Raw genomic sequence first — 70,040 nt, forward strand, 5'->3', positions numbered from 1 at the left:
TTTTTATCTGTAAAGTACATATCATAGGAGTACTTACTTTTATAGTATGAAAATGATTGTGAAGAGTATCTGATGTTACTTAGCCCAGGGTCTAGCTCAGTAAAGACTTTCATGGTGAACTTGAAGAACCTTTTTCCCATGTCTCCCTGTCAGAGATAAAGCTGGATTCTGGTTAAAATGGCAAAAAACTATTGGTGATATTTAATTAGTAGTAAAACTATCTTAATCCGTCATAAGCTTTTCAGTGTGAACTAAAGTCCAGTTTGATTTGTGCAGAGGTGAGCGTTTTCAAGGGAGTATGAGGCAGTGGGAAGTGGGACAGTGGGGGCTTGGGCAGATTCTCTCTTTGCCCAAACCCTAGTTGGGTTCCTCTGAAGGTGGGAAAGTGGATGTGTACGAAAAACAGGAAGGGGTGTTCGTCCATGTGGACCTGTCTGGTTTGCTAATTGGCTCTTGTCAAAGCCCCACGGAGGCAGAGAGCCGGGCCCGATCTTTCCGCTGTTGTCTGAAGCAAACTAAATCCTTCTGCCACCTTGAGTTTTCCTGGGCAGTGACGTCAGGGGGCTGGGGTGATCATTCTGGAGCTGTGAGAAACTGGTAGATTTGTTCGCCTTAATGTGGGGGTTGATAGAGGGACAGGTGAAATCATTTGTGCTGAGACTCTGTAGTCTTTGTGGGCCAAGTTTGAGGCTTAGTCAGGAAGAGGATTCAGAGAAGCCTGGCTAGAGTGTGGTCAAGGAGAGACTCTTCGTTACTGCCCTCTCCATCCCCTCCCAGGATTTGTCTGAGCTCTGTCACCTGGACATCTCTTATAACCACCTGCGTTTGGTGCCGAAAATGGGACCCTCAGGGGCTGCTCTGGGAACCCTGATTCTGCGGGGCAATGAGCTCCAGAGCTTGCATGGTGAGTGGGGGACTGTGCTGGGGTGGGGGAGCAGTCCCGCATGGAAGGGAATGGGGGCAGTATGAGACTCAGGGTGGCCTGGGATGCGTGTGCCTACCAGAGCCTCCTGCGGCCCTCAGACAGGTGTGGGGTGCCCAGGCTGGCCTTTCTGCCATGCCTTCCCCCAGCACGCCCCCTCCACTCCACCCCACCCCACCCCACGCCCCTCCACCCTTGCTCACCCACAGCCTTGCTCACACCTCCCCTCTCATCTCTGCCCCAGGCCTGGGACAGCTGCGGAACCTGCGGCACCTGGATGTGGCCTACAACCTGCTGGAGAGACACAGGGAGCTGGCGCCACTGTGGCTGCTGACGGAGCTGCGCAAGGTGAGGACCGGGGAGCCGGCTTCGTGCCCCCCCTCCCTGCATGCTGAGTGGGTCCGCCCCCTTCCTCATATAAGGAGGCCCCAGGCCCACCTCTGTCTCCTCTTCCTGTGCCCAGCTCTACCTGGAGGGGAACCCTTTGTGGTTCCACCCTGAGCACCGAGTGGCCACCGCCCGGTACTTGTCGCCCCGTGCCAGGGATACTGCTGCTGGGGTGAGTGGTCTGCCCACGTCCGCTCTGCGTTCCCTTTCTTGCCTAGGCCTCCCTCACCCCTGCATGCTCTTGCCTTTCCCCACATCCCTTGGTGAGGGACCGAGGCCTCACACTGCTGCCTTGTTACGCCTTTTCCCCTCACTGAAGCTGCTGGTCCTTACAGGACAAGGAGGGCTCCCAACCCTGGCTAGGGGCCCCCCAGAGTGTGTGCTCCCACCGACTCCGCCCTCCCCTTTTATCTCTGCTCAGTTCCTTCTCGATGGAAAGGCCTTGTCACTGACTGATTTACAGGTTCGTGTGGCGGGAGTGACGGGGTGGAGGTGAAGGGAGGGTGCTAGCTGAGGGAAACAGAGGGGTGTCCAGGAAGGGTCTGTCCGATCAGCTGGAAGGTAGGCCCCCATTGGTGAGCGTGGGTGGAAGAGGGGTGCACCCTGGCTCCAACCTCTGTCTCCTTCTTGTTGTCCCATACCAGACCTCCACGTCCTCTGGGCTCAGCACCTTGGTACCACCTCCGCCTTGGCCAGTGGGGAGTACAATCGAAACTTCCGGTGGCCCTGACTTGAGTGACAGCCTCTCGTCAGGGGGTGTTGTGGCCCAGCCCCGGCTCCGCAAGGTGAAGGTAAATGGGGTCCTAGGCTGCCTCATGCCTGGGCCGGGATGTGTTTATGGGGGCTCTGGGCTACAGAGGTCCTGGGAGTGGTCAGGGCATGTCTTTGCCTGCAGGTGGGTGTTCCGGGTGGGTTGGGTGGGAGGCCACTGGCTTTCATAGAACCTGGGGTCCCTCTCCCAACCTCAGAGCCGAGTCCGCGTGAGGCGGGCGAGTATCTCGGAACCCAGTGACACTGACCCGGAGCCCCGGACGCTGGACCCCTCCCCAGCTGGTGAGTCAGCCCACCCCCAGCACCCAAGCCTCAGTCCCACGCACTCGTCTCTTAGTCGGGAGGACTTCTCCTTTTGGTGGAATGGAGCATTGCGGGGACCTCGTCGTCCTTCCTGTTTCAGTCTAGGGAAAGGAGAAGAGACTGCCCCTGGGCAGCACTTCCCAAAGGGTTTTTCAGGGAACGTTATCTTTGTTGGATGTCAGGGGGTCAGATAATGAGAGGATCCCGTGGCCCCATCAGTTTGGAAAAAGCTGGGTTAAACTAGAGGACGTTTCCGGACCTTAAATGCGCTGCCCTGTCTCTTGAATCTCTCTAAGCAGCAGGCACTTTGTGCTTCTGAGTTGCATGTGACGTCAGTGTCACATAGAACTCGCTTCAGCACCTGCTGCTGAAAGGGCAGACTTCGGCTTCCCTCTGAACTGGCCGTCCCCTGCCACCATACCCCCTTTTTTACCTCACCCTGAGGAGCACGCCCAGAAGATGGGGTGGCTGGGGGTTGTGGTGGGGCCAGGCTTGCTAAGCCGTGGGCTCCTGCCCCTGCCCAGGGTGGTTTGTGCAGCAGCATCGGGAGCTGGAACTCATGAGCAGCTTTCGGGAGCGGTTTGGCTGTGACTGGCTGCAGTATCGGAATCACCTGGAGGCCTCTGCCCTCAACACGCTGTCCCCGGACGCCCTGAGCCCAGGGCCTGTGCCCAGCCCTCCACCCCCTGAGAAGGAGTCTCCACAGGAAGTGGCAGAGGAGGTCTGGCCAGAGCCGGAGCCTCAGGAGGAAGAGGAGCTGGAGAAGCAGGGAGAAGAGGAGGGAGGAGAGGAGCAAAGTGAAGTGGAGGGTGAGCACTCGCTGGCCGCGAGGGAGCCCGGAGCCAGGTGGTGGCCGTGTGTCCAGAAGTCAGGAAGGCCCAAGTGTGGGGATGGACGGCCACCCCATAGCGGGGGCCAAGTCTTGGCTGCCTCTCCCTCCTCATGGTGCCCCACTCTCTGTCTCTTCTCAGTGGAGCTCTGCCGGCCCATGTTGGTGTGTCCCCTGGAGGGGCCTGAGGGCGTGCGGGGCAGGGAGTGCTTTCTCTGGGTCACTACAGGCCACCTGTTTGAGGTGGAACTACAAGCAGCTCGAACCCTGCAACGGCTTGAGCTCCGGAGTCTGGAGGCAGCTGAGATAGAGGCAGAGACCCAGACCCAGAGCGAGCAGGTGCCTGAGGTGAGTGGTAAGGAGCAGGGCTTCTAGAGGGGGTGCTAGGCTTTTTTTTCTGGAACTGACTCTTGACAACCTGGTCAGGCACTGGGCCGGGTGTTTCCCATGCTCTGTCACTGTGCTTGGAGCCAGGGAGGGGCACTAAGGGGGCAGAGGCAGGCCCCAGGTGGCTTGGGGGCTTGGCTGAGGGGCAGAGCTCCTGGGCTGCAGCGTGGCTGTCAGCAAAAGCATTTTTGCGGAGTCCAGAGCTATCTTTTCCGTCATGCTCTCAGCATAACCCTAATCCCGCTGACCGCCTCTTCCTGTGCAGGGCTCAGATCCACGACCCCAGGGCCCCATCCTTGTTCTCCGCTTCTCCTACATTTGCCCCGACCGGCAGCTGCGTCGCTACGTGGTGCTGGAGCCGGATGCCGAGGCGGCTGTCCAGGTGACGGAACCTAGCGCAGGGCCCAGGCAGCTGGGGGAGGCTGGAAGCCTGAGGACTCGGGTCCGGCTCACGGCTGTGTCCGGTCACCGTGTTTCAGGAGCTGCTAGCTGTGCTGACCCCAGCAGCCACCTCTCAGCATCAGCTTGAGGAATTGGGGGCCCTGCCAGGGGACAGACTCCAGTGTCTGCGCTGTGGCCGTGAGTTCAAGCCAGAGGAGGCCAGGTTGGGGCTGGACAGTGAGGAAGGCTGGAGGCCGCTGTTCCGAAAGACAGGTACCAGCCCTGCCCTTGACCTCAGTGTCCATGTACCTCCTGCTGCTTCAGGGAAAATGGCTTTGAGCTGGGAGTGTGGAGGGGGAGCCCTAGGGAAGAAAGGAGCGGGGGAGCCAACTTTTCAGCCTGGAGGAAAAATTAAAACTGTCTGCCTGCAAAAAAAAACCACTACATCCTCTTTTTCTCTTAAGTCAGGAAGTACAATCTCTAACTGCTTAAACGTACCCATTATTTTTCCATAACTTGGAGCATTTCCCTCCTTTTTTTGGGCTACTATTTCAGAAGCCACGTAAAACATACGAGCACTCCCTGCAGCGCTGGGCTGTCTGGCAGCTGTAGTGGGATGCTGTGTGAGGGGGCTTAGGTTGTCCTTCCCTGACCGACCCTGTGAGTCACTTGAGTAACACTTCATGGCATTTCTTCACACCCTGTTTTGTTAAGATGACAGATTTTTCCATTGCAGACCAGTCAAAAAGCTGTGTCTTTGAAGACATTGAAGAGGAAAAAAATATTCTTGGTAACACCTGCACTGAAATGTTTGATTTTTATTAATCACATGTTTTTTTTTTTCCCCTGGCAGTAGCTGGAACTGGGGTTTAAATTTTATTCAGAAATTGAGCCCTCTTCATTCATTCTCCAGCCTGAACTTGCCTGGGCAGCTGCAAGCCCAGCAGTACAGTGTGTATAACAGAAACAGCCCTGCCCTGTCCCAGACCCTGTCTGTACTCCAAGGGTCATGTGGTCCTGGCGTCCCTTCGGTGGTGGTGTTAGTCTTGTACATTCCTATGTGCTCCAGTCTCTCTTGATCTGAGCCTCAGTCACCTCGTCTGAGCAAAGAAGAGGATGGACTTGCCCCATGACATGAGGAGATTTCAGTGTGACAGAACAGCACCAGGAACCATGCCTGGCTAGAACCGAGGTCTTCCACACACAGTAGCTGCTGCCTTGACCCCAGCTACGTGGCCTTGGCAGGGCGCATCAGTGACTTCATCTTTGCTTTCCTCACTTGCACAATAGGGTCAGGAGAGTTTCGATACAGCTGTCAAAGGGTCTGGCATGTTCCAGCACGTCATAGCTGCTCAAAGAGTGTTTCTTGTCTCACTGCTGATCTGTGTCCTGGTTTCTTTACCCAATTCCATTCAGTTGTCCTGACAACCCTCTAGGATTGTCATCATCCCCGTCTCACAGATGGGGAACCAAGCACAGAGAACCTGGAATTGGACCCTTATCTGTTGTTTTTGGGCTCTCAGACTTCAAGTACATGCCCAGCCCAGGGCTGTGGAAGGGGCCCACAGCAGGGCCTGGGTGGGTGTGGCCCTCTCTGAAAGGGCCTCCTGAAATGAGAAGGCAGGTATATTGAGGAGCTTGTGGGCCTGCTCATCTGTCACTAGGATGGGGAGTGATTGGTCAGCAGTTTGGCCTGCTGAGGGCATCAGGTCGGGTGGGAGCATGGGAAGCGTGTGAAGCTGGAGATGGGGCCCAGGCGAGTCCCAGAGTGGGGAGGGAGTATTGTGAGCACAGTGGGGTGGGGTCGGGGGGAGGGATGTTATGAGTGTGTATATCTGTTGTGTGTGTGTGGTTGATGAGCTGTGTCCATCTGCCCTTCAGAATCATCTGTGTGTCCGTACTGTGGTAGTGATCACGTGGTTCTTCTGGCTGTGTCCTCGGGAACCCCCAGTGGGGAGCAGAGACAAGAAGAGCAATCCCCGGCCCTCTCGCAGTCCCTGAGTGCTGTCCACGACCCTCGTGGCCACAGTGACTCCAGCAATGGGGCTGGCAGTGCCCCATCCCAGGTCCTGGCCTCCCATGACCACCACAGTTGGAGCCTCAGCCCACGTGAGTCTAGGCGAACAGAGACAGGTGGTGTTGGGGGAGGGGTGCTGGGGTGGCCCAGGCCGGCTGACGGCCCACCACTCACCCCCAGCCCCTGAGCGCTGCGGCCTCCGCTCCGTGGACCACCGACTCCGGCTCTTCCTGGACGTCGAGGTATTCACTGATGCCCAGGAGGAGTTCCAGTGTTGCCTCAAGGTCTGTGCCAGCCCGGCCCTGCCCTGTGACCCCCTGCCTGTTTCCAGCACAGCAAACTGGGCAGTCACTCTGGAGCCACCAGGCCCGGCTTCCAGTTTGAATGCCGGCAGTGACTCTCATTGTGGCTCTGGACCTGCTCCTTGGTATTTGAGCCTTCGAAGTCTCCCCTGTCCCACGGGGAGGACGCTGCTCACCCTGTAGCTGGTGTCTGCGGGCTGTCGGGCGCAGCCTCTGGCCATTGTTGCCACAGATCCCTCTCTGGATCTGTGAGCACTTGCGGGACACTGAGGGCCTAGAGTCCGCAGTCTTGCTCTCCATCGTTCCTCCTGGGATGAGGAACAGGCAGCCACAATGAGGTGTGCCTGTGCCAGAATCAGGCTCAGGTCCTTGATAGGCATCTGATCCAGCCTGTGCAGGCCTGGGAAGCCTCTCCTTCCTGCAGGATGAGTGACGGGAGAGAGAGAAAGAGTGTTCTAGGGAAAGGAGGCAGCAACTGCTCTGAGGCCTGAGAGGAGCTGGTGGGGAGAAGTGACTGTGAGCGGCACAGCCAGGGTGTGGGCAGGGCAGGTGTCGTGAGGGGAGCCTGGAAGCATCATCTGGTGTCTGCTGCCGTAGCTCGGACTTGATCCCAAGGCCTGTGGAGCCTCTGAAGTCTGGGGAGCTGGGGAGTGGCGGTGGGTTTTGTATTTGGGGGCGGCAGTCCTCTCAGAGGGTGGGCTGGAGGGGCCGAGATGGCGGTCAGGGAGACCTGCTCAGAGCCTGATGTGGGTCCGAGTGCAGGCGGGGCTGTGGGCTAGAGAGCGAGGCCAACGGAGAGGCCGGATGGGTGAGCAGTGTCACCAGGAGCTCGGCCCTCAGTCTGCCGGCCGCCTCCCTAGCCCTCTCTGTTTCTTGCCAACCTCCGCTTCCCCTTAGGTGCCGCTGGCGTTGGCAGGCCACTCCGGGGAATTTCTGTGTCTCGTGGTTGTGTCTGACCAAAGGTTCTATGTGTTGAAGGTGACAGGGGAGATCTGGTGAGTGGGCGGGGCCGCTGCCAGGGAAGGGCCCGGGCCCCCACGCTCTGACTCTGCTCTCACTCTTTCCTGCTACTCTGCCCTCTCCGTCTCCACAGTGGGCCCCCGGCTAGCTGGCTGCAGCTGGCCCTGGCCATTCCCCTGCAGGACCTGCGGCACATAGAGCTGGGCCTGGCGGGACAGAGCCTGCGGCTGGAGTGGGCAGCCAGGGCGGGGCCCTGTGTCCTGCTGCCCCGAGAGGCCAAGCGCTGCCGGGCCTTCCTGGAGGAGCTCACCGGTGAGCAGGGGTGGGGGAGGAGGGAGTCCGGGTCGGGGGGCTGTGGACCGCAGCGCTGGGTGTGGCGCCCGCAGTGAAGACGGGCGGTAACAGGACCCGTCCCTCTTGGAAGTTCCGCAGCGCGGAGGATGGGAAGGTGTGGAGAGGTTGGGATGGAAGAGCCGGAGTCGTTGAGGGCTCCCCGTCCTCGGCTGGCTCTGTCCAGATGTCTTACAGTCCCTGCCCCCCACACGGAGGAGCAATTTCAGTGCCACAGAGGAGGAGGTGACCCCGAAGCACAGGCTCTGGTGAGTTGAGGGGGCTGAGGCCAGGCTAGGCCCAGATGGCTGCTCGTGGAGCGCAGCCCCTCCCCTCACAAGCCCCGGGTGGAGTCCTGAGCGCCCAAGCCTCCTGACCTGGGCCTGCCGCCTTCTCCTCACTCCACCCCCACTGTGGCTCTTCCTGTCTCGTGGCTGACTGCTCCTTCCTGGGCCTGCTGCCTTCTCCCCAGGCCACTACTGAAGACAGACTCTTCCTCGGAGCCTCCCGGGTTCTTCTACCTTCGAGCGTTCCTGGTTGAAGGTAAGATTTGGCCCTGGCCTTCCAGTCCTCCAGCCCCCTGGCACCTCTTCGTGCCTTTGTAGTAATTCACAGTGCCGGGCTGTGGACTTCCACCCAGTAACAGTCTCAGTGTCCCGGCCTCTCTGGAGGGTCCAGGGTGTGACATGGGGTGTCTTATTGCTCAGGGACCTTTGCTTCGGGGCCCAGGCTTTGTGGGAAGTGGAGCAGATCATCTCAGTCTGCCCTGTCCTACCCTTTTGGTGAAGGGGAGAGTGGGTGCATTTTTCTGATGTAGGGGTGGGAGTGGGGCAAGTTCCCTCTGACTTGGCCTCAGAGGTTTTGGAGGCTAGAGATCCCTGGAGTTTGGGGAAGGGAGGACTGTGGCCCCAGAGGCACAGGCCGTGCTGTGGCCGCCTCAGTGTGGTCACTCCTCCTCTCCGAAGCAGCACTGGGACACTAGCCCGGGGATCTGGGCTGTTCCACGGCTTTCTTCTCTGGGCCTCACTCTGTCTCTTATACCCTAGGACCCGTTGCCTGCCCTGTGTCCCTGTTGCTGACTCTGTCCACCCTGTACCTGTTAGATGAGGACCCTGCAGGGTCCCAGGCAGAGCCCCCTTCTCCAGCAGCATCTGGCGAAGCATCTGAGAAGGCCCCACCCCCCGGGCCAGGCCCCTCAGTGAGCGTCAGGGAGCAGCAGCCCCTCAGCAGCCTGAGCTCTGTGCTGCTGTATCGCGTGGCCCCGGAGGCCCTGCGGCTGGTCTTCTACGACGAGGTGTGGAGCCGAGAGAGGGGTGGGGAGGCGGCGGTGGGGGGCAGTGCGGCAAGTGTGTCTAGGAAGACTAGGATCTGGGCTCTAGGGAACCTAACCACAGGCAGTCATGATGAGGGGACGCAGAGAACAGGGTGCTGGGACCTGGGAGGCCGTCGCGGGGTGTGAACAGTAGCGAGGAGGCAGCTACGGGCAGTGGGGACACTGTGGACTTGAAGCCCAGCCTTGTGTGAGCTCGGAGGCCCTGATGAAACAGGCGCCACTTGGAGTTCGTGTCTCTTTGGGCCTGTGCGCCAGCCTCTATGTGAGGAGGCAGTATGGTTTTTAGCTCACTTACAGTTGAGGACTCTGAGGCTGGTGGGGGGTGTTAACCAGTGGGCCCAGGTCATAAATGACAGAGCCAGGGACTAAGTCCCAGCGACTCCTTGGAGTGGACCCCAGAACTGACAGTCTGAAAGCAGGGAGGATTAAAGACACAAAGTGGTAAATGAGAAAGCCCTTTTGGTGGGTCATCCATCGGTGCCAATTGGGTTCTGTTTTAAAAGCTCAGAGTCAGGATCTTTTCTGGAGAGAGACAGGCCTAGGGGCGAGAAGAGGCCTTGAACCGGGAGGGGCAGTGGGTCCTCCTGAGACCCGCTCTGCTGCCCCCATGCTTGGGCACGGCCCTCGTGTGTCTCACCTCACTGCTGCTTGTATGCCAGGTGTCCCGGCTGGAGAGCTTCTGGGCACTCCGAGTTGTGTGTCCAGAGCAGCTGACGGCCTTGCTGGCCTGGATCCGGAAGCCCTGGGAGGAGCTGTTTTCCATTGGACTCCGAACTGTGACCCAGGAGGCTCTGGACCTTGACCAGTGAGGCTGCCGGGCTGGCCCCGCCCCTGCTGTGGAAGCCACGGCTACAGATGTCCTCTCTCCAGACTCTGGCTGCTGACTTGTCTGACCTCTGGGCACTGGCCAACAAGGCCCCGGATGACCCCCGGCGCACGGGCAGGGTGAGAGGACTAGTCTGGCTTCTAGTTGACCTGGCCCCAGGGAATGGGCCGAGTGGTCAGAAGGAGTGTTTCTCCTGCGCTTTCCTCAGGTATCAATAAAGCTGTTTGCATTCCAGATGCCATAGGGGCATCTGGCTGTGTCACTCGTGAGGCCTGCTGCCCCCCCCACTTCTTATAGAAACTGCTCTGCCTGTGGCTTTCCCATAATGGACCAGCCAGGCAACCTCATTTGAACTGCGACACCAACCATCTTCCAACCCTGCTTTGGCGCCACTGATGGGATCAAGTTGGACTCCTACCCACGGGCACGCGTCCTCAGCCAGCAGCTCCTGTCATGTGACCTGGCGAGGAAATCCCTGCCCAACCAACAGCTGGGCCAGTTAGGTTCCCACTCTCTCGAGTTTCAGCTGGGGACTAACGAGCATCTCAGGCCACTGGTGGTGCGAGCTGGAAAGGAGTGTGACTGGGGAGCGGGTGTGTAGAGCTGGGCTGTGGAGGGAGGGCAGGCGGGCAGGCATCTGGGGGTTTTCGTCCCTGCCTTCTTCTTTCCCACACTGCTTCGTTCAGCTCAGGGCCTGGGTGGGTTGACCCCACTGCTTTATCTGTGTCTCCACAGCCATGGTGAGTGGTTCAGGAATGCCCATGGTTTGGCCTACCAAGCCTCAGGCCTGGCTTTTTGCCAGAACAACCAAGAAAGAGGCAGGTTTTCCCCAGGAGGGCTGCTGAGAGAATAAACCTGCAGCTGCGGATTGTGAAAGGCGGATAACCGAGCTGAGAGAGGGAGTCAGAGCTGAGAGGTAGGTGGGGCGAATGAGGCCAAGTAAGGGTGGTGTCCATGGAGTCCTGGGCTCCAGTTGTGCCCCGAAGCAGATATCCCTGGAATTTTAGGTTATGTGAGCCAAAGGAGACCTGTTTGTTTCTTTTTGGCTTTAGTTAATTTGAGCCAGATATGAGGCACTAAAAGGGTCTTCACTGCATACACCCCTACTGTGACTTGAGGCAGCCTGAGTAGGGATCTGTTTCCTGCATGCAAGAATAACCCAAGGGGAGCAGTGGTACCTATATATTTGTGTACAGGAGTCCTGTGAGAGAACTTGAGAAGGGAGTGTTGGGGCTCCCTTTGAACTCCTGAGCCCGGCTCGGGCTGAGTGCGTATGTGGTTTTGAGAACTAACAGATGGGTTTCATTTCGGGAGCATGTACATGCCAGGCACTGAGTTCCATGCTGATAGTCTGCTCCATGCAGAGGTCCTGGGAGACAGTGGCATCTTGTTACAGGTGAGGAAACTGAGGCTGAGAGGAGGTGAATGACTGGCCATGATCCCGTCAGTAAGTAGAGGACACCTGATCAGGTCCAGGCTCATACGACTTCAAACCTGGGCTGTCAGCAAAGCAGCGTGAATGTCCTTTAACAGAGGAATGGGTAAAGAAGATATGGCACATATATCCAATGGGATGTTACTCAGCCATATAAAGGATGAACTAACAATATTTGCAACAACATGGGTGGACCTAGAGATTGTCATGGTGAAGTAAGAGATAAATACTGCATAATACTACTTTTATGTGGAATCTAAAAAAATGGGACAAATGAGCTTACTTCCAAAACAGAAATAGAGTCACAGATGTAGAAAACAAATGTTCAGTGACTGGGGGAAAGCAGTGGGAGGGATAAATTGGAAGATTGAGATGGATACACACACTCCTATATACAAAATAGATAAGGATCTACTGTATAGCAGAGGGAACTCAAACTGTAATGGCCTATATGGGAAAAGAGTCTGGAAAATAATGGAGATATATATGTATATAACTGATGCACTTTACACCTGAAGCTAATGCAATACTGTAAATCAACTGTACAATAAAAATGGAAAAAGAATAGGGCTGATGACACTTGCTCAGATGTTCCTCGACTGGAGAAGGAAGCTGGCCCAGAAGATCCTGTGGGCCCGTAGTGGGGCCCAGAGGCCAGCTGAGAGGGTGCTGGAGAGTGTGCAGGGGCCACTGCAGGAGAACGGGATAGGCCTGGCCCTCATGTGGGGAAGCGACCAAGTTTAAGTCGAACCGATTGTGTTTAAATCACTGGACTGAGTTCACTGGAATGTTAGGCTAACTTTTCTATTGGTTAGAAGTGGGGACTCATTACCAAGAGAAGTTGAGTTATGGAGGAAAAAGCACCCCCGGGTGCTCCTAGGGCTTGGGGAAGGGAGCAGACAAATTCTTATGCGATCTGGACCCATCCTTGCCCCAGCCAGCCCTCTGCAAACTCTGGGTCCTGGGAGAATGGAACTGTGTGAGAAAGAATCAGTACTGCCAGGGACGGTCACTCAGCCTGAGGCCCTCATGAATGGCTGAAGGTCCTGTCTCCAGATCCTTGGATTTTGAGGAGGGAGAAGAACTGCTGGGCCCCAGCGGGGAGAAGGCATTTAGGGTAGTTAGGGTCACTCTTGGCAGCTCTGCCTTTCCTGACCTCTGTGTGGGTCAGCATTGTCTGTCTCTTGAAGCAAGTGCATTACATACTCATTCATAAATCCACTGATGGGATGTGTTCATTCATCCCTTCACTCAGCAGGGGTTAAAAGGACACAGGTTCTACCGCAGAGCCCATTAGAGCATACCTCAGGGCAAGAGAGGTTCTCCAGTACTCATAAATGACTCTCATGAAACAACTGCTCTCTGGGCCAGGATGGCAGAGTGGGCGTGGTGGGGCCAGGACTTAAGGTTTGGAGATTTACAGAGGAACACCCCTAAACAATCCTCACCTGTAACAAGATGCCATGGCTTAGTGAGCCCTTACTACGTTCCATGCATTGCTTAAAGCATCTAATCTTCCCAAGCGTTTCTCATATTCCTTTGGTCAAAAGATACAGAGCTGATAAGCTCAAGAAAAGAGCCTTCAGTGTATAGACAATGACCCAGACCTGAAGGCTGGTGCTGAGGCTCCAGGGACGGGTTTTTCCTGTTTCTTGGAGCCAGATGGTTTCTCTCCCCTTCCCTGCAGGGCCCTAGTGTGGTCTGGCACGAGAGTGGGGGTAAAACCGTGTGAATCTGAGAACTGGCTGGTTGGGAAATGCTGGCCAGTGGAGGATCCCTCACTGATAGGGCTGCAGAGGCTGGAGGGGCCCAGGGAAGACAGTGCAGAGGTTCAGGAAATAAGTTCACCTACTTCTGTTTTGCTCAGAGCTGGCCTGAATTTTTAATTGATGCAAATTAAAACTTCCCAAAAATATTAGTCCACTTTCTTGGCAGTGAGCACACCCCTTTCCCCATTAGTGATTTGGCACCATCTGCAAACAAGAGTCCGTGCTGGTCCTGCCGAAGGCCTTCCCCAGCTGCTGGCCCAGAGCCGCCTTTCAGGGAGGCCGGGTCCGTGGACAAGCACATTCCCAGAAGCCCCTCTGGGTCATGGTCCAGATGGGGTAGAATAATCTCCAGTCATCTCAGGATGACCTGGAAAGCGGTGTGAGGCTGGGGGACCTGAAAGAAAAGCTTCATCCATTTCCTCCTGCTTAAAATCTCTGGGCTTGTCTTTGTTTTCTGTAACAATTTAACAAGTCCTCTGCACTGTTTGTCCTGTGGATGCTGTTTGGTGAGCTAGAGGACAGAGGTGCTGGTGATGTCCCCTGAGGCCATCACATTCCTAGGAGTGTCTGACCTTTAGCCCTGCACCTCACCTGGAGGAGGCGCCGGGACATTACTCCTGATGGACCACAGCTTTGCCACCTGTCACGCATGCACAGATGTTAGTCAGCAGGACTTAACTTCTACACCCTGAACTGACCCCAGAGATCGATTTGGCCGCTCAGCCTGGCCTTTCCCTTTCAATGAGTGCTTATCGATTGCCTGTTTGGCCTTGGGCTTGCCGGCAGAGGAGGCCTGAGGTGGTGGAGAAAAAGGATTCACTCCCTGAAATTGTACGTAATGACACTATGTCACATTTTCTGTAGAAACAAGGTGAGAGAGGGTGAAACAGACATTCATGTTTGCTTCTCTTTGTATTAAATAGATTATGGAGGGAATAAAAGGATTTGGGGGCTTCCCAGGTGGCACTAATGGTAAGGAATCCACCTGCCAAGGCAGGTTAGACGTAAGAGACACAGGTTCGATCCCTGGGTCCAGATCCCCTGGAGGAGGGCACAGTAGCTCACTCCAGCATTCTTGCCTGGAGAATCCCATGGACAGAGGAGCCTGGCAGGCTGCAGTCCACGGGGTCACACAGAGTTGGACACAACTGAAGTGACTTAGCACACACACACATTAAATATTTTATTAAATAAAAGGTTGGTGAAGATGGGACAAGATAGATGGAGGAGAGGAGTGGTATTGAGTTTTTTTTTTTTAACTTTTTTATTGAAAAATATTTTAGAACTCTATTATGATTCAAAAATTATATTAAACATTTTTATGAGGCTCTGGGATGGGGATCAGTGGCCAAACTGAGTGATGTAAACTTTGATTGTGAAGACTTTTGAAGAAGGGGAGCAGGTCAACTTGAAAACCTCTCCCTCTTAATGGGAGAGGTATTGTCTTTGCTGACGGGTCACATCACGTGGAGTGAAGGGTGGTGTCCTCCTTTGCCAAGACGCTGCAGTGGCTTCTAAGAAGACCCTGTCCAGATCGGTTAGCCGTGGCTGGAACCTCAACTGCTGTTCTGTGTGGTTACTTTGCCCATCTCTGGGTGCGTGCAGTACTTTGCACCCACCTACTCAAGAGTCAGCGTGTGTGATGGTCATGTATGAAAAGGCACAGGGGATTTAGATCTGAACGATCCAGGGTTATGCCTTAGTCTTGCATCTCACTATTTAACCATAGTAAGGCAACTTGCTCTTACTGCTCTGTGGCTCCTTCATCTACAGTGAGGGGATAAGACTAATCAATAACTTAACCAGGTCACAACACTGTTGAGCGTGGGATACACATGGAAGCGCTAGGTGAACCATGAGGCAGTAAATAGTGCTGGTTTTAAAAAACCCTGCCTGTTTGTTAGTTAATACAACGTGCTTTGTTGCCTTGAGAAGCCCTTTGTAAGCAGAGAGGAAAGATTGCATCTTCTGCCTGGGTGTTTATGAGTGGCTATTTCTCCAGGGAACCTCAGACACAGCCCGAGACATGAGTAGGCCATGACATGTTTCTCTTGGCCCATAGTTGGTCACTTGATCATCTTGAAACTAGTGACTTCTATGCCCTCCACAGAAACATTCTTCAGTTTATTAGTTACTATAAATTACTTGTGCACTGGCCTTCAATGCCATGACATCATTGAACTCTTAGAATTGTGCTAGGTTCTCTGTGAGAAGAGGGTGGGATATGAGGCTCTGGCTCTCAAGGGGTTTACCTCCCAGGAAGGGACTGGGGAAGGGCACCTTGGAGCTGGGTCATGAGGACGGGAAGGATTATAGAAGGAGAATGTCATCGTAATGGCCATCTACTTTGTTCTACTTGGAGAAGGAAATGGCAACCTACTCCAGTATTCTTGCCTGGGAAGTCAAATGGACAGAGGAGTCCATGGGGTCGTAGAGTTGGACAAGACTGAAGTGACTAAGCTCTAGACCAGCACTTTGTTCAAATCATTTCAGTGACATTGTTGCATTCGGTACAATTCCTGAAGGAAAAGTATGATCTCTAGTTTCCAGGGGAGGAAGCTGAGACTCAGGTTAAGAAAGGTGATTCTCACCAAGGGGATGCTGGATCCCAAACCCATGCTCTTTCTCTTTCCATGAAACCATATATGCTCATAGACCTTCCAGGATACCCCACCCTCTAGTCCTTTTAAATCTGTCTCCTTGTGGCACCAGGTTCCCGGGCTGCCACATCCCACCACCAGACAGATCCTCAGCACCCAAAGCCCCCACACCGATGCTGTTCTTTCCCACCACGGGGCTTTTCCAGAGCTCTTCCTTCTGCTGTGAGTGCTTCTCCTGCTTCCCCACCCCACCCCTGATTGCATGACTGATTCTCACCATTCAGGTCTTTGCATAACTGTCTCCTCCTCACAGAGCACGTTTGTAACTATGCTACCATTCAGGTCTTTGCATAACTGTCTCCTCCTCACAGAGCATGTTTGTAACTATGTTCCCTGTAAATATGCTTTTCCCCCCATGGTGCTTGCCCCATTTGATAATTATAAATTTATGCATTTGCTTGCTTATTGTCTGTAAGGTGCCTAAGGGCAGCGGCCACGTCAGGTTTTCTTCACTGATGTGTACTCAGCACCTGGTGTAGAGCGTACACACTTGGGGTGCAGGAAACATTACATTTCCAACACAAGCTTTTATTTCAAGTCCTCATCCCGTGGGGTTGGCAGGACTCACTGACCGCCTCCTCCTGGCCCCCACCTTGGGGTGTGGGGGAACCTCCTTCTTTGCTGATGGGGGAAGGCAAAGAGTAGCTCCTCTGCCTCCCTCCTCGCCCCCAGCTCCTGGCCAAGACACTTCAGGTCTTGCCAACCTTTTCTTTTTCTTCCTCTTCAAACTTTCCTAGGTTTCCCAAGACTTTGGCTCTGAATGAACAAAAGGCAGAAAGGCTCGCTGGCTTTCTGTGTCACCCATTTCCCCCAAATAATGAAATCTAAAGCAGGCTAGTTGTCTGGGAAAGGAGAACGAAAGGACCTAGACTCATGTCAAAACAGCACCCCAGCGCAAATACCTCCGCACCTCTGGAGCTGAAAGGTGGACTCTATAGGGTGAGAGCCCTGGGAGGGGTTTGTTTCAAAGCTGGGTCAGGTTTACTGAGGGGCACATGGAGTACTACAGGATAAACCACTGCAGAGTAACAATCAGTTCAGTTCAGTTCAGTCGCTCAGTTGTGTCCGACTCTTTGCGACCGCATGAATCGCAGCACGCCAGGCCTCTTATAGTATAAAATGTCTGATCTTTGTCAACATGAGCCAGTACTAAAAATTTTATTTATAGATGAATTTTAAATGTGAGATATCACAAAGGTGCCACCTTTGGTAGAATAATATATATATCCTTTGAAGAATACAAAGCAACATAATTTTTATCTTGGTTTTTCTCAAATGGTCAAGAGACTACTTTTACATTACAGCATTTCTGTGCAATGACTAGGGCTTCTCTCTCTCTGTCTCTCTGTCTCTGTCTCATAATTGATCTGATTGGGACTTCCCTGGTGATCCAGTGGTTAAGAACTCGCCTGCCGAACACATTTATCATGCACCCATTCTGTGCCAAGCATTGAACTGGCATATATAGCATGTCTAACTCCAGAGTCTGGTCTTTTTATCAAAGCCAGGTTGCTTCTCTAGTAAAAAAAAAAATGGTCTTGTTCACCATGAGGCTGGGGTTTCCCTGGTGGCTGAGGCGGTAAAGAATCTGCCTGCAATGCAGGAGAGCTGGTTTCGATCCCTGGGTTGGGAAGATCCCCTGAAGGGAATGGTTACCCACTTCAGTATTCTTGCCTGGAGAATTCCATGGACAGAGGAGCCTGGCAGGCTATAGTCCATGGGGTCCCAAAGAGTCGGACATGACTGAGTGACACACACACACACACACACTCTGAGGCCAGTCAACAGCGTTCCGCACACACACACACACACACACACACACACACACACTGAGGCCAGTCAACAGCGTTCAGCGCACACACACACACACACTCTGAGGCCAGTCAACAGCGTTCAGCACACACACACACACACACACACACACACACTCTGAAGCCAGTCAACAGCGTTCAGCACACACACACACACACACACACTCTGAGGCCAGTCAACATCGTTCACACACACACACACCCAGTCAACATCATTCACACACACACACACACTCTGAAGCCAGTCAACAGCATTCAGCGCACACACACACACACACACACACACACACTCTGAGGCCAGTTAACAGCGTTCAGCACACACACACACACACCCACACTCTGAGGCCAGTCAACATCGTTCACACACACACACACACACACACACACACACTCTGAGGCCAGTCAACATCGTTCACACACACACACACACACACACACACACACACACACTGAGGCCAGTCAACAGCGTTCAGCACACACACACACACACACACACACACACACACACACTGAGGCCAGTCAACAGCGTTCAGCACACACACACACACACACACACACACTGCGGCCAGTCAACAGCGTTCAGCACACACACACACACACACACACACACACACTGCGGCCAGTCAACAGCGTTCAGCACACACACACACACACACACACACACACTCTGAGGCCAGTCAACAGCGTTCAGCACACACACACACACACACACACACACTCTGAGGCCAGTCAACAGCGTTCAGCACACACACACACAAACACTCTGAAGCCAGTCAACAACGTTCAGCACACACACACACACACACACACACACACACACACTCTCTGAGGCCAGTCAACATCGTTCAGCACACACACACACACACACACACACACTCTCTGAGGCCAGTCAACATCGTTCAGCACACACACACACACACACACACACACACACACACACTCTCTGAGGCCAGTCAACATCGTTCAGCACACACACACTCTGAGGCCAGTCAACAGCGTTCAGCACACACACACACACACACACACACACACACTCTCTGAGGCCAGTCAACATCGTTCAGCACACACACACACACACTCTGAGGCCAGTCAACATCGTTCAGCACCCACACACACACACACACTCTGAGGCCAGTCAACAGCGTTCAGCACACACACACACACACACACACACTCTGAGGCCAGTCAACAGCGTTCAGCACTGGGTGGTCTGTTCTGGGGAGCAAGGAGGAGATGCTATTGGCAAGAGGGAATTCCAGGCCAGTCTCAGTGACAGCGTGGAGCTACCTGAACCTACACTGTACTGTCTTCCAGAAACTCTTCATCCTGCCAAGTCAGGGTCATAAATGCGAAGACTGGCCCACTGGCCAAGGACTGTCAGAGCCTACCTGGTGGCGGTAGATTTTGCATCACATCATTGTCTTCTCTGAGCTGCTGTGGTTGGTGGCTTCAGTTTGGCTGCCAGACACATTGCCCTTTGAGATGTCAGCCAATTTTCACTCATTTCATGTGTGTACATTTCGTCATTTTTCAAACTGCAAGTTCCCTGAGGGCTTTTGTGTCTCTGGTTTGTAGTAGTGTTGAGGCTAGTTTAATGTTTATCGAACCCTATGTGTCAGGTACTGGTCTAAGAGCTTCACACAGAGGAGTTCATGTCATCCTCTTAACAACCCTGTTCTTTTTTTTTTTTAACTTAAAAAAAAATTGTTTTCAGCTGTGCTGAGTCTTCGTTGGTGCACAGGCTTTTCTCTAGTTTGCAGTGCGTGGGGGCCATTCTCTAGCTGCGGTGTGCAGGCTTCTCTTGTTGCAGAGCACGGGCTCTACGGTGCTCGGGCTTCACTAGCTGCAGCATGTGGGCTCAGGAGTTGTGGCTCTTGGGCTCCAGAGCACAGGCTCAGGAGTTGTGGCGCACGGGCTTAGTTGCTCCATGGCCTGTGGGATCTTCCTGTGCCAGGGATCAAACCTGTCTCTCCTGCACTGGCAGGCAGATTCTTTACCACTGAGCCACCAGGGAAGCCCATCAATCCTGTTCTAATTGCCGTTTTGCAGATGAGAAATCTGAGGCCCATAGAGGGTAAATAACTTGCTCCAGGTCATGCAATTACCTGCTGCTTGATCCTTCCCCTGTATGGCTTCTGGTAGCAAAGATGCGGTCTCCTTAAAAAACTCGTCTCGGAAGTGAGTGGTATATTTCAGTCTGTTCTCCGGGCATGGAAGGTTTATTTATTTATTTGTGTATTTTTGCTATATAAACTTGTATATTTGTATATTTTTACAAAATATGTTTTATATACAAAATTATTGTATACAAATTTGTATGCAAAATAAAGCTGTATATTTGTATATAAATTTATTTATATATTTATTTATAAATATAAAAAATGTATTTGTTTGTCTCCACTGGGTCTTTAACAGCTATGGAAAAGCACCAAGGTGTGGTGGTGAGGGCAGGGGGCACTGTAGTGTATGGGGATAAACATTAGACATGGAGCCACAAGCCCTCGGGTTCAATTCCTGGCCATGCTGGCTAGGAGCCTTTGACCTTAGGCAAGTCACTCACATTTCATGAGCCTCACTTTTCTCAACTGTCAAATGGATTAAGATGCTCTACCTTAGAGGGCTGTTGTGAGCGCATGAGAATATGAATATTAAAGTGGTTTGTACCTAAATTTAGGGTGATGAAATGATCATGGTTCCTACCTTTACCTTTTTTTTTGGTGGTTGTTGTTGGCTGCGCTCGCAGGATCTCATTTCCCTGACTAGGGACTGAACCTGGGCCACAGCAATGAAAGCCCAGAATCTTAACCACTGTGCCAACCAGGAATTCCCACTATCTTAAAAAAAATTTTTTTTATTAAAAAAAAAATTGGTCTGAAACAGCTGGGGCCATCGGCATTTCTCTCTCCGCCCCAGAAGGAGCAATGAGCATAGGTGTCCAAAGACCCTCTAAGGAGAGATTTCACTCCATCTCACTCCCCAGGGGATAGAAGAAAGGGCTTGCAACAGACCAAAGCTTCTGACTGGGGGCAGAGTGGGGAACTCCCCAACTGGGAAGAGGATGGGAGTCTGAGGGCCCTAGGAAGACGAGACCTGTGCTCAATGCTAATCCCTTGGGAGGGTGGAGCCTCAGAGGGACGAGTTGTGCAGTGCCCTTAAGGCATCAATATCCAGGGACCAGGTTGGCAAGACCCTCCCCAAGCTGTCTCAGTATTAAAGTACTGCCATCTGACTTTACAGGCTAGAAAATGGAGCCTGAGGCCCCGGACAGAACCAGGTGTCAGAGGGTCCTGGGAAATGTTCCCAAGGTGGGGGACTCCCAGGTTCCTTTGTACCTCTGAGCAAGGGTAGGCTCCACCAAAGCACACAAGGTAGAGACTTGGAACCAAGTTACCTGACTCAGAGCGATAAGGGACTGGGCCATGTATTAGCATGCTGGGGCTGCCCCAACAGTTTCATGAACAAAATGGCTTAAAAAACAGAAGTCTGTTGTCTCACAGCTCTGGAGGCTGAAAGTCTGAGATGAAGACACCAGCAGGGCTGTGTTCCCTCTGAAGGCCCAAGGGAAGGATCTGTTCCCAGCTTCTGGTCATTCCTGGGCTAGTGGCAGCTCAGCTCCAAACTTCACACGGCATTCTCCCGAGTGTGTGTGTGTCCACATTTCACCTTTTTATAAGGACACCATTCAATACTCTGGTCACCTGATCCCCAGAGCCGACGCATTGGAAAAAAACCTGGTGCTGGGAAAGATTGAAGGCAGGAGGAGAAGGGTGTGGTATAGGATGAGATGGTTGAATAGCATCACTGACTCGATGGACATGAGTTTGAGCAGGCTCCGGGAGACAGTGAAGTACAGGGAAGCCTGACGTGCTGCAGTCCACATGGTCACAGAGTCAGACACGACTCAGCAACGGAACAACAACTTTCGTATTAGAAAAGGAGCCCACCCTCTCCCAGTGTAACTTCATTTCCAAATAAGGTCATCTTTTACTCCTTGGAAGGAAAGTTATGACCAACCTAGATAGCTTATTCAAAAGCAGAGACATTACTTTGCCAACAAAGGTCCGTCTAGTCAAGGCTATGGTTTTTCCAGTAGTCATGTATGGATGTGAGGGTTGGACTGTGAAGAAAGCTGAGCACCGAAGAATTGATGCTTTTGAACTGTGGTGTTGGAGAAGACTCTTGAGAGTCCCTTGGACTGCAAGGAGATCCAACCAGTCCATCCTAAAGGAGATCAGTCTTGGGTGTTCATTGGAAGGACTGATGCTGAGGCTGAAACTCCAATACTTTGGCCACCTCATGCGAAGAGTTGACTCATTGGAAAAGACTCTGATGCTGGGAGGGATTGGGGGCAAGAGGAGAAGGGGACGACAGAGGATGAGATGGTTGAATGCCATCACCGACTCGATGGACATGAGTTTGAGTAAACTCTGGGAGTTGGTGATGGACAGGGAAGCCTGGTGTGCTGCGATTCATGGGGTCACAAAGAGTTGGACACAACTGAGCTACTGAACTGAACTGAACTGGAGGTACTGGGGATTAAGATTTCAACCTATGAATTGGTGGCGCGCGCATGTGTGTGTGTGTGTGTGTGTGTGTGTGATGGGTGGGGGAGGGTGCACAATTCAACCTGTAACAGATGGGTCTCACACCCTGAGTTTCGGGGCACAGTTCACACACTCTACTTAATCCCAGCTGACTCTAATATGGGCGTCTTGGTTCACTCTCTCCACGCCCAATGAGCCTGGAAGGTTGACCACCTCTCCTTTGCTGAAAGAGGTTGGGAGCAGTAACAGGCGGTGGCCGGGACATACACTGAAGATGCTCTGTCAGCAGCCTACTTCCCAGCTGCAACCATGGCAGGGTCACAGCCTCCCTGACTCTCAGCTGTGATGAGGCCAAGAGGAGGATGGAGAGGGCCCAGACTGGACAAAGTGCTCAGCTGATTCTAGCTGCCTTCCCCTCTCCTTGCTGTCGCCTCTGAATGTAGAAAATCTTCCTTCAGGTTGAGTGAGACCCAGCTGAGGGCAGGGCTGTGTGGGTGTGTCAGTCGCTCAGTTGTGTCCCCCTCTTTTGCGACCCCATGGACTGTAGCCCACCAGGCTCCTCTGTCCATGGGATTCTCCGGGCAAGAATACTGGAGTGGATAGTCATTCCCTTCTCCAGGGGATCTTCCCCACCAGGGATTGAACCCGGGTCACCTGCATTGCAGGTAGATTCTTTACCATCTGAGTCAGAGGGCAGGGCTGGGAGAGGGTAAATTACGAATCCAAGGTCACAGGGTTAAACCTCTTCTCCCACCCTGAGCCCATCATGCCCAGTACCCTGTACCCCACCTGCGATGTTGGTTTCCCTCTCCCGGGTCTGGCCAGTGCCACTCTCCCCTGCCCATCAGCTCCATCCTGGGTTCTCCTTGCCACATCCTCCTAAGTTCTCCTAAGGATTCAGGGATGTGTCTTCATCAGCTGTAAAGTGAGGGGCAGTTAGGGACTTGGCAATGTGCTAAGTGCCATTTCATCCAGACCCCAGAGGGTCAAATTGGGATCCAGTGTCGCCTTCCAGAGACTTTGCCCTTGGGAAAGGAGAAGTGACTACTTCAGGGAGTGGAGGAGGGGCAGGTTGAGGAAACTGAGCCAGAGAATCTTAGAGCTGGAGGGAACTTTGGAACACCCTGATTCCAGGCCCCTCTGGCTACGATGGAGAAACCAAGGCCCAGGGAGGGGAGGTAATTGCCAAGGTCAAATGTTGGGCGGTGCCCGGCAGGCATCTGGGGCTATGTCGGACCGAAGGGACAGGTGGTGGGAGCTCCCCCAGGTCTGGGAGCCCAGTTCTCACGGTCGGAGGGTCTGGCGTCCGAGGAGGGGTCGCCTCCAGAACTCTTGCGGGGAGGGGAGGCTAAAAGCAAGGTTGAGGCGTGAATCTGGGGATTGTGGGAGTGGAGGGCGGCGCACCCGCCCGGGGCAACGCGTGGGGCACGGGAGAAGGGGCTGGTGGAAAGGTGGGGTCCTGCGGGGGCCGGCGCGTGGGAGCCGGGCTGGCCGGGGCGGGGTGAGTCACCGCCCGCCCGCTCCCATTGTGCGGCCCAGCGGCGGCGGCGGAGCTGCGGAGCCAAGCGGGAGGAGGTGGAGCCGCGGGCTGCGGGCTCCGGCGCCTGCGTCCGCCCGACTCCCCGCGGCCGCGGGCGCCCCCCGGCCGTCCGACCCTGCGTGGCGACAGGCCCCGAAGCCCGCGCCAGAGGGAGATGGGGCGCGGCGGCCGGCCCAGGCCTCGCACTCTCCGGAGCCCCGAGGTACCGCAGGGCGGGGCGGGGCGCAGCGCGCCCGGCCCGGGGGCGTCCGGGGTGCGGCGGGGCCTGGATGGGCGCTGGGGAGGCCGGGGGGATCCGGCTCCGGAGAGAGGGAGGGGGCGGCGGCGTGAGACTCCTGACCCCGCCCTCCTTCCCCAGGGCTCCCCATTAGGTTCGCGCAGCGCCCCCTTCTTCTCACCTGGGTCACGGGTCCCTCAGTGAGTCCGAGCCTCCCAAGCTGCTTCTCCGGACATGGCCAACGGAGTGATCCCGCCACCCGGGGGCGCCTCCCCCCTACCCCAGGTGACTGACGCTTGCGGGGGTGGGAGAAGAGGAGAGGAGGGGGAGGGACCGCAGGAGGAGGTGGGGGTGTCCCTCTGGTCGATTCTCGGACCACCCCACTCCCGATCCAGGGATGGAGCTGGGCAGGGATATGGAGAAGGAGGGGGAGTCTTTTGGTATTTTTCTGATCTGTTGACCCCTCTGGTCCCAAGCCCTGAGAGCCTGGGAGGTTGACCCCAGTCTGGGCCTCAGGGAGTAGAAGATGGAGTCTACTGGTCTCCCCCACCGCCTCCTGGGGCTTGGAGTTGGGGTAGATGTGTCAAGTTCATGGGTCGAGGGTCCTTAGGAGGGGCTGCTGGGTCTGCAGGTCCGGGTGCCCTTGGAGGAGCCACCTCTGAGTCCAGACATGGAGGAGGACGATGACTTGGGCAAGACCTTGGCTGTGAGCAGGTTTGGGGACCTCATCAGCAAGCCCCCGGCCTGGGACCCCGAGAAGCCCAGCCGCAGCTACAGCGAGCGGGACTTTGAGTGTGGGTAGCCCGGGGACCCCTAGTGTGGCCGCCCTCACCGCCATCACCTTCATTTGCCACCATCACCGTGCTCACCACTGGCTGGGTCACCCAGGGCCATCTTATGCTGGACGCTGTGCTGGGCCACCACGCCGTGTTAAGTCATCCTGCCTCACTCACCCATCACCTGTCTGCCTGCCAGGGGAGCTGGGCCCCAGACCGAGGGGAGATGTAGGGAGATGGGCCTGAGGCCGCTCTTGGTGACCTTCATCTTCCTCAAGGCTCTGTCCTTCCTCTGGCCCTGCCCTTTCCTCTAGGCCACCTCTCCTCCCCTCCTTGTCTCGGCTGACTCCACCTTTACTTTCTTTGCTGTATCCTGGCCTCTCATACCCCCATCTTCCCCTCTCCATCACTCCATCCCCCACTCTACCAGGCCTTACCCATGACAGGCTGTGGATACAGGTGTTGGGGGGAGCCTGACTCTGGAGAAAGGACCAGGGTGCCCTTCTTTGCGGCCTTGAGCTAGAATAATAAGGTGTGTGCCCCTAGGGTGGTGAGGGGCCCTCTTCTGTTGTGGGGGCCCCAACCGGCTCTCCTGCACCCCCAGTTCACCGACACACATCCCACCACACCCACCACCCGCTCTCGGCGCGCCTGCCTCCACCCCACAAGCTGCGGCGACTGCCCCCCACCTCTGCTCGGCAGACCAGGAGGAAGAGGAAGAAAGAGAAAACCTCTGCTCCCCCCTCCGAGGGGACCCCTCCCATCCAGGAGGAGGGGGGAGCCGGAGTGGATGAGGAGGAGGAGGAAGAGGAAGAAGAGGGGGAATCTGAGGCTGAACCTGCGGAGCCCCCACCCCCAGGGTCCCCACCGAAAGCAAAGGTAGGGACCCCCGAAATGGGGCTGGCTGCTCAGGGAGGGGCGCAGAGAGGAGGGGAGGCTTGGCAGTGGGGGGTTGGGGCTGAGTCGGGGCACGGACCCAGGGCACACGCGGTTTATCCACAGTTCTCCATTGGAAGTGACGAGGATGACAGTCCTGGCCTCTCCGGGAGGGCTGCCTTCACCAAGCCCCTGCCCTCAGTGGGCCCAAGCTCGGACAAGAGCCCCCAGCACTCCGTCAGGTACCGGCCTCCGGCCCAGTCCAGCGCAGGTCCCAGGCTCCTTCCTGAACCCCCGAGAAGAAGCTGGGAGGAGACGAGAGAAGGGGGCAGAGGAAGCAGGCAGGGCGTGCCCCTTCTCTGCACGAAGGACCAGTAGGAGAGGACGAGAGGGTTGACAGGGACAGTCTTCCAGGAGAGAGAGGGTGTCTAGGTGGAGAGGAGAACGGGACAAAGAGGACCTGGGGACCGGCATGATGGGCTCAGGAAGGTGGAGATAAGCTTTCTCTCTGCCCAGGAGAAGCCTGTGTTTAGTCCCCAGGGGGGGCAATCCAGCCCAGTCCCAAGCTGGGGGAGGGCAGGGGAACCCCCTCACCTGGCCCATCGCTGTCGAGCTTCCCCGACAAGTTCAAGGCTGCCGTGTTGCCTCCTCAGCTCTCCTAGTCCCCGGGCCCGCGTCTCCCGAGTCACCGGAGAGAAGGGCCGACCGTGGAGCCCGTCGGCCAGCTATGACCTGAGGGAGCGGCTGTGCCCAGGCAGTGCCCTGGGCGGCCCGGGCGGCCCGGAGCAGCAGGTGCCCACTGACGAGGCGGAGGCCCAGATGCTGGGCTCTGCAGACCTGGATGATATGAAGAGTGAGTGACACCCACTCCCAGGGGTGCCCAGCCTGTGAGAGACCTTGGAGAAGCTCAGTGCACTCCCCTACCCAGGGCTGAGCCCCCTCTGCGGTATCCCTGCCTGCTGGAATGTGGCCAGTGACAGGGAGCTCACTACCTCACCAGACTATGCCTCGGGTGCCAGAGCTGAGATTTCCCCTGGCGACACCTCTACCCTTCCGTCCTGGTTGTGTCCTCTGAGTCACCCCTGGAATGAGGCAGCCCCCACATGACATTTAGAGACATCCTTTTACCCCCTCTCCTGAGGCTCCTCTCCTTGGGGAAAACTCTTGTTAACCCCCCCACCCCGAACCAGACCCCTGAGGCTGGGCCACTCATCTTGGCCCTACCACTCCCTGTGCCGGGCCCCCTTGCTCCCACCATACCACCCTCGACTGGGCCTGGCTGTGATCTCGGCACATTCCTTCCATCTTATCAGTGCCCTGGTTTCTGTGCCACCTGTCATCACCCATGGGGCGCTGTGCCCAGGCCAGGGGCATCACCGACCCCTCCCTCCTCCCCCTTGGAACCACAGTGTGTCGGGGTGGGGGGAGGAGTTGGAGGGAGGGCTTTGAGCTCAATACGTCATGGAAAGTTGCCAGGGCCTGAGGACAGGGACAGGAACAATCCGATGGCAGCAGGAGCAGTGCAGGAGCAGCGGTGGCAGCGGGATGGGGGGGCCAGGGGAGGGCGTGTTTACAGACCCAGCGTGGGGGCTGGAAGCAGCAGGAAGCAGGCTTGGGGACCTGGGGAGTCGGGGTCGGGAGGCTGGCCACTTGCAGCTCTGGTTGGACCAGGACCACCGCTGTCCAAGCTCCTATCTCTCTGGAGAGCCAGGGCTCTGGGAAGGAGCAGGGGCTGCAGTCTCGGCCATCTAGGGGATGACGAGCCCACTGGAGGAGATCACAGAGCCCAAGGGGGCATCGAGCCCTGGGCCCGGGGACGCTGAGGGCCAGGGCCCTGGGAGGGCTCCAGCCTCCAGCCCTCGAGACTCGCTGACCTCAGAGGACTTAGAGATGTTTGTGCTGGACTTTGAGGACTATGACCTGTGGGAATCCATCAGGGGCCAGCTGAGCCCCATGGCGGGGGGACTAGCTTGTGAGTAACTGGGCTGCTGGCCTTGTCCCAGCTCTGGGCCTGGAAGGGGTGCGTGGGGAGAGAGGGATGGAAGCTCTGCCTGCGTGTACCCACGTGGGGGACGTGGGTGCCAGGGGGCACAGGCAAAGGCTGAGAGTGCAGAGCCTGGGGACGTACTGTGGGTCCTGGTTCTACAGATTGAGAGGCAGTGGCCATGGCAGGGGCCGTGGACTGGGTTGGGTGGGGGTCCGCCTTTTCCCTGTGGCTTAGCCAGCATCCCCTGTGTGACTTTGGACTAGTCCTGTCCCCTTTCTGGGCCTCAGTCTCCTCATGTATGAAATGTGGCCCCCCACCCCGGAAAATGTGGTTTTGTTGGCGTAGCCCCTGGGTGACTGTGGTGCTCCCCCCCGAAGTAGACTGGCCATGACCCCGGGGGGCCCTGAGCTGGTGCCCTGGGACGGCTGAGCCCACCTTCTCTGCAGGTCACCGGCTGGAGGACAACCCTGGCGTGCGGCGGCACCTGGTCAAGAAGCCATCTCGGACGCAGAGTGGGAGGGGCAGCGCCAGTGGCCTGGCCCCCGTCCTGCGCAGGAAGAAGAAGCAGCAGCAGCTGGACCGGCGGCCCCATGAGGTACCAGACCCTGCAGGGATGGGCCTCTCGGTTCCTCTCGCCTCTCTTCCCCACTTCTCCCTCCCTCCCTGCCTGCCTGGCCCATCACCCACATCCCCAGGACAGCCGGGCCCACTTGCAGCCCCCCAGGCCCTCACCCTGGGCACCTCACCCCAGGTGTTTGTGGAGCTGAATGAGCTGATGCTGGATCGCAGCCAGGAGCCCCACTGGCGGGAGACGGCCCGCTGGATCAAGTTTGAGGAGGATGTGGAGGAAGAGACGGAGCGCTGGGGGAAGCCCCACGTGGCCTCGCTCTCCTTCCGAAGCCTGCTGGAACTCAGGAGGACCATAGCCCACGGTAGGAGCGCTGCAGAGCTCGTCCGGTGCCAGGCTGCCCAGCTCCTGGGATGATGCCCTGGGGCCAGGCAAGGCCTGGCTGCCCCTCGGGAATGTGGGGTCCGCACAGCCGTACTCTGAGGGGCGGGGCTGTGCCTGGGGACCTGGCTCTATACCTGCGGCATGGTAGGTATCTGTCCAGGCAGTAAGCCGACAGATGACCCCTCTCTGGGCAAGGAGGGGCCGTGCCCTCACCCCGTGCTCTCTTTTTCCATTCCTTTCGGGCTGGGCTGTGGCCATGTGGAACTGTGTATCTGCCTGGGCACATGGGATGCTATGCTCACCCAGCATACTTGCCTGCCCCTGGGGGAACAAGGCCACTGTGGTGGGGTGGTGTTTCTATGTCTAACGGGAATGAGATCCCTTCCCCGTCTGTTTCCCCAGGGGCTGCCCTTCTCGACCTGGAGCAGACCACTCTGCCAGGCATCGCACACCTCGTGGTGGAGACTATGATTGTGTCTGACCAGATCCGGCCGGAGGACAGGGCCAGTGTCCTTCGCACTCTGCTGCTGAAACACAGGTGCCAGGCTGGAGCGCCAGGGAGGGGGGATGGCCTTCAGGTTCAGCTGCTTTCCAGGAGCACAGACTCTCTCGAGTGGCTGTTTCCAGTCTGCTTGAATACCTTAAGCGACGGAGAGCTCATTCCTTCACCCATTAGAAAGTATCAACCATTAGAAAGTTCCTTCTTACACTGAGGTAGAGAGAATGGAAGCCCCGACCCTCCATATGTCATTTTCCCATGACCTCAGGCCACCAAGGACCTCTCCTGCTCACCTGCCTGCCCCCTCTGTCCTCTCTCCAGCCATCCCAATGATGACAAGGACAGTGGCTTCTTTCCCCGAAATGCGTCCAGCTCCAGTGTGAACTCGGTCCTAGGGAATCACCACCCAACCCCCAGCCATGGCCCTGACGGTGCAGTGCCCACCATGGCTGATGACCTGGGGGAGCCAGCCCCACTCTGGCCTCACGACCCTGAGGCCAAGGAGGTCAGTTGCTTTGCTCTGACCTGGGCTGGGGGACAGCAAGGGTTTCATTGAGTGGATCAGGAAGGTTGGATGCTTGGTGCCAAGCTAGGCATGGAGAAACAGGAGGTTTAAGTGGGATCACGGGGCAGGGCCAGGGGAGCCAGTTAAATAAGATAAAGCTGTGGTGGTGGTGGGGCTTGGAGGAGGGGTCCAGATCCTGGGCTGGTCCCCTCCTGCTGTGGGGCACATCACCAGGAGTCCCCACTTTGGCTGGGTTGGGGGCGGTGAGGGGAGAAAGCAAGTCCCAGATCCAGGGGTTGGAGGCAGAGTCCAGGCCTAGAGCAAGGGATGGGAGGGCCTGCCACGGCCTCCGGTCTGGGTCCCAGCCCTATTCCAGTTCTGCGTCCTCAGAAGCCCCTGCACATGCCTGGGGGAGATGGTCACCGGGGGAAAAGCCTGAAGCTGCTGGAGAAGATCCCTGAAGATGCTGAGGCTACTGTTGTGCTCGTGGGTAAGGAGGGCTGGGCACTGGGGATAGGGGTTACGGGGCGTGGATGCCTCCACTGCAGTCTGCTTGTCTTGACTTTTGGCCAGACCCTCAACCTGCCCCTTCTCTTCCTCTCAGCCCATCTTGCCCCAGCCTTTTCTTCCCTAATCCTCTGTCTGCTTCCTGTTCAGTTTTCTGCTATCTTGGCCTGCTGCTAGTCCATCTAGCACCTTTGTGAGAATCAGACAAAGGCACCTCTTCCTTAATACCCTTGATTTCCACCTGTTGGTAAATTATAATAAATATCCAAACATAGGGCTTCTTTAGATTGGGGTTCCTTTATGCAGTATGGAGCCTGCTCAACTGGTTCATGATGGCCCCAAATATCCCCTGCAGGGCCTGCCTTGACCGTTCCCCTTTGCCCAGCACCCTGCGCCTTGCTCTCCCTCCAGGCTGTGTGCCTTTCTTGGAGCAGCCAGCGGCCGCCTTTGTGCGCCTGAACGAGGCCGTACTCTTGGAGTCTGTGCTTGAGGTCCCCGTGCCAGTTCGCTTCCTCTTCGTGATGCTTGGGCCAAGCCACACCAGCACCGACTATCATGAGCTTGGGCGCTCCATTGCCACCCTCATGTCTGACAAGGTGGGTCTTGTTCCCCGGAGCCCTGTTTGTTCCCCATCCCTTTCACTGCCCCCCAGTGGTACCCACGGATGCAGGGGTGCTATGCGTCCCCTGGGTGGAGGCAGTACTCTGGAGTGGTGGTGGCAGCTGTGAGGTAAGACAGAAAAGGGAGCCTTGGGCTGGGGGAAAGGGAGGTGGATGCAGGAGAGAAGCCCAGACTCTGAAGCTTTGGATGTGATAGGAGGCTTGAAAGGGAGGCAGGATTCTCCAGGGCTTGGACAGGAGGGCCCTCTAGCCAGGGATGGTGTTCAAAATACTTACTGACCAGCAGGCTGTGGGCACTCTCCAATCAAAATGGAGGTTGGATTGTTAAGGCCATGCTGGGCATCACTGTTGCATTGTGGAAAAGTCTGGAGACTCTCCCAGGAGGATAGAGAACGCTCCCCAGGGTGAGGGATGGTGTTCAGGGCCATGGCTCCCTGCCAGAAGGGACCTGGGTCAGAGCTCTGACCAGCATCCTGGACCTGTGTGTGTGGCTGAACATCCCCTTTGCCTCTGGCTCTGTGATGGCCCAACACCTCCTCCCTGAAGGCCCCCCTCCCTGGGCCGTGGGCTCAGCCCCTGCCTCTCCTGCCTCCAGCTGTTCCACGAGGCTGCCTACCAGGCGGACGACCGGCAGGACCTCCTGAGCGCCATCAGCGAGTTCCTGGATGGCAGCATCGTGATCCCCCCATCCGAGGTGGAAGGCCGAGACCTGCTGCGCTCTGTGGCTGCCTTCCAGCGCGAGCTGCTCAGAAAGCGCCGGGAGCGTGAGCAGACCAAAGCCGAGCTGACCACCCAGGGTGGCTACGTGGCCCCCGGGAAAGGTCTGACCCTATGGGGCCCGGGGCCCCCTGCACGCATGTCTCCCTGGCCCCGTCTGACTCCTGAGTCCCGCACTCCGGCTTCTAATCCCTGACCCACGTCTCTGCCCTGGGACCTGGGCTGGGAAGGATGCGGCCCAGGGCGTGCTTCCAGCACAAGGTTCCAGCAGCCCCTGTGTTCCCCCAGAACTGTCGATGGAACTGGGGAGCTCTGAGGCCGCCCCTGATGATGACCCCCTGCTGCGGACTGGCTCGGTGTTTGGGGGGCTTGTCCGGGACGTGAAGCGCCGGTACCCGCACTACCCCAGCGACCTGCGGGACGCCCTGCACTCCCAGTGTGTGGCCGCCGTGCTCTTCATCTACTTCGCTGCCCTCAGCCCCGCCATCACCTTCGGGGGGCTGCTAGGTGAGGGGCAGGAGGAGAGGTGAGGGGACTCAGTGTCACCTGCAGCGTTCCTGGGCCAGGAGGTCCCGTGGTCACTTCCGGGATGCCTGTAATGTGAGAGGGAGTGGGGCATCTGGTGACCACCTGGGGGGCTGGTGCTGATGGTGGTGAGGGGGCACTGCTCTGTATTTCCTGGGTCCTCAGGTTAGGGGCGGGCTTCCCTGGTGGCTCAGATGGTAAAGAATCCGCCTGCAGTGGGGGAGACCTGGGTTCGATCCCTGGGTTAGGAAGATTCCCCTGGAGGAGAGCATGGCAGCCCACTCCAGTATTCTTGCCTGGAAAAATCCCCATGGACAGAGGAGGCTGGCGGGCTACAGTTCATGGGGTTGCAAAGAGTCAGGCATGACTGAGCGACTCAGCATAACACAGGACAGGTTAGGGGAAACTAGATGAGAAAGGGGGGCCAGGTGGAAGGAGCCGGGCAACAGCTATCCCACTGACCCTCGCTCGCTCCAGGGGAGAAGACAGAGGGGCTGATGGGTGTGTCTGAGCTGATCGTGTCCACGGCTGTGCTTGGCGTCCTCTTTTCTCTGCTGGGGGCCCAGCCGCTGCTCGTGGTCGGCTTCTCGGGGCCACTGCTCGTCTTCGAAGAAGCCTTCTTCAAGGTGACTGCCACCCAGTCCCTCCCCAGGGGTCACCTGCTCTACCTTGTTCCCCTGGCCCAGGTGATGGGCCTCCGGGGTGGCTCCCTCCCCTCCCTCGGGGTTCACCTGTCCCCCCTGTCCCGTGGGGCCCTGACAGCCAGGGCAGATGGCTGTGGGTAAGTGCCTCTCTCTGCCGATCTCTAGTTCTGCCGGGCCCAGGACTTGGAGTATCTCACGGGCCGTGTGTGGGTTGGCCTCTGGCTGGTGGTCTTCGTCCTCGCCCTAGTGGCCGCGGAAGGCAGCTTCCTGGTCCGCTACATCTCACCTTTCACCCAGGAGATCTTCGCCTTCCTCATCTCGCTCATTTTCATCTATGAGACCTTCCACAAGCTCTACAAGGTGGCAGTCCCCGGGGTCTTGGGGGTTGGTTTATGTGGGGGCTGGGCAGCGCCCTGGATGGGGTGTGGAGTACCGGAGGGGGAGGGGACAAGGAGGAAGGCTGTGGGCGTTGGCGGGGTGAGGATGCTCTCAGCCAGATCTGAGCTGAAGCGCAGGAGTCAAAGCCAGAGGTTTAAAGTCTGGGATTTGCCTGCACCGGTATGGGAAGAAAGGGGGGCCCTGTAGTGCTTCTGGGCTGGGGGTCCTTGGGTCACTGTGTGTAGAGGAGCGGCATGGGTGTGTGTGTGAGATGGAGCTGGATGTCCTGTGTTATGTTGCCTGGTCAGGTGTGGGAGGGGAGGGGCCGCCCTCTCTCTCACAGGTGTGTACTGATGCTGTGAAGTCAGGCTCACCTACCCAGGTGAGCACGGGGGCAACCTTGTAACCCACCCAGGTGTTCACGGAGCACCCACTGCTGCCATTCTACCCCCCTGAGGGAGCCCTGGAGGCGGAGCTGGACCTGAATGCGAGTGCCCTGCCCCCCACCGAGGGGCCGCCGGGCCCCAGGAACCAGCCCAACACGGCTCTGCTGTCCCTCATCCTCATGCTGGGGACCTTCCTCATCGCCTTCTTCCTGCGCAAGTTCAGAAACAGCCGCTTCCTGGGTGGCAAGGTGTGTGGTTGGCAGGAGTAGGGCCTGTAGGGTCCCTGTGGGCGTCCCTCCATTCCTGCTGGCATCATCGGGCTCTGCTCTGGAGAGGAGGGGCTCCTCCCTTCTCCTGGTCATGGGAGAACCCAGCCAAGTCCGTGCAGCCCTCCGCCCCTGTCTGAAGCCCTCAAAATGTGACCAGGAGAGGAATGCCCTCCTGGGCTGGCTGGGCACCTGTGGGGTTTAAAGGGACAGGTCAGTGGACTTCTGGCTCCTGCTCAGGCTTCTCTGGTAGCTCAGCTGGTAAAGAATCCGCCTCCAGTGCAGGAGACCTGAGTTTGATCCCTGGGTTGGGAGGATCCTCTGGAGAAGGGAATGGCAACCCACTCCAGTATTCTTGCCTGGAGAATCCCATGGACAGAGGAGCCTGCTGGGCTACAGTCCATGGGGTCTCAAAGAGTCAGACACGACAGAATGAATAATGCTGCTACTACTGCAGGCTCAAGAAGGGTCTGGGCAATAAGCCCCCATGTCAGTCTCCTGACCCTCCTCTTATCCCCCTCTGGCTCCCTTCCCCTGACTGGTCCTTCTCAAGGCTCGCCGCATCATCGGGGACTTTGGCATCCCAATTTCCATTCTGGTGATGGTCCTGGTGGATTACTCCATCACAGACACCTACACACAGGTGAGTGAGCCCCGATGCCGTCTGGCAAGACCCCAAGGCCTTGAGAGGGTGGCCATAACAGGTCCCCACTGCCCCAGCAGCCAGTCAGGGCTGGAACCCAGCTTTCCTAGTGGAGTGGCTACATGCTGGTGCCACACAGGGGTGGGCGGGTGCGCGGTTTCAGAAGCAGCCATGTGGACCAGCTGCGGAGGCCAGCAGGGGGTCTGGGGCTGTCTGCGGACCCCTAGTCAAGACTCTTGGAGGAACTGGTGTGGGATTAGGGGCAGAAAGACAGGTGCCCCCAGAGCAGGTCTACTGACAGCTCCTCTGTGGCTCATGGAGAAGGTGGATCATTTCCTCATTCACTGCCAGACCCTTGGAGGGACAATGACTTTGGAGGGTTACAGAACTAATTTTCCCCAAAGCTGTTCACACCCCAATTCCCTGGAGCCCTGGTGCTGGGGACACAGAGCCGGGCAGGAACAGCTGCCCCGTGGAGTCGCTGGCGTCCCCGAACCCAGTCTTCCTTCTGGCTGTGCAGAAGCTGACGGTGCCCACGGGGCTCTCGGTGACCTCCCCCAGCAAGCGCACGTGGTTCATCCCGCCCCTGGGCAGTGCGCGTCCTTTCCCGCCCTGGATGATGGTGGCGGCCGCTGTGCCTGCACTCCTGGTCCTCATCCTGATCTTCATGGAGACGCAGATCACTGCGTGAGGGGACGGGGCGGGCCCCAGGCGGAGGAGGTGGGGGAGGAGTGGGGTTGGGGGACTGGCAGCCCCTGGGGGGGTCCCTGGACCCGGGCACAGTGTCCCCGAGGTGCTCTGAGAGGATATCTGTCTGTCACCACCACCGCTTGCAGGGTGGCACTTGACAGTCCTCAGAACACCCTGGCAGCAGCATGCTCTCTCAGTCTGTGATCCCCACATGTGTCTCATTTTGGGTAAACCACAATGACGTGGTGAGAGCTGGCATCTGGCTTTTGTGGTATTTGAATATCCACAGTATTGGGAATTTGCCTCAAACTTGCTTAAATGTGAGAACTTCAGTTTGAGAGCTTGGGAGAGAAAGCTGGCAGGTCCTGGCGGACAGCCTCTGCTCTGCATGTCCTCCGTCCACTTCTGGTCTCCACTGGGTGTGTCCACCTGCCCCTCACTCCTGCTCTCCCCCAGGCTCATCGTTAGCCAGAAGGCACGGAGGCTGCTCAAAGGCTCTGGCTTCCACCTGGACCTGCTTCTGATCGGCTCCCTGGGTGGGCTCTGTGGCTTGTTTGGGTTGCCCTGGCTCACGGCCGCCACCGTCCGCTCGGTGACCCACGTGAACGCGCTGACCGTTATGCGCACTGCCATTGCGCCCGGTGACAAGCCCCAGATCCAGGAAGTTCGGGAGCAGCGGGTCACTGGAGTGCTCATCGCCAGCCTTGTAGGTGAGCGCCCACCTTGTAAAGCTCCGGCCCCCACCCCACAGACTTGTCGTCTGGAACCTAAAATCCTTTCTCCAGCCCTGACTTGACCCAGATCTCTTCTGAGTTGCCAAATGCATCATGAATAGCCCCGGCTCTGACCCCAGACCTGTTCCTTGACTCCACGTGCCTTTTTCCTTGGTTCTCTGTCCTTGGTTCTCTGTCCGACTCCATCTTCTCTTGATCGCAGTGACTGCACAGGCTCATCAGTCCCCACAGGGGCTGTTGGAGGGGTCCTGTGGGTGTCTGTCTCCTCCTCCAGGCTTGTCCATCATCATGGGGGTGTCTGTCTCCTTCTCCAGGTCTGTCCATCGTCATGGGGGCTGTGCTACGTCGGATCCCACTGGCCGTGCTCTTTGGGATTTTCCTGTACATGGGGGTCACATCGCTGTCTGGTATCCAGCTGTCCCAGCGTCTATTGCTCATCCTCATGCCGGCAAAACACCATCCCGAACAGCCCTACGTGACCAAGGTAGGGCTGGGAAGCATGGAGATGGGGAGACGGGGTGATGGGGGGACTCCGAGGGACCCAGTGCTGGAGATGGACTTGATGACTCTGGAGGATAAGTTGGGACCTGCGGAGCTGAGTCCCTGAGGATGTGGTGAGACCCGACACCTGTTCCCCAGGTGAAGACCTGGCGGATGCACCTCTTTACGTGCATTCAGCTGGGCTGCATCGCACTGCTCTGGGTGGTCAAGTCCACGGCGGCCTCACTCGCCTTTCCCTTCGTGCTGCTGCTCACAGTGCCTCTGAGGCGTTGCCTTCTGCCCCGGCTCTTCCAGGACAGGGAGCTGCAGGCGGTAAGGGATGGTGCTTGGGTTGGTCTTAGGGGGCCTGGGCCCTGGATTCACGGAGGCCTGGCTCCCAGTCTCTTCTGTTGTGTGACTGATCTTCTGAAATCTCAACGGGGCTCCTGGGTTTCTGGTAGCTCAGCTGGTAAAGAATCTGCCTGCAATGCAGGAGACCCCAGTTGGATTCCTGGGTTGGGAAGGTCCCCTGGAGAAGGGATAGGCTACCCACTCCAGTATTCTTGGGCTTCCCTGGTGGCTCAGTTGGTTAAAAATCCACCTGCAATGCGGGAGACCTGGGTTCAATCCCTGGGCTGGGAAGATCCCCTGGATGAGGGCATGGCAACCCATTGCCATATTCTTGCCTGAGAATCCCCATGGACAGAGGAGCCTGGCAGGCTATAGTCCATGGGGTTGGAAAAAGTCGGACACGACTGAGCGACTAAGCACAGCACAATGGGGCTACTAACAGATTCTCCCTTATGAAATTGTGATGATTAAACACAAGTTCAGGTAAAGCAATGAGAAGGGTGTGGTTTGGCGTGAAGGAAGCAGAGGCTCTTGGAGACAATTGTGCAGGTTGTGTCCTGAACAAAAGCACACAGCTGAGGGATGGGTGGGGTGGGTGGCATTGAAATCCATCCTGAGCCCTGCTTCGGTCGGCTGGAGCAGGAGTCCTCACTCCCCAGGATCTAATGCCTGATGATCTGACGTGGAACTGATGTAATAATAATAATAGAAATACTGTGCACAATAAACGCAATGTGCTTGAATCACCCCGAAACCATCTCTACCCACCACCCCCATCCTTTCCTCGGAAAACCTGTCTTCCATGAAACTGGTCCAGGCTGGGATCCTCTGAGCTAGAGGAAAGGACATCTTTTTGAAAACTGTCCATTCACACATGGTGTACAAAGGCACCCCAGGAGCTCGGAGTACCAGGAAGTTTTTCTGTGTGGTAGCTGCTATCATCATCATTATTATTAGGAGGCGTCACTAGAGGGTGACCTGAAGCTTTTGGCCAGAGGGAGGTGCTTCAACCTGGGGCCATGTCTACTGTCCCTGTAGACAGTGAGGAAAGGTCTGGGGGCAGTGAGGGCTGCCAGCCAGAGGAGGAACTGATGAATAGGAGGTGGCAAGCCCACTTCCCCTGCCTTTCCCAACTTTTCACTCCCTTCTACAGCTGGACTCTGAAGATGCTGAACCAAACTTTGATGAAGATGGCCAGGACGAGTACAACGAACTTCATATGCCCGTGTGATCCTCCACCATGGCACCGCTGGGAGACCTTGACACTTTAGTGATCAACACCCGGGCCCCAGTCAGAGCCCAACCCCAGGGCCAGCTGGCTCCTCATGACCCAGAGACATGCCTGGAACCAAGAAGGACCCCCCTGACTCTACCCCAGGCGCTGACCTTGTCTCACCCAGGTCCTTTCACAGACCAGACTGGCACAGGCTTTGAGCTCATTATAACCACACTCCTTGTCTTGTGTCTGCTTCACTTTCTTGGTTCCCTCTCTGGTTTCTCAGGTCATACTTACCATCTTGAATTGGAAGAATTCTGTTTTCAGGGTCATCAAAATCAGGGAGAGTTTTGAGGCAAGGACAGAATTCTTGGGGGAAAGAGAGAGAATGGAGACCACAGAAGGTCAGAGATGGGCCTTATCACCCACCCCCAGCCTCAACCCCCACTCCTTTGAAGTACAGTTCAGCTGCTGGAGGCTCAAGGTCTGGCTTAAGGTCATTTGCCATTAATGCAGCCCCAGTTTAGAAGGGGAGGGAGAGAGAGGGGAGAGAGAGCAGGTTGCTCTGCTTTAGCCACTAGGGAAACCAGAGCGTCCCAATGACTGTGGAGCTACTGAGGGGAATGGAAAATGTTTATTTTTTTTCGTCATCCTTGACATTCCGAAGAGCAGGGACAGTAGCTGCCCAGTCCCCTAGACGCCAGGGTGGAGCTGGATTTGGGGTCCCTGGACCATTTTAGATTCTCCAGGCTTAAAGGAGAGGCAATTCTGGGACTCCTGAGGCCACTCCTTGTGCAACAGTCTTTGTTAGGCCAGAAATAACCTGGGAGGCCTTGAGGAGGGTGCAAACTGGGAGCCCGTTGCGTCACAGTTACTAGGCAACCAGCAGCGTGGTTCAGCCGCTAGTCCCTGTGTTGCCCTCTGGTGGCCGCTCTCTTGCACTGCAGGCCCTGTCCGGTCTGCGCCCGGGAAGCACTGCCACCTGGTGGACCCGCTGTGGTCAAAGATCCCATTCAAGTACATTTAGTTCCTCCTAGGGAAACAACTCCTAGGGCTTCCCTGGTGGCTCAGTGGTAAAGAACCCACCTGCAATGCAGGAGACCTGGCTTTGATTCCTGGATTGGGAAGATCCCCTGGAGGAGGGCAGGGCAACCCTCTCCAGTATTCTTGCTTGGAGAATCCCCATGGACAGAGGAGCCTGGCGAGCTGTATCCATGGGGTCGCAAAGAGTCCGACACGACTTAGCAACTAAGCCTAGCATAGGGAGGCAAGAGGGTGGGGCAAAGAGGTGTCATGGACTCCCGTGAGCACCCGAGCTGGAGTGCCTCGACCCTACCTTCACCACTTCCTCGGGGGCTGGCCCAACTTCTTCCTTGTTCTTTCCCCATTTTCCTCCCAGATGTTCAGGCCAACAGCTAAAGCCCTGAAGTTTGGAGAGGGCATAGAGAGCTGTGAGGCTGTGCTGTTCATAAGGAAGAGAGACGCCAGGTGCCCCTCCAGCTGTCCTCGGTTGTCATTCAGACTTAAGTATTAATGTTTCAGTCCAGTCGGCTGCTTGAGTCTCTGGCGCCATGAAGGCCTCCAATTGCATCTGCCCTCTGTGACGACAAGATTCCTTTTCCCTTAGATGGGCCAAGGCCAGGTGGAATTGCTGAGGAACTTCGTCAAGGAGAAAAGTGAAGGTCAAACATAAACTAGGACAGTGACAGGCAAAGCCAATACAAAATGCGGAGATGGCAGAGGCCGCACATAGAGATAGGCTTGGCAGAGAAGCTTTGCACGCAGGCCTCTGTTCCTTTCCTGAGCTCTAAATCAGGTTGCCTGGTCCCATCTTCTGGGCCTTGGGGCAGCTTCCCTATTGGGTCTGAGGGATGCTGAGACGCCCACGGCAAGGAACCTACTTCTGTCAGAACACCTGAGAGGAAGTAGTGACCTGGGCCCTGAAATCTCGGCTCTTCATTGGACAGAGTTTGTGTCAGTCATCTCTGCCTGGCGAGTAACTGAGAACTGTGGGCGTTGCTCAACTGGAAAAATGAGAAACAAGAGGGCGGGGCCTTTTGAAAGGAATGAGTCCTGGTGCTGGCTAATGAGTCAAGTGGCCTCCCGTATAACTAGGCCCTTGAGGCCTCAGTCAGAACAATGTGGATGATGATTTAGCTGCTAATTTGTGTCCGCCTCTTGCAACTCCACGGTGTGTAGCCCGCCAGGGTCCTCTGTCCATGAGATTTCCCAGGCAAGAATGCGGGCATGGGTTACCATTTCCTTTTCCAAGGGATCTTCCCAACCCAGGGATCGAACCCAGCGTCTCCTGCATCCTAGGCGGAATCTTTACGAACTGAGCCACCAAGGAAATTAGAACAATAGGGGAACAAATTTGAGTGAAAGACTGAGCGAGTTATAATCTCTGGCTATGGACATCCCTTCTCAACCCCCTCCATGGGAGAGGACATGAATAAGGACTAAGAGCTTGGAGCCTTAGAGGTCATCATCTTTGCCCTCCCCTTCCCCCACCCCTACCCCAGAGGGAAGGCAACTGTAGGGAAGTACAAGGCCAGAGTTGGCCAGCATAAGCGCTGAACTGGGCCTGCATTGGGGGGAATTCTTTCTCATCCAGGATGGGGGTCTGTGGAGGTGCTGAGACCACTTAGGGGGCTGAGCAGCTCACAGGTTTGCCAGGGATGGGTCCCCTGAGGGATGGCTGAGGACAGAGGGAGAGTGGGGGCCAGGGTAAGACAAGGGGGATGGGACAGTGACGAATGCACAGAGACTCGTGGCCTGGCCTTTCAGAGATCATTCAGAGATCTTTACGTTTGGAGACATTCAGAGTGTGTCCTGAGGCCCTCGTGGCATCTGTGTTTTCTCTGACTTTCCCTTCACTGACCCTTCAACTTTATCCCCCTGGGGTCTGCCAGCTTGACTGAGGCTGCCTTCTTCCAAGGGTGGAGGGGAGCCAAGGGAGAGGCGCCCATGAGCCCCTGGTGGTGCAGCTCTGGGGGATAAGGGCAGGTAGAGGCCATACTTCTGGGTTACGGGCCCCGCCACCTCCTGCTTTACAATGGAAACAGCTTGGCAAGTGGGCACATCCAGGATGGCCCAGGACCCTTCCAATAAGGAGGAGAGTGGGCTCATTGCCATCTTAGCCCTCCCCCTTGAGGCTCTCTGAGTAGGGATATGGCCGCATCCTGGGCAGCTGCCCCAAGCTTTTATTATCCTTGGACAAGTTCAAGTCCACTTCAGGCCCAGAGAAGGGCTAATTCATTCTACTCCTCTGAGAAAAGAGGGCGGCTGGTGTTTCCTTGATCAGTGCTGAAGATTCAGCTCACTCGTGACTCTGATGCCCCCGTGAAAGCTTTTGGCTGTCAGAGCTCATAGACCATCTGCTTGGATTGCCCTGGTCCCCTCCCTTGGGGCACACAGCCTGGCAATAATGTGTCCTGTTTGGCAGCTCGTGTGACATCTCTTCTTGTATCGTATCAGGTGACTCAGATAATGATCGTGCCTGTTGACACTTAGAGTTCTCAAAGAGAATTCTGAGCAGCAGTGGAAAGATGAAATGAACCCAAGGGCGCTTGCACCAAATACTGCCTGAACAGCTGGCGCTTAAGCCCGTTGCTGAAAATAACAATCAGACAGCTTCTGGGCAAGCATCGAGCGGGGGATTGAATCCTATCTGGCAAAAAGGAAACTCAGAGTGAGGAGTCTGGGTTCTAGATAAATAAATGTTATAATTACCCGAGAGAGAACTTGATTGGTTGTGTGACTCATCACTTGTGTCAAGAACAAACTTCAATATTTGTAGGGTTTATGTTTTAGAAGGGATATTTAATATTCAAAACCTCTGCTGGGATTATTTTTAATTTGGTTGGAAATGTTTCTTTTTATTGAACAAATTTTATCAGGTGCTGACTAAGCAGACAGCCGTCGGGATGTTCGGTGGGTGGTGGGTGAATACCACTTGGATCTGAGGGGCTGGGAGGAGGAGCAGGGAGCTCCAGGGAGGAGGTTGCCTGGATCGTGTAAGGGAAGGGACAGAGAGAAGGTGGGACACAGCTGGAGATGGAGCGGGTGTGCTGGATGCTTCTGGAATGACAGAGGGAGGGGAGCATTGAGGAGCATTCGAAATGACTTTTTTTTTAAAACTTGTAATTTTGTATTGGGGTATAGCTGATAACAAACAATGTTGTGCGAGTTTCAGGTGAACAGCTAAGGGCCTGAGCCATACATATACATGTATCCTTGCTCCCCCAAACTCCCCTCCCATCCAGCTGCCACGTAACCCTGAGCAGAGTTCCATGTGATGCACAAGAGGACCTTGTTGGTTATCCATTTAAAATATAACAGTGTGTACATGGCCTTCCCAAAGTCCCTAACTATCTCTTCCCCATCCTTGCATTGGGCAACCATAAGTTGGTGAAATGACTTTTTAAGAAAAATTGATTGGAGTGTAGTCTTTTCCCATGTAAGTCATTGCACAGTATTAAGCAAAGTCCCCTGTGCCATATCCTAGGCCCTTATTAGTTACCTATTTCTTATGCAGTAGTGTGTATGTGTCAGTCTCAATCTTTCAATTCACCCCTCCTCTCCCCCTACCCCACAGGAACAAGTCTGTTTTCTGTCAATACATCTATAACTCTATTTCTGTTTTGTAAATAAGTTCATGTGTAGCCTTTTCTTAGATTCTACATATAAGCGGTATCATATGATATTTGACAAGACTTTCTTTAGGGACTCCCTTGACGTGCCAGTGGAGGTGATGGATTCCAGTTGAGCTATTTCAAATCCTGAGAGATGATGCTGTGAAAGTGCTGCACTCAATACGCCAGCAAATTTGGAAAAAGTGGCCATAGGACTGGAAAAAGTCAGGTTTCATTCCAATCCCAAAGAAAGACAATGCCAAAGAATGCTCAAACTACCGCACAATTGGACTCATCTCACACGCTAGTAAAATAATGCTCATAATTCTCCAAGCCAGGCTTCAGCAATACGTGAACCGTGAACTTCCAGATGTTCAAGCTGGTTTTAGAAAAAGCAGAGGAACCAGAGATCAAATTGCCAACATCCACTGGATCATGGGAAAAGCAAGAGAGTTCCAGAAAAACATCTATTTCTGCTTTATTGACTATGCCAAAGCCTTTGACTGTGTGGATCACAAGAAACTGTGGAAAATTCTGAAAGAGATGAGAATACCAGACCACCTGACCTGCCTCTTGAGAAACCTATATGCAGGTCAGGAAGCAACAGTTAGAACTGGACATGGAACAACAGACTGGTTCCAAATAGGAAAAGGAGTCCGTCAAGGCTGTATATTGTCATCCTGCTTATTTAACTTCTATGCAGAGTACATCATGAGAAACACTGGGCTGGAAGAAGCACAAGCTGGAATCAAGATTGCTGGGAGAAATATCAATTACCTCAGATATGCAGATGACACCACCTTTATGGCAAAAAGTGAAGAGGAACTAAAAAGCCTCTTGCTGAAAGTGAAAGTGGAGAGCAAGAAAGTTGGCTTAAAGCTCAACATTCAGAAAATGAAGATCATGGCATCCGGTCCCATCACTCCATGGGAAATAGATGGAGAAACAGTGGAAACAGTGTCAGACTTAATTTTTGGGGGCTCCAAAATCACTGCAGATGGTGACTGCAGACATGAAATTAAAAGATGCTTACTCCTTGGAAGAAGGTTATGACCAACCTAGATAGCATATTCAAAAGCAGAGGCATTACTTTGCTGACTAAGGTCCATCTACCTAGTCAAGGCTATGGTTTTTCCAGTGGTCATGTATGGATGTGAGAGTTGGACTGTGAAGAAAGCTGAACGCCAAAGAATTAATGCTTTTAAACTGTGTTGTTGGATAAGACTCTTGAGAGTCCTCTGGACTGCAAGGAGATCTAACCAGTCCATTCTAAAGGAGATCATTCCTGGGATTTCTTTGGAAGGAATGATGCTAAAGCTGAAACTCCAGTTGTTTGGCCACCTCATGCAAAGAGTTGACTCATTGGAAAAGACTCTGATGCTGGGAGGGATTGGGGGCAGGAGGAAAAGGGGACGACCGAGGATGAGATGGCTGGATGGCATCACCGACTTGATGGATGTGACTTTAAGGGAACTCCGGGAGTTGGTGATGGACAGGGAGGCCTGGCGTGCTGTAATTCATGGGGTCGCAAAGAGTCAGACAAGACTGAGCGCCTGAACTGAACTGAACTGACATGCCTTGGTCTTCTCTGGTGGTTCAGTCAGTAAAGAGTCTCCCTGCAATGTGGGAGACCTGAATTCAATCCCTGGGTTGGGAAGAGCCCCTGGAGAAGAAAATGGCAACCCACTCCAGTATTCTTGCCTGCAGAATTCCATGGACAGAGGAACCCGGTGGGCTACAGTCCATGGGGTCACAAAGAGTCACACTTTACTTTCTTTCTCTGAACATGCCTACTGTGGCACCTCTCCCGCCCTAGTCCCATGACTTGTACTTGTCTGTCTCCCTTCTCTGCCATAAGATCGGCAGAGACCCATCCGTAGCTTTTTTTGTACCGTTAACAACAAAACAATGCCTGGCCGCAGGGTGCTCAGGGCATATGACTGAGCAGGTGGCCGAGAAGGAAGGGGCAAGAGGTCAAGGACACTGCCCCACTGAGGATCCAGTGATAGCCAAGGGTGGCAGCAGAAGAACTTTTGAAGAATTCTGAGATTTTTTTTTTTTTTATGTTTGTTAGTTTCAATTACAGCATCACTTTCTCTGTGTCTGTTGGTAATAATACCTTCCAAACCCAAAGAGGCATTGCGGTTTTCTTTCTCAGCCAGCTGGTGGGGGAGATGTTGGCGAGTCTGCAGACCTGGCTGATGGGAAAGAGAAAGTGCTACCAGAAGCCCCAGAAGTAAGGAGACAAGCTGGGGTTTGAACTAGCAGGAAGGTTCAAGTTCCATCTGAGCTGTCCTATTCCTGCTCCACCAGTGGTTCTTCAAAATGCTAATAATGGAGGGACCAGAGCATCCTCACTCTGGCTTTTGGAGGGGATGTTGCTGGTGGTCCAGTGGTAAAGAATCCACCTTCCAGTGTGGGGATGTGGGTTCAGTCTCTGATTTGGGAACTAAGATCCCACATGCTACAGCTAAGCCCTCGTGCCACAACTAGAGAAGTGCAAGAAGCCCACACTTGTCACAACTAGAGAAAGCCCATGTACCACAATGAAGATCCAGTGCAGCCAAGAAAGAAAATCTGGCTTTTGTACAAGGCTCTTTTCTAAGGGCTTTCCCAAGGCTGGGACTCCTGGAGGCCACCCTCATGCCCTGTTTTCTTTCCTTCAGCCCCTGCTCCTTGGGGCCCAGCCCTGCCCCCATTTTCACCATAGCTGACAATCATTTCTTATCATTGCTTTTCCCTAGTATGAAAATGCAAATACCTGGTATGTACATTTATTTTCAGTCACCAAGTGACTTTTTTAATTTTAGAAATGGCAGGAACCATGCCTATTTTGATGCTGTTTATCAAGTAACTGAAAGGGCTGTACCCAGCATGCTCTAACGTTTGGGCTGGTTGGGGCTCTGATCTCTGAGCTCCTTCCTGTCTTGGCTGACTTTGCTTTTGTTGAGGGCATTGTGGTTGAGTGGTCAGAGCACAGAGCTGGGAGTTGGGGGTCCTGGGTTGTAGCCTTAGTTCAGGCACTGGTTGGTGACTTGGTAATGTTCCCTCACCTTTCTGGGAGGTTAGGGGTTTGCTCCAGTGTCTCTGGATGTGGACCTTGTTCTTCCAGGAGATCTTGGCCATTGCAGTGCCTGCTCCAAGAAGGTGGGAAGCAGGAGGCTGTAGTGCCATTGTAACTCCAGGCAATCTCTGAGAGAAGGTACTAGGCTTAAGAATGTTTTCCTTTGCCTTGCCGGGTAGAAAGGAGCGTAGATCTTGAGAGGGGCCTACTTTTCCACCCCCTGGAGAATTAAGAACTCAGGGACTGAAGTGGGTAAGGTAGGGTGAGAGGATGGGGCTGAGCAATGACCTTGGAGAATGACCTTGAGAGTTATAACAATAATCAGACAAAGCTCTGAGAGATAACCAGAATTAAATTACATAAAAGTTTAATATCCATAAGAATTATGCAGTCCCAGAGGATAAGAAGCATATGGAAAGAATGTAGGGTTCTTTAGAGTTATATGAAAAAATACACAGTTACACATAATGAAAGTGAAAGTGAAAGTAGCTCAGTCCTGTCTGACTCTTTGTGACCCCATGGGCTATACAGTCCCTGGAATTCTCTGGCCAGAATACTGGAGTGGGTACCCATTCCCTTCTCCAGGGGATCTTCTCAACCCAGGTCTCTTGCATTGCAGGTGGATGCTTTACCAGCTGAGCCACCAGGGAAGCCCCTTGAGTTAAGCAAATAAAAAATCAGGGGACTTCCCTAGTAGTCCAGTGCTAAGACTTCACCTTCCAATGCAGGGTATACAGGTTGGATCCCTCGTTGGGGAGCTAAGATCCCACATGCCTGGCCACCAGAAAACCAAAACCATATTGTAACAAATTCAATAGAGACTTTAAAATCTAACAAACAAACAAACAAACAAATATAAAATCAGATGTGTGTCTTGGATGGGGGTTATGTACTGGACTCTGGTTTGAAAACCAGTGATCAATCACTTGTATCTAATGGGGTGATCTCTTTGGCTACCTCTATCTTTTAAAAAAAGGCTTCCCTGGTGGCTCAGATGATAAAGGCTGGGCCTGCAATGTGGGAGACCTGGGTTCAATCCCTGGGCTGGGAAGATGCCCTGGAGAAGGAAATGGCAACCCACTCTAGTACCCTTGCCTGGAAAATCCCATGGACAGAGGAGCCTGATAGGCTACAGTCCACGAGGTTGCAAAAAAATGTTTTATTAAAAAAAAAATTTCTTTATTCAGTCATTTTCGCTGCACTGGGTCTTTGTTGCTGTGCGCTGGTTTCCCCTAGCCATGATGAGTGTGGCGACTCCTTAGCTGTGGTGTGCAGGCATCTCACTGTGGTGGTTTCTGTTTTGCAGGGCACAGGCTCTAGGGCACACAGGCTTCATTAGTTATGGTGCACAGGCTTTAGTTGTCCCTGGGCACGTGGAATCTTCCTGGCCCAGGGATGGAACTTGTGTCCCCTGCACTGGCAGGTGAATTCTTAACCACTGGACCACCAGGGAAGCCCTGGCTACCTCCATCTTTAAATCAGAAAATTAGAGACTACATATAGGGCTTGACCAGTCTGTAGAATCACCTGTCTAGTGAAGATGCGGTCTCATTAATTAATAACCTCAGAAGAAAGGAAATTACCTCTCTTATGTATAGACATTTTAGTAACCCAGGGAAAATTAAAAATTCAGCATACAATTGTTTAAGGGGATCAAAACTAGTAGTGTTAATATTTTCAAGTTCAAAGAATTTGTTCATATATTATTATCTTAGCCCTTTCAGGGTGCTATAATAAAATATGACAGACTGCATAGCTCATAAACAACAGAAAGTTACTTTTCACCCTTCTGGAGTCTGGGAAGTCCCTGATCAACGTGCTACAGATTTGGTGTCTGGTGAGGGCCCACTTCCTGCTTCATAGATAGTAGTTTTCTTTAAAAAAAAATTGATTTGTAGTTGATTTACAATATTATATTAGTTTCAGGTGTTTAACATAATGAGTCAATATTTTTATAGATTCTACCCCATTTAAAATTATTATAAACTTGGTTGTATTCCTTGTGCTGTGTGTCATATCCTTGTATCATATTTATGTTATATCTATAGTTTGTACCTCTTAATCTCCTTCCCACATCTTGTCTCTCCCCTACCCATCTCCCCCTGGTAGGTCCTAGTTTGTCCTCTGTATCCGTTTGTCTGTTTCTGTTTTGTTACAGGCATTCATTTGTTTTATTTTTTAGATCCCACTTGTAAGTGAGAGCATACCATACTTGTCTTTCTCTGTCTGATCTGTTTCACTAAGCTTAATACCCTCCAGGTCCATCCATGTTGTTGCAAATTGGTCATCTGTTTTCTTGTTGTGTTCCCATATGGCAGGAGGGACAAGGAAGACCTTTGAGGTCTCTTTCATAAGGGAACTAACTTCATTCATGGGGGTTCCACCCTCATGACCTAATCATCTCCCAAAGGCCCCTATTAATATCATCACTTTGGGCACTAGAGCTTCAACCTGTGAATTTAAGGGGGGCACAGATATTGAGTCTATAGCAATGATACTTAATGATACTTTATATTCATGCAGTTTTAAAGAGATTTTGGTTCTTCTTTTGTATTTCACTGAGATGATTGATTGAGATTTGTGATATTAAGATGAAATCTTTCCAAGTTTACATATAGATTGGAAATTTAAGAGAATTTAAACCTGAGCATTTTTTGTATGCTTAATTTATTAAATCTATAAGAGTCACTTTACTACTCAGGAAGGTTTGTCAGATGAAGTACTTACAAAGGAATTGAATATACTAAATTTATAAATGCTGCTTAAAATGTTAAAGAGGTTTAATTAACTAAGTGTATAAATGGGACTAAACATTAATCAAAAGCCCTCTCAAAGTAATTGTTAATATTTGCTAGACTTATAAATAGGATAATAAGATTCCTAAGCTGATTCTTTTTTTAAAGCTGATTAAGAAAGAACCATTTATTTCTGAATCTACACATTTAGGAAATCAAATTCTAATTTTCAGGACCCAAGTAAAACTATGAGCGATCTTTTTCATGCACAAAAGCCATCTTCAAGAATGTAAAAAGTCTTCCCTCTAACCAGTGAATGAGTCTTCAATGGTGTGGGGGGGAGGAGTGAAGAGAGCATATGATTTTAACGTCACTGGGATTGTCTTACTCACTAGGTCAAGCTAGTTAGTGTATTCCACCCAATGCCCACTTGCTCCTCTCAAAGGGAAAGACTGTAATTAAGTCCGTGCTCACTGTGTGGGGTATCAGAATAACCCATGCGAACATTTGGCAGCTAAGACAATGGGTTTCATCGTTGTATCTTTGAGCTCCTAGCTGCCCCTCTCAGCAGCCCCTTCTAGGTTAAGTTCCACTGCTCTGTTAGCTATAAGTTACTCTCCAAATTATTTCCTCTAAGCAAGATTCATGGGGTCACAAAGAGTCGGACATGACCAAGCGACTGAACTGAACTGAACTGAAGCAAGAATAAGGATGTTTGTGGTAGAGGCTGAGGTTTTTGTTTCCTAGAGGGGTTTGCAGCTGAGAGCCCGTGGAATGTGCAATCAGTCAGAATGCTTATTTGCATCCGATGGAAGCTAGGTTTAGCCAATTTAAGCAGAAACAGAGCTGTGGAAAGCCACCCACAGAATCACCAGGGAAGTAGGAGAATGCAGCTCAGAACAATATTGACCAGAACCACAAAGACATGTCACAGCAAAGGTTTGGTGAGTACGCTGCTGTCCCCACTGGGCATGCCCTGGTCTGAGCCCTGGTGGTGGGTGCCCTCCCTGGTATTGTTGCCATGGTTGCCCCTGAAATGGCCACCAGAAGGAGCCAACAAGTCACTTCAACACCCCTGCTGGGGTGGTGTCATAGAGGCCAAGTTGGGGGCCTGGATTTCCTCCCCACATAGCAGTAATGAAACCCTTTTTTCCTCCCATCAGGGTGGTTTCAGAGGGGTCCTAGTGGAGAGTTGGAAGTTTTCTAGTTGCCCATCAGTAGGAGACAGAGAGGAAGATGATAGAATGATGAAAGAGTCAATCTACCAGGAATATTAACAACTCCAAATGTGTATTCATCAAACAACAGAGCAATGGAATATTTGAGGCAAAAACTGAACTGAAAGGAGAAACAAACAAACCATAATTCTTGTTGGAGACTTCAACACTTTTCTCTCAGCAACTGATAGAACTATGGATAGAAAATCAGCAAGGATGTAGAAGAACTCAGCAACACCATGAACCAGTAGGATCAAGTGAACATTATAGAACAATAACCCAACAACATCAGAAGACACATTCTTTTCCAGTGATCACGGAGACTATGCCGAGACAGGCATAGTAAGTAAAGTAAGCAAAGTAAGTAAAGTCACTCAGTCATGTCCGACTCTTTGTGACCCCGTGGGCTGCAGCCCACCAGGCTTCTCAGTCCATGGGATTCTCCAGGCAAGAATACTGGAGTGGGTTGCTATTTCCTCCTCCAGGGGATCTTCCCGACCCAGGGATCGAACCCGGGTCTCCCGCATTGGAGGCAGATGCTTTAACCTCTGAGCCACCAGGGAAGCCCATATCCTGGGCCATAAAGCAAATTGCAATGCACTTAATAGAATCAAAATTACACAATTTATTTTCTGACCACAGTAGAATTAAACTAGAACATGAACAACATGTTGTTCAGGAAAATAACAGGAAAAGTTAAAACTTAAAAAATAAAGTAACACTCTTTAAAATAATCCATGAACCAAAAAATTCTCAGTGAAGTTAAAAAGAAAAGCTAAATTGAATGAAATGAAAATATAACATATCAAAATTCATGGGACACAGCTAAAGCAGTGCTCAGAGAGAAATTTATAACACTAAATGTATACATTAGAAAAGAGGGAAAGCCTCAGATAAATAACCTAAATTCCCACTTCAAGAATCTAGAATTAAGATGGACAAACTAAACCCAAAGGAAATAGAAGGAAGGAAATAATGAAGAGCAGAAATCAATAGAAATGAAAACAAACAAACAAAAAACCAATAGAGAAAACCAATAACTTGTTCTTTGAAAAAAACCAAGAAAATTGATGAATCACTAGCAAGACTGATTAAAAAAAAGAGAGAAGGCACAAATTACGGCTATATGGATTGACAGGTGATATCACTACTGACGCTCTAGACTTTAAAAGACTAACAAGAGAACATTATGAAGAAGTTTGTATATACCACATTCCAGGTAGATTCTTTACCATTTGAGCCACAAGGGAAGCCCAGGAATACTGGAATGGGTAGCCTATCCCTTCTCCAGTGGATTTTCCCGACCCAGGAATTGAACCAGGGTCTCCTGGATTGCAGATAGATTCCTTACCAACTGAGCTATCAGGGAAGCCCCAAAGTGAAAGTTGCTCAGTTGTGTCCGACTCTTTGTGACCCCAAAGACTATACAGTCAATAGAATTCTTCAGGCCAGAATCCAGGAGTGGGTAGCCTTTTCCTTCTCCAGGGGATCTTCTCAAGCCAGGGATCGACCCCAGGTCTCCTGCATCACAGGTGGATTCTTTACCAGCTGAGCCACAAGGGAAGCCCAATAAACTTGACATCTATGTGTATTCTGATGTTAGGTGTCAAGTTATGTTAGGTGAAATGTACCATTTCTCAAAAAACATAAACTATCATAACTCAGGATAAAAGAGATAATTTGAATTGTCCTATAATAGTGAAGGAAGCTGGATTCTTACCTTAACAACTCCAGAATAAAAAATCTCCAGGCCCAGATCATTTCACTGGAGAATTCTCCTAAGTAGTCAAAGAAAAATTAACATCAATTTGACATAATCTTTTCCAGAAAGTAGAAGAGGAAGGAACACTCCTAATTCATTTTATGAATTACTACCTTGATACCAAGACCAAAAATAAAATAAAATGAAACTGAAGACCAGTATCCTTTATGAATATGATGCAAGAAAAATTTTTTAGAATTTGCAAATATAAATCAGAATTAAAAAAGAATTAAAGGATTTCTCTGGTGGTTCAGTAGCAAAGAATTTGCTTGCCAATGCAGGCAACATGGGTTTAATCCCTGGTCTGGGAGGATCCCACATGCCAAGGAGTGACTACGCCCGTGTGCCACAACAATTGCGCCTGTACTCTGGAGTCTGTGCGCTGCAGCAAGAGAAGCCGCCCCAGTTAGAAGCCTGTGCACTGCACCTAGAGAGAAGCCCTCAACTAGAGAAAAGTCCAGCAGCACCAAAGGCCCAGTATAGTCAAAAAAACAAACAAAAAAAAAACAGGAATTATACATTATGAGCACCTGAAGCTTATTCCAGAGATGCAAAGCTGGTTCAATATTCAGAAATTAACCAACATAACCTATGTTAACACATGATTGTATCAGTTGATACAGAAAAAAGCATTTGGCAAGATTCAATATCTGTTCATGATCAAAACTCTTAGAAATAGAGGGGAATTTCCTCAATGGAATAAAGGAAAAAAATTGATAAATTGGACTTCATCAAAATTTTAAAATTATTCTCTGCAATAGACCTCAAAAAGATGAAAAGATAAGTTACAGATTAGGAGAAAATATTTATAAACTACATATCTGACAAAGGAGTAGTATCTAGAATCTATAAAGAATTCTCAAAACTCAACAGCAAACCCCAAACAATCCAGTTTGAAAAAACAGGCAAAATACACAAAGAAATATTTCACTGAGTTAAATATACAGATGACAAATAAGCACATGAGAAGGTGTTCAGTGTTATTGACTTTTAAGGAAATGCAAATTAAAATTGCAAGATACCATGGCACACCTATTAGAATGGCTAAAATAAAAAAAATAATGACAACACAAAAAGCTGATGAAGACACGAAGAAACTGGGTCAGTCATACATTACTGGTGTAAAGGTAAAATGGAGCAGCCACTCTGAAAAACAGTTTGGCAGTTTCTCAAAAACTTAGACATCCAAGTATCATATGACTTAGAAATTGCCCTTTGGGCATTTATCCCAGAGAAATGAAGATGTATGTTCATATAAAACTTGTACACAAATGTTTACGGCAGTTTTACTCATAGTAACCCCAAACTGGGAACAACCCATACATCCTTTAATGGCCAAATGATTTAACAAACTGGACTAATAGTCAACAATGAAAAGGAATGAAATTTGGATACACATACAGCCTGTGTGTATCTCCAGGGCATCATGTTGAGTGAAAACAGCCAGTCCCCAAGGGTTACATGCGGTATGATGACATTTATATAATAGTCTTGAGCAAATTGCAGAAATAAGGAACAATTAGTGACTTGCAAGGGTTAAAGAAAGGATGTGGATAGGAAGGAAATGGGCGGCTATTAAAGGACAGCATGAAGGGTCATCCTGGTCTGTATCTTGGCTGTGTCAAGGTCGATATCCTAGTTGTGATATTGATCTCAGCATAAAAAACAGCTAAAAAGTAAATTATATAAACTCAATGGAATACATTATATTAGAAACAAAGGTATTAAATACTCAAAATTTGTCACTTCCTAATTATTTTATTACTTTTATTATTTTCAATGCTTCTGAAGTTATTGATGACTTTTGTATCTGGATGGTGGAAATACTCTATAATTTTGTGCCATAGTTTGCTTTGGAAGAGCAAAACAAATAACTCTGTTCCCAATTCTGTGCCTCTCTTCCCAATTCTGCATTCGGTGACATCACTTTGCTCCCCTGAAATCAGCCATAGTAGGAGGATCAACCCCACAGAAATGGGCAAACACTGCAAGTTAGGTCTCCCCCCCCGTTTCCAGCAGGTTGTTAAACTTTCACCAGGACACCACTGCTTATAAGGTAAGAAATTTCCCAAATATCAAAGTGGATTTAGATATTGGGTGACCACTTCATCCTCCCCAATAACAAACATCTATCAGAAAAATGAATAATGATTCAGGTCAGTTATGAGAGGGAGAAGAAACTGGGCTTCTTAAGTCTATTTTCTAATAAGTTCATTGCTACCCTCATTTTATACAAGGCAATTGTGGATTGCAGGTGAGGTGGGCTCTGGGGGAATGAAATTGTTACTGTTGATGATCTCGTTCTTTGAATGTTCAACAAAGAAATGGTGAGATGGTAGAACTACAAAAAACTGGAACCTTATGAAGGCTCAGATATCTTTGTCTGTTTCCCTAGGTGATACCCTCTCTAGTCTCTCTCCATCAAATTCTGATTCTTTAGCACCCTAGCCTAGGGCCCATGTAGTTATTTGTTTTGCTCTTCCAGCAAACTTTTTCTTCCTATGCTTCTCTGTTTGGCTGGGGGTGGAATGGAGGTGGGAGGGAGTAGGCCTGTGGGTAGGGATCTGATCAACCATTCTATCCCTTATTTGGCTATTTTGACTGGTCCAAAGGGTGGGCATGCACAGACAAGGGATACATAGACATTTGTTATGAGTTCTCTTCTTTCACTGGGATTGCTATATTGGCACCAGCAGCCTCCATGTTCCCTGCCACACAGAGAGAGCCTCTCTGCAGCCCGGGTATGGCCAGCACAGAGGTAGTACCAGATGAGAAATGGACAGACAGACAGATGGAGTACTATTTGGGCTTAGTCTTTGGGAACCCTGAGGTTCTGTTCCCTGCGGCTCATCCTTCCCAGGTAATTTCACTTTTTGCTGAAGCAAATTCTAGTTGAGATTGTTTGGCATGTGCACCCACCAAATTCCAGCATTCCTTGTAGACTCTCTGCTGGTCTCCATGGCTTGTCTTCCCCTTCTCCTTCCCCTGATTCTTCTCCCCTCTATTTGGAATTTATCTATGTGGTCTAAAATTGCCAGCCACAACCCCAAACCCCCTTTCTACCTAGAGATCTGGTGAATTTACAGAGATCTTCAGAGGGCCCTGTGGAGGCTGTTTCCTCCTCTGAGTGTCTTTGGATGCTGCAGACAGAGTTGAGTCAGAGGCAGGGGGAACAGCACGTTTATAGCCTGCTGGTTTATAGCCTGAAAGAAACATTTGGGCAGAAATACACTTTTTTTTCCAATATAGAAGAAATCTCCCAGAAGCCAGACAAATAGTTCTGAGAAACACTTTGCTGCAGTAAACTGATTGGGTGCTAATACACCTCCGTCTTCGGCTCCCATATTCCCTGATCTATTTTGGCACCAGAATGTCAGCAGTGCCAACATTTAGCCACATGTTATTATTATTATTTTTTCGTCTATGCAAGGGGGTAAACTGCATACGCTTTATTTCAATTAGCTTAATTGTTTTCCGTATTTAATACTAATTGTTTTAATTAGTTTCCAAAGCACAACAATGCTGACAATAGGAACGACTACATCTTATCCGTATGGTTACAGAAGATGGATGACTCAATTTCCCATCCTCAGTCTGTGCGAGTCGCGGGAGAAGGACCGGGCAGATGTGAGAGGAGGAAGATGTAAGTCCTCCAGAGAGCTGACCTAGCCTTGAATGCAAAACCTGAATCTCAAGAATGAATGAGGAGGTGATGAACAGGAGAATAAAACAGGAGAATGAAGGATTTATGCAGGATTTGGGTCATCTATTTTCTTAATGTGCATACCATGGAGTGAAGCTGGCTGAATAAGAATAACAACAAATTTCCCTGTGCCAACAGCGTATATTGGCTCTGAGCTGAAGATGCAATGTTTGGAGACCAAATTGTAGGAGACTGCAAGTGAGAAATGTCCGGTAGTACAATCTGTCTTGGGAAAAGCTCATACCAGTCAAAAGCTAGGTGACATTTCTTGGGCAAATCTGGCTTAGAAAAAGTTCATAGCTAGCATCTGGCATATATTGGGAGCTTAATAGATGCTTTAATCAGCATCTGTCAGACAGTCCTTTGGGCTTAGTCTTCAAAGTATATTTAGAACCTGACACTTAGCACCTCCTAAAACTGCCACTATCCTGCTCTGATCTACTATACTCTTTGACCTGCCCGCCCCCAGCAGCCTCTCACCTTGTCTGCCTGTGTCTACCTACCCTCAGTCCCTACCGTGTATCCTTAACACAGCAACCAGAGGAATCTTTTAAAACATAAATCATATCACCGTCCTTCTCAGAACCCTCTGATGGCTCCCTTCTCACTCAGAATAAGAGCAGAGTCTTTGTGATGACTGGTAGGGCCCTTCTCCATGACTTGCCTTACCTTTCTGAGCTCTTCTACTCTGACTCTCCCCCACTGCCTCCTTCACTGTGCCTGCCCTCAGCATCCCTGGCATGACTGCACTGAAGGACCGAATCGCCCAGTTCCATACCCACCAGCCCCAGGTGGCTAGTGACTAGTAACTGGACAGTGCACAGATGGGGTGTTCCCACCATCACAGACAGTTCTACTGGACGGGGCTGTCCTGGGACTTCACCCTGGCTGGAAAGCTCTTTCCAAAAGCATCCACATGGCAGACTCACTGCAATGCTGACTCTTTGCTTGAATGTCACCTTTCCTAAACGCCCCTCTGAAACCATCCAATTAAAAGTCTCACACCACACCCTAGCTCCTTATCAATCATTCCTGCTCCTCTCACTCTGCTCTATTTTTTCTATTAACACCTGATAGCACACTGTGTGTGTGCTAAGTCACTTCGGTTATGTTTGACTCTTGGTGGCCCCATGGACTGCAGCCCTCCAAGCTTTTCTGTCCATAAGAGTCTCCAGGCAAGAATATTGGAGTGGGTTGCCATGCCTTCCTCTAGGGGCTCTTTCTGACTCAGGGATTGAACCTGCATCTCTTACGTCTCCTGCCATTGGCAGGCGGGTTCTTTACCACTAGCGCCACTTGGGAAGCCCCAATAGCACATTATACAATTTAGTTATTTATTATTGTCGTGGATTATTGTTAGTCCCCCCATGAAAATGTATGGCCCAAGAATAGAGGGTTTTTCATTTTTGACCCCTGCTATATCCCTGGCATGGAGAACAGTGCCAGCGCAGAGTAAACATTCATGAGGTATTTGTTGAAGAAACTAGTCAATAGGTCAACATATTCTTGTGTCATCTACTGTATCCCAGGCTTTGTGCTGGGCACTGGGGATACACAGAACAGTGAAATAGACATTGTTCCTACTGTCATGAAGCTTCTTGTCTAGTGGGACAGATATTCTGGGAAGTTTTATAGAAGAGACAAATAGAGAGCAGAATCAGTAAATATCGTGTGTGTGTGTGTGTCTGGGTGTGTGAATTGGGGTGAGAAAGACTTTTTGATGAGGACAGGCCAGCTAAGTAATGAAGGGTGAAGGGGGAGCATTGCAGGGAGGGATTGAAGGATATTATAGAGGAAAGAGCATATGCGGAGGCCTTGATACAGGCAGACGGGCATGCAGAGGTAAGTGAAAGGTGTGTGTGAGATGGCCATGAATTAGGAATCATCGTCGATCAGGCACTGGGGGGAGGGCTGTCTTCTTTGACAACGCTACTCAGAGCGTGATCTCAAACGAGCATTGTTCAAATCACCTGGGATCTTGTTAGAAATGCAGATTCACAAGGCCAGCCCCGCACTTGGGAATCCATATTTTAACAAGCCCCTCAGGTGGTGCTGATGTTCACTGTTCTTTAATGCCGTGCCCCTTTATCGAATGTAAACACATGGCGGGTGCCTATGACCATTATGGGGCTAGATGGATGGATGAATGAATCAATGATGAGGGGATATGTGTAACTATCACCACAGTGCTGTTCCTTTTTATGTTCTCTTTCTTTGGCTGAGGTTCAGATGATAATTAACATGAAATACAAAGAGATTCTCTGTTTATTGAGCCAGAGGTCCATCATTACTGCAAGAATGAAAAAGCAGGAAATACCTGAGTATCAGAGTAATTCAGAGATTTGGATTTAGAGGGGAGGGTGAAGGGTGTTCTTGAAGGGGTCAAGCAGAGGTTTGAGACTGAGAGGAGCATGACTTGATCATGGCAGAAAGGAGGCCACCACCAGGAAGGGCAGTTTGTGTGAGAGGAAGTGGGGAGGACCCTGGAAGATGGACAGGTCTTTGCTGCTTGTGTAGCGAGTACACAGGAGGTGAGGGGAGTTGGCCTGTGGATGTTTTAGGCAGGTGCTGTCGCTATTTGTGAGATGACTGGAGTGCCAAAACATACAGTGGTTTTTGGTGTTACTTACAGAATACCTTGGGTGTGAATTTAGCATTTAGAAGAGTAGGAAGGTACTGTCGCCATCTAGCATTTTTTATATACCACACACTGTTTTAAGCATTTTACATGCATATGCACATTCAATGCTTGTAGTCCAGTGAGGTAGCTACTCTTGACCAATAAGGGGATTGTGGCACAGAAGGGTCAAGGTCACCCTTGACAAGCGTATATAACTTCCCCAAGGTCACCCAGTCCGTAAGTGGTCAACTGGTACTGAATCCAGGTGACCTGGTTTCACTGCAGGTTGCTGCCTTCTTGACTATGCTCTGAGTCCGAAAGACCTTGGGAAGCAGCTCTGCTTTGCCACTCACCAGTCCCCTTGGAGGCCCTCTTGGGAGTGGGGAGCTTAAGAAAGCCCCTCTTTCCTGGCTCCTTCTTCCTCTAGTCTGTTTGTCCTCTCCGTGATCCCACTCCTCCCTCCACCACCCTCAGGTTCCTGCGGTCAGTGGAGGGGGGTGGATGCTGCAAATAGGAGGAAGGGTGGTAGCCTAGTCCCAGGTCTGGGTAGGGGTGCAGTTGGATTTTATGAGGCCTGAAGTTTACGCTTTCTGAGGAGTCTTCTTTAAGAAAAAAATACAAAAATGTTGTGCTTTTGCAAACTTTATAAAATCATTAATCTTGTGAGTTCTCCAGAGCCCTATCCCCCAACCCAGGGCCTCAGAAGGGGGCCTCATTAGCTTCTCAGAAAAGCTGCCTCTGGGTCTGTGCCTGGTTTTTCCCAGTCATCCAAGGCTGGAAAGATGAGCATTTTTCTCTTTCTCATATCCATCTCCTTTTAGAGCATAAGTCAAGTGCATGAATACACTCCTGGAATCTCTTTTTCCTGCCTTGCCAAAGCCTTGGGGTTGCTTTCCATCATCTTAGATGGGGAGAGAGCAAGAAAACCCTGTTCTGCTTCCTTTAGAAGAACAGGGGTTTATCGGAGGACAAGGCAGGAAGGTGCTGGAGGAGACTCTTCAGAGTTCCTTGGAAAGCAAGGAGATAAAACCAGTCAGTTCTAAAGGAAATCAACCCTGAATATTCATTGGAAGTTCTGATGCTGAAGCCGAAGCTCCAGTATTTTGACCACCTGATGGGAAGAACTGACTCATTGGAAAAGACCCTGATGCTGGGAAAGATAGATGGCAGGAGGAGAAGGAGATGACAGAGGAGGAGATGGTTGGATGGAATCATTGAACCAATGGACATGAGGGGTGATGCTTGGAGGTGGGGGATGAGGCTCGAACACTTTCCACCGTCAGTACCCACCATGGGGGATTCTCATCAAAGAGGGCTCCACTTCAACGGGGTGACGTGTGGTCTCAGCTTGTGGGCTGCCAGCTTCACTGTGCTTCTCCTGGGACTCCATTGAAAGGGCTCACTTGATATTTAAATATTCTCCCGTTTCATTTTCTTCTGTCTCTCTGAGGAAATTGACTATCAATGGCAACTTCATAGACAGTCCTGAGCTGCAAATTAAGCTAAGCCAGCAGTCCTGGGATTTACAATCATAACCTCGTGGAATTGAACCATTAACTAATCCAAACACAAGTATATTAAGTGGCCAGCCCTGGCTTCAGCAATTTTCAGCAGCACCTCGTCCATCAATAACTCTAAAATGGCTGGAACTGCTGCCGCCTCTTTAATCAGCTCTCAAGCCTCGGGAGGCTGACAGGTTTCTGTTTTCTTCCTCCTTCATGTTTTCTCTGAAGGAATTTCAAGGACCCAGATGGGACGTCTTTTTTATTTTTCCATCCCTCGGGAGATCATGTGATCTAACTTGAAGGCTGAAGATCGTCAAACAGAAAATTAAGTGCTAAATGTTCAAGTGTCTTAAAATGTATCTGTTCCTTTTAAGAAGGACCACTTTATTTGAACAAGAAGAACAATCGGCAGAGCTCACTAGGTACAGAAATGACCAATGAGTTGTAAAAGAAATACTTGTTCAAGGTAACGAGTCAATAAGGCAGATTGACCTTGAGAGCAGGAGTTGTTTTTTTTTATCAAGGTCTCCACGTAGCGAATACTAGTCTTGACTGTAAATGTGTGGACCTGGGCTGGCGTGTCTCCCTCCTGATTCAGGCTGCTCTTGCTCAGCGGTTGCTGAGGGATGGGGATTTTAGATGATGGATGTACAGCTTTAAGTAGTAACATCACGAGAAAGGGATTTTGATTAGAGTCACACTGGCTTGAATCCTGGCTTCACCATGGACTTAATCTCCCTGTGTTTCAGTTTCCACGTTTCTCGGGGAGCTGAGATTGATTTCTGCCTTTTGGGGTTGTTATGAGAGCTGTGCCTGGCAACAGTTATCTAAGTATTTATTGTTATGATGATGAATTTGTTTTCAATGATTCTGGTTAGTTAAAGAAAAAGTCTCAGTGTGATGCTAACATGTCTTTAACACCCTCTCTAGGCATTTGCTAATTTCTCTCTAATAGAGAGCAGGGCTTAGTTTCAGAGTTAGCTAGAATGTAACAATACTGTTTTTCATTATATTTATTTTTTATGATTGTTTCCTATTTGTATAGCAAGTGAAACTGGTTTTCTCTTTATAACAGTGACAAAATTTTTAAAAAATTTAAATTGAAGTATCGTTGATTTACAATATTGCATTAATTTCAGTTGTACAGCAAAGTGATTCAGTGATTTCAGATTATTTCCCATGAGAAGAAGTTATTGTAAGACACTGAATATAGTTCTCTGTTCAGTTCAGTTCAATTCATTTCAGTCGCTCAGTCGTGTCCGACTCTTTGTGACCCCATGAATCGCAGCACGCCAGGCCTCCCTGTCCATCACCAACTCCCGGAGTTCACTCAGACTCATGTCCATCGAGTCACTGATGTCATCCAGCCATCTCATCCTCGGTCGTCCCTTTCTCCTCCTGCCCCCAATCCCTCCCAGGATCAGAGTCTTTTCCAATGAGTCAACTCTTCGCATGAGGTGGCCAAAGTACTGGAGTTTCAGCTTTAGCATCATTCCTTCCAAAGAAATCCCAGGGCTGATCTCCTTTAGAATGGACTGGTTGGATCTCCTTGCAGTGCTATATAGTAAATTCTTGTTTATCTATTTTATGTATAGTAGTATATATGTATTAATCCCATACTCCTAAATTTATCCTTCCCACCTTACAAATAGCTGTGAAAAGAAGAGAGGCAAAAAGCAAAAGAGAAAAGGAAAGATATAAGCATCTGAATGCTGAGCTCCAAGGAATAGCAAGAAGAGATAAGAAAGCCTTCTTCAGCCATCAATGCAAAGAAATAGAGGAAAACAACAGAATAGGAAAGACTAGAGATCTCTTCAAGAAAATTAGAGATACCAAGGGAACATTTCATGCAAAGATGGGCTCGATAAAGGACAGAAATGGTATGGACCTAAGAGAAGCAGAAGATATTAAGAAGAGGTGGCAAGAATACATGGAAGAACTGTACAAAAAAGGTCTTCACGACCCAGATAATCATGATGATGTGATCACTAATCTAGAGCCAGACATCTTGGAATGTGAAGTCAAGTGGGCCTTAGAAAGCATCACTATGAACAAAGCTAGTGGAGGTGATGGAATTCCAGTTGAGCTGTTTCAAATCCTGAAAGATGATGCTGTGAAAGTGCTGCACTCAATATGCCAGCAAATTTGGAAAACTCAGCAGTGGCCACAGGACTGGAAAAGGTCAGTTTTCATTCCAATCCCAAAGAAAGGCAATGCCAAAGAATGCTCAAACTACCGCACAATTGCACTCATCTCACATGTTAGTAAAGTAATGCTCAAAATTCTCCAAGCCAGGCTTCAGCAATACGTGAACCATGAACTCCCTGATATTCAAGCTGGTTTTGGAAAAGGCAGAGGAACCAGAGATCAAATTGCCAACATCCGCTGGATCATGGAAAAAGCAAGAGAGTTCCAGAAAAACATCTATTTCTGCTTTATTGACTATGCCAAAGCCTTTGACTGTGTGGATCACAATCAACTGTGGAAAATTCTGAAAGAGATGGGAATACCAGACCACCTAACCTGCCTCTTGAGAAATCTGTATGCAGGTCAGGAAGCAACAGTTAGAACTGGACATGGAACCACAGACTGGTTCCAAACAGGAAAAGCAGTATGTCAAGGCTGTATATTGTCACCCTGCTTATTTAACTTATATGCAGAGTACATCATGAGAAATGCTGGACTGGGAGAAACACAAGCTGGAATCAAGATTGCTGGGAGAAATATCAAAAACCTCAGATATGCAGATGACACCACCCTTATGGCAGAAAGTGAAGAGGAGCTAAAAAGCCTCTTGATGAAAGTGAAAGAGGAGAGTGAAAAAGTTGGCTTAAAGCTCAACATTCAGAGAACGAAGATCATGGCATCTGGTCCCATCAGTTCATGGGAAGTAGATGGGGAAACAGTGGAAACAGTGTCAGACTTAATTTTTCTGGGCTCCAAAATCAGTGCAGATGGTGACTGCAGCCATGAAGTTAAAAGACGCTTACTCCTTGGAAGAAAAGTTATGATCAACCTAGATAGTATATTCAAAAGCAGAGACATTACTTTGCTGACTAAGGTCCGTCTAGTCAAGGCTATGGTTTTTCCTGTGGTCATGTATGGATGTGAGAGTTGGACTGTGAAGAAGGTTGAGCGCCAAAGAATTGATGCTTTTGAACTGTGGTGTTGGAGAAGACTCTTGAGAGTCCTTTGGACTGCAAGGAGATCCAACCAGTCCATTCTGAAGGAGATCAGCCCTGGGATTTCTTTGGAAGGAATGATGCTAAAGCTGAAACTCCAGTACTTTGGCCACCTCATGAGAAGAGTTGACTCATTGGAAAAGACTCTGATGCTGGGAGGGATTGGGGGCAGGAGGAGAAGGGGATGACCGAGGATGAGATGGCTGGATGGCATCACAGACTTGATGGATGTGAGTCTGAGTGAACTCCGGGAGTTGGTGATGGACAGGGAGGCCTGGCGTGCTGCGATTCATGGGGTCGCAAAGAGTTGGACACGACTGAGCGACTGAACTGAAATGAACTGAACCCTCTCTTTCCTCTTCAGTAACCATAAGTTTGTTTTCTAGTGACATAACTTCTTTATGAAAATAACTTTACTTAAATAAATTGTGAGCTGATATAATTAAAAAGATACATGTACCCCTATGCTCATAGCTCTATTCATCATAGCCAAGACATGGAAACAATCTAAATGTCCTTTCACAGATAAGTAGATAAAGAAGATGAGGCATCTATAGACACTGAAATATATTAGCCATAAAAAAGAATGAAACGATGTCATTTGCAGCAACATGGACGAAACTAGAGATTAGCATACTAAGTGAAATAAGCCAGAAAAAGACAAATACCATATGATATCACTTACATGTAGAATCTAGACCATGACACAAATGAACCCATCTATGAGACGGAAACAGAATCATGGACTTAGAGAACAGGCTGGTGGTTGCCAAGGGAGAGGGGGCTGGGATTGGGATGGAGGGGGAGGTTGGGTCTAGCAGATGTAAGCTTCGGTATTAGACAGAATGGATAAACAACCAGATCCTACTATGCAGCAAAGAGAATGATGGTCAGTATCCTAAGATGAACCATAATGGAAAAGAATACAAAAACAGAATGCATGCATGAGTATAACTGAATCAATTTGTTATACGGCAGAAATCAGCACAACACTGGAAATCACCTGTGTGTGTGTGTGTGTGTGTGTGTGTGTGTGTGTGTGTTAGTTGCTTCTTCGTGTCCGACTCTTTGTGACCCCATAGATCGCAGCCCACCAGGCCCCTCTGTCCATGGGATTCTCCAGGCAAGAACACTGGAGTGGGTTGCCATTTCCTTCTCCAAAACGAATTATAGAAAAAAAGAAAGTGAAGTCTCTCAGTCGTGTCTGACTCTTTGTGACCCCATGGACTGTAGCCTACTAGGCTTCTCCATCCATGGAATTTTCCAGGCAAGAGTCCTAGAGGGAAATCACCTATACTTTGATTTTTTTAAAAAATTGGTTGCCAACATTTAAAAATGGAAAGATTTCAAAGAAAAAAAAAGTGAGTTGATTTAAACAAAAATATTAAGAAAATGCTATGTGTAAGTGGAAAATGAAGAAGACAGAATTAACAGTGGGTCATGAGTAACAGAAGTAGTGGCCTAGGTCACCTTGTGTAAAAGAATTTCTAGCTCAAAAATGTTGAGGTTGGTGACACCTTTGGCATTTTTATATTCGGATGAGGGTGCTGAGCAGGAAGTTTCCTCTGGTTTCCTCCTGTCTTTTAGTCTCTCACGTGTGAATGGCCACAGGAATGAGTCAGTGGGTCTGCAGAGGGACCCTCATCTTAGTCTGATGCCCTCCCCACGACCCCGCCCCCTCTGACCACTGGGAGTCAGGCTTCCAGAGGAAACAGACAGACTCGGATCCTCAGCACAGGGCACCAGGGCGGGGCGGTCCCACAACATGCTGCTGCTGCTGCGTAGCTTCAGTCGTGTCCAACTCTGTGCAACCCCATAGACGGAAGCCCACCTGGCTCCCCCATTCCTGGGATTCTCCAGGCAAGAACACTGGAGTGGACTGACATTTCCTTCTTCAATGCATGAAAGTGAAAAGTGAAAGTGAGGTCGCTCAGTCGTGTCCGACTCTTCGAGACCCCATGGACTGCAGCCTACCAGGCTCCTTCGTCCATGGGATTTTCCAGGCAAGAGTACTGGAGTGGGGTGCCATTGCCTTCTCCATTCCATGACATGGGCAAGTGGAATTTTGAAAAACTGATAATTTCGATCAATCATGAACAACTGACATGGCTTGGGTAAGCCTGAACCCATGGCTTCTCTTTCCTGACAAGGGAACTCACTCCTCCTAAATGAGGCAGAGCAGATCTGCCAAGTCTCAGGAAAGCAAAGGAATTGAGCACCCGCTATTTCCACCGCTGGGCGTGCGGGGGTGGTGGTGGGTGGTAGGGGGAAGGCTGGGCAGAATAAGATGGAGGTGGAAAGACACAAAGAACATTTTTAGATACCACAGATTAACTGATTTAAAAAGATGGAAATGAAAAATTCTGGAAATGACACAATGTAAGTGAGTTATTATAGAAAGATTTGGGGCTCATCTGAGGAAAATCTGAGTAACATAAGCCATACATTAATGGATCACATGGTTGGTTAAATATAGGCTTTTAATGAAACCCCTAACTGTGAGAATTTCTGTTTCTCTAACTATCCCTTGGACCTCCAGAGTCCTCATCTTGGGGCTTCATCCTAGGGAAGTTTGTGCCAGCTCTCAACTGGTTCTACGCGAGGGGAGGTAGGCTACATAGCTCCACCAGAATGTCTCACGGTTACTGTCAACTAAAGTATCCTTGACTTTTTCTCTTCAAATCCCATATTTGCATCCATAGTATTCCTGGTATATAGGCCCCAAGGTTCAAAACCTTTGGGGCCAGAGTTCAATTTTCCTTCCTTTTATGTCTGCATCCAACGACTCATTAATTTCTCAAAAACATTTTTTTGTGTGTGATTATTACATGATTATTGTGAGCGCAGTGTCTTTATGTTTATTCTTCTGATTTCCACTGCCATCTTCCTCAGCTGATTCTTCATTCAATAAACTGGAACAAGCACCACTTGTTAAAGAGATTGTCTTTACTCCATTGTATATTCTTGCCTCCTTTGTCAAAGATAAGGTGTCCATATGTGTGTGGATTTATCTCTGGGCTTTCTATTTTGTTCCATTGATCTATATTTCTGTCTTTGTGCCAGTACCATACTGTCTTGATGACTGTGGCTTTGTAGTAGAGCCTGAAGTCAGGCAAGTTGATTCTTCCAGTTCCATTCTTCTTTCTCAAGATTGCTTTGGCTATTCGAGGTTTTTTGTATTTCCATACAAATCTTGAAATTATTTGTTCTAGTTCTGTGAAAAATATGGCTGGTAGCTTAATAGGGATTGCGTTGAATTTGTAAATTGCTTTGGGTAGTATACTCATTTTCACTATATTGATTCTTCTGACCCATGAACATGGTATATTTCTCCATCTATTAGTGTCCTCTTTGATTTCTTTACAAATGGTGCTGGGAAAACTGGTCAATCACTTGTAAAAGAATGAAACTAGATCACTTTCTAACACCGCACACAAAAATAAACTCAAAATGGATTAAAGATCTAAATGTAAGACCAGAAACTATAAAACTCCTAGAGGAGAATATAGGCAAAACACTCTCCGACATAAATCACAGCAGGATCCTCTATGATCCACCTCCCAGAATACTGGAAATAAAAGCAAAAATAAACAAATGGGATCTAATTAAAATTAAAAGCTTCTGCACAACAAAGGAAAATATAAGAAGGGGAAAAGACAGCCTTCTGAATGGGAGAAAATAATAGCAAATGAAGCAACTGACAAACAACTAATCTCAAAAATATACAAGCAACTTATGCAGCTCAATTCCAGAAAAATAAACGACCCAATCAAAAAATGGGCCAAAGAACTAAATAGACATTTCTCCAAAGATGACATACGGATGGCTAACAAACACATGAAAAGATGCTCAACATCACTCATTATTAGAGAAATGCAAATCAAAACCACAATGAGGTACCACTTCACACCAGTCAGAATGTCTGCAATCCAAAAATCTGCAAGCAATAAATGCTGGAGAGGGTGTGGAGAAAAGGGAACCCTCCTACACTGTTGGTGGGAATGCAAACTAGTACAGCCACTTTGGAGAACGGTGTGGAGATTCCTTAAAAAATTGCAAATAGAACTACCTTATGACCCAGCAATCCCACTGCTGGGCATACACACCGAGGAAACCAGAATTGAAAGAGACACATGTACCCCAATGTTCATCGCAGCACTGTTTATAATAGCCAGGACATGGAAACAACTTAGATGTCCATCAGCAGATGAATGGATAAGAAAGCTGTGGTACATATACACAATGGAGTATTACTCAGCTGTTAAAAAGAATACATTTGAATCAGTTCTGATGAGATGGATGAAACTGGAGCCGATTATACAGAGTGAAGTAAGCCAGAAAGAAAAACACCAATACAGTATACTAACACATATATATGGAATTTAGAAAGATGGCAATGACGACCCTGTATGCAAGACAGCAAAAAAGACACAAATGTGTATAACGGACTTTTGGACTCAGAGGGAGAGGGAGAGGGTGGGATGATTTGGGAGAATGGCACTGTAACATGTATACTATCATGTAAGAATCGAATCGCCAGTCTATGTCCGACGCAGGATACAGCATGCTTGGGGCTGGTGCACGGTGATGACCCAGAGAGATGTTATGGGGAGGGAGGTGGGAGGGGGGTTCATGTTTGGGAATGCATGTACACCCGTGGTGGATTCATGTCAATGTATGGCAAAACCAATACAGTATTCTAAAGTAAAATAAAGTAAAAATAAAATAAAATAAAATAAAATAAATAAAAATTAAAAAAAAAAAAAACTGGAACAAGACCTGTGTCATCTTATGTCTGACTCCTTTTTAAAAAAAATATTATTTATTTTTAGCACTGAAGTGTAATTGATTTACAATGTTTCAGGTGTATGGCAAAGTGATTCAGTTACACATTCACACACATATATTCTATAAATATGCATTCTGCATCTTCTTTGTCCATTCACCTGTTGATGGACATTCAGGTTGCTTCTGTGGCTTGTTTGGCGATTGTAAACAGTGCTGCTATAAACATTGGGCTGCATGCACCTTTTCAAATTAGAGTTTTTGTCTTCTCCAGATACATGCCCAGAAGTGAGATGGCAGGATCACAAGATAACCCTATTTTTAGTTTTTATGAGAAACCTCCACATTTGTTCTCTAGAGTGGCTGCACTGATTTACATTCCCACCAACAGTGTAGGAGGGTTTCCTTTTCTCCACACACTCTGAAGCATTTATTTTTGTAGAGGTTTTGATGATGGCCATTCTTACTGGTGTGAGGTGATCCTTCATTGTATTAATAGTTTTGATTCACATTTCTCTAGTATTTAGTGATGTTGAGCATCTTTTCATGTGCCTGTTGACCATCGATTATGTCTTCTTTGAAGACATGTCTGTTTATGTCTTCTGCCCATTTTTTAAAAATTGTTTTTTTTTTTAATGTTGAGCTGTATGAGGTATTTGCATATTTTGGAAATTAATCCCTGTTGGCTGCATTGTTTGCAAATATTTTCTCCCATTCCATAGGTTGTCTCTGAATCCTTGATTACAGTTTCAGGCACATAATACCTTAAGAGGTATTTACTGAATTAATATAAAGGTGTCTCAGTCTTTTTTTTTATTTTGCTGGGGATGTTTTTGTTGCCTTGGTGGGGAGAGAAATGCTCTCATGATACTTTGGTCCAGCTTGAATCTCTAGGCCTTCCCTGAAACTAAAGTCTTCATGGGGACCAGTTCTAGGGATCTACTCTTACTTGTCCTCCTAAAAAGTCCTATCCTGGGAGTATGAGAGGGTAGGTGGACATCCATGGAGCTTCATTCACTGGGTGCCCAGAAGGTCAAACATATCAAGGTATGAATCTGCAGGCAGCTGTGGGCTGAAGCTGCAGGTAAACATCACCAGAGATGCTCTACCTTGGGTCCTTGAACCTGAAGTTAACCACCCTCTGCTTTCACTTCTAGTTAGTTTTCAGAGAATCTTTTTTCACTGGGGGAACCTAAGTTAGCATTTTTTACTACTAAAGGTAACTGACAAACCATAGGAAGTATTTATATACCTAAACTCAGTCCCTGTGTGGAGAAACACTTTGTTGATGTAAGCAGGGTGCTTTATTATAGATAGATTTGTCCCGTGCTCATTGAATAAATTTGGCTTCCCTGGTGGTTTAGATGGTAAAGAATCCACCTGCAATGCAGGACACTGAGTTCGATCCCTGCGTTGGGAAGATCCCCTGGAGAAAAGAGCAGCTACCCACTCCAGTATTCTTGCCTGAAGAATTCCATGGACAGAGGAGCCTGGTGGGCTCTCATTCATGGGGTCGAAAACAGGCATGACTGAATGACTAACACTATCACTACTACATTGAATAAATATTCAGACTTTAACGCTGGGGGTGCGTGTTGGAGTTGAGAGGAAGATGGCTCGTCACATTTCATTACACATTTTTCAATAGAATCCCCTTGGGGTAAATATTTTCTTATTCTGAAATGATTTGCCATAGTGTCTCCAGGAAGAATTCTTATTCAACAGTAAGCTGGTTGTGTTTTTTTGATTACTTTCTCGCTCCTTGGTAATTATCTCATTTTCCTTTTGTAAAAGGAATTCAGACACCTAACACAATTGTACGTTGACACCAGTTCAGATCATCATGAAGAATTTTGTGGATAGGATTCAGTGTGTTGTGAATACCTCCTTTCTCCACGTTTGGTTTCCTCCAATCATCCGTGATTCAGAGGTAGCACAGATGTTCCCAGCTGCTGGAAAATGAAGCTTGAAGTTCATGCTGATAAGGAGAAAAATACCTAATTCAAATTCCAAGGATTATTTGACCTAAATCAATTTCAACTTGAGAAAATGGGGTCAACTCTCTTTACCCCAGAAGAACCACCCTGGTGATTAAAAAGTAAATCTTGGAGAATTAAATTATGTTGCTGTTCAGCTTTCATATGCATACTTAGGAAAAAAAACCCAGAGCATCAAAGACTATCGGAATAACTCAATTTAGTGATGGTGGCAAAGCACTACTGAAAAAAAGGCTTTTCTAAGGCAGTGAGCTTTGCTCCAGGGAACTGCCATACACTTCAGTTGGTATCCAAGAGAAAAGGAGAAGTCTTTCAAATGAATAATTTTATGACTTTCAACCGCACACATACTGCTTGAATATCAAATTATTTTAAATGAGAACTTCAAAAAGATCTACCTGTTAAATGAGTAAAAAGCCCTAAACCGCTGCCTAAACAGAGCAAAGAGATTTGGATTAAAATGCCTAGTGGAAAGGGATCTTGGGGCGGGACACTGTTAGATCAGGAGTCCCAAGATGTATCCAAAGAAGAGTATACCCCCTGAGGGAAGGAGGGCATTGACCCCAGGATTTCAGAGATAAATGTGCAGTTGTGTTAGGTGTCTGATTTCCTTTTACAAAAGGAACATGAGACAATGACCAAGGAGTGAGAATGTAATCAAAATAACACAACCAGTTTACTGTTGAATAAGATAATCCAACCCTCCTTGTTTTACAGGTGAAAACACTGAGGCTGGAACACAGGTGTCTTGCCAGACCCCGCCCCCAGCCTATGTAGTATCTAGTCTAGACACATCCCAGGTTGGTTTTTTCTGAGCAACACGGGGAACAGCCAGTGGTTAACTGGTCTGAGTTGTGGGATTAACAAAGGATAGTGGTTTATCTACGTCTACCATCCTGGATGTTGTTGTTCAGTCACCAAGTCATGTCCGACTCTTTTTGACCCCGTGGACTGCAGCACACCAGGCTTCTGTGCCCTCCACTATCTTCCGGAGTTTCCACAAGTTCATGTCTATAGAGTCAGTGCTACTATCTAGCCATCTCATCCTAGATGTTATTTGCTTTGCCCAATACTGCTGCTCACTGCTAAGGTAGGGGTTTTCAGGCATCCCTCTCTCATCCTTTATATCAACAAGAAGATATATAAACATGAAGTTGTCTACTGGGTATTGTAGAGGAAAAGTGAAGTTCTTTGTGGTAGTTGGAAGATGTGAATTCTTGTCTTGAATCTGCCAGCAAAGAGCCACATGTGACCCTGGGTAGCTGGTTTATCCAAGATGAGCTTCAGAAAAGTGGGCTCGTGGATTGTGGTCCCAGGTTTCTTCTTTCTCAGGAAAGCTGTAAAGAAAATACATGCTCCT

General features: G+C 50.6%; 2 protein-coding genes across 4 annotated transcripts in view; both read left to right on the forward strand.

The window, feature by feature from the left end:
• STK11IP (serine/threonine kinase 11 interacting protein) overlaps positions 1-10,122 on the forward strand; it is a 14,563-nt gene extending 4,441 nt beyond the window's left edge. Inside the window, exons 7-24 of the mRNA XM_068967966.1 lie at positions 778-904; positions 1,167-1,270; positions 1,386-1,481; positions 1,731-1,772; positions 1,954-2,100; positions 2,278-2,362; positions 2,908-3,192; positions 3,355-3,560; positions 3,865-3,981; positions 4,079-4,253; positions 5,862-6,089; positions 6,178-6,281; positions 7,197-7,294; positions 7,393-7,571; positions 7,777-7,858; positions 8,062-8,132; positions 8,636-8,883; positions 9,582-10,122. Coding sequence (XP_068824067.1) covers positions 778-904; positions 1,167-1,270; positions 1,386-1,481; positions 1,731-1,772; positions 1,954-2,100; positions 2,278-2,362; positions 2,908-3,192; positions 3,355-3,560; positions 3,865-3,981; positions 4,079-4,253; positions 5,862-6,089; positions 6,178-6,281; positions 7,197-7,294; positions 7,393-7,571; positions 7,777-7,858; positions 8,062-8,132; positions 8,636-8,883; positions 9,582-9,731 — 2,544 coding nt within the window. The 3' untranslated portion in view covers positions 9,732-10,122. The remainder of the gene's footprint in view (positions 1-777; positions 905-1,166; positions 1,271-1,385; positions 1,482-1,730; positions 1,773-1,953; positions 2,101-2,277; positions 2,363-2,907; positions 3,193-3,354; positions 3,561-3,864; positions 3,982-4,078; positions 4,254-5,861; positions 6,090-6,177; positions 6,282-7,196; positions 7,295-7,392; positions 7,572-7,776; positions 7,859-8,061; positions 8,133-8,635; positions 8,884-9,581) is intronic.
• A 13,806-nt stretch (positions 10,123-23,928) lies between these two features.
• On the forward strand, positions 23,929-37,491 carry SLC4A3 (solute carrier family 4 member 3). 3 transcript variants are annotated; one of them, XM_068966988.1, is made up of 22 exons: positions 23,929-24,009; positions 24,356-24,518; positions 25,105-25,379; positions 25,503-25,618; positions 25,931-26,229; positions 27,810-27,958; positions 28,115-28,295; positions 28,718-28,853; positions 29,136-29,319; positions 29,710-29,809; positions 30,238-30,422; positions 31,042-31,267; positions 31,452-31,670; positions 32,166-32,314; positions 32,498-32,692; positions 33,126-33,344; positions 33,916-34,005; positions 34,526-34,692; positions 35,152-35,405; positions 35,744-35,913; positions 36,069-36,242; positions 37,414-37,491. In XM_068966988.1, exons 1-22 carry the CDS (start codon positions 23,959-23,961, stop codon positions 37,489-37,491), a joined length of 3,780 nt encoding a protein of 1,259 aa, XP_068823089.1. In that variant the 5' UTR covers positions 23,929-23,958. The 3 variants fall into 3 exon arrangements, with proteins under 3 accessions (XP_068823089.1, XP_068823090.1, XP_068823091.1); XM_068966989.1 differs by having other exon boundaries at positions 26,003-26,229; XM_068966990.1 differs by having other exon boundaries at positions 26,030-26,229.
• Positions 37,492-70,040: the final 32,549 nt, after the last annotated feature.

Source organism: Capricornis sumatraensis, chromosome 3 (genome assembly GCF_032405125.1).
Source record: "Capricornis sumatraensis isolate serow.1 chromosome 3, serow.2, whole genome shotgun sequence".
NCBI lineage: Eukaryota > Metazoa > Chordata > Mammalia > Artiodactyla > Bovidae > Capricornis > Capricornis sumatraensis.

Excerpts from the sequence above, each read along its gene's own strand:
- SLC4A3 (XM_068966988.1), top strand. The coding sequence starts at position 23,959 with ATGGCCAACGGAGTGATCCCGCCACCCGGGGGCGCCTCCCCCCTACCC. Across the intron at positions 25,619-25,930 it reads AGCCCCCAGCACTCCGTCAG|CCCAGTCCCAAGCTGGGGGA; the intron begins GTACCGGCCTCC and ends GGGGCAATCCAG. Across the intron at positions 32,315-32,497 it reads TCGAAGAAGCCTTCTTCAAG|TTCTGCCGGGCCCAGGACTT; the intron begins GTGACTGCCACC and ends GCCGATCTCTAG.